The sequence below is a fragment of the Pistacia vera genome, unplaced genomic scaffold (assembly GCF_008641045.1).
Source record: "Pistacia vera cultivar Batoury unplaced genomic scaffold, PisVer_v2 Contig399, whole genome shotgun sequence".
In the NCBI taxonomy this organism is placed as follows: Eukaryota; Viridiplantae; Streptophyta; class Magnoliopsida; order Sapindales; family Anacardiaceae; genus Pistacia; species Pistacia vera.
The window spans coordinates 117951-190039 of NW_022196222.1; the positions used below are offsets into that span (position 1 = coordinate 117951).

The window sequence follows — 72089 nt, forward strand, 5'->3', positions numbered from 1 at the left end:
TCAAATTCGAATAGATGAAAGTGGTTACTGAACCTTTTTCTTATAATAACCAAAATAGAGCATTTGGGCAGCTAGATGAACTTTTGTAGGATTCTGCTCCGAAAAAAATTTAGTACTCACTAAAGTTTGATCATGTGAGCTTCAATTCTCTTTTGGACCAAAAATTGAGGAAGCTGATTCAAACACTCACGATAATTTTTGGCCTTCATTAGTAACTGCATGATTAAGGACATTGTACATTCAAAGTAACTGCATGATTAAGGACATTGTACATTCAGTCGGCTTCACATTTCTCTCCGCCATCTTATGAAGGAGTTCAATAACTTTTGGTATCTCATTATTTTTTATGAAAGCAAAAAGAAGCGTATTAAATGTGACTACATTTGGAGCACAACCTTTTTCCTCCATATATGACAACAACTCATTTGCCTTTTCTAGTTGTCCATTTTTACAGAGCCCATTTATTAAAATGCTATATCTTACAACGTTCGACACTAGGTTTCCATGAAGAGAAAATTTCTGAAATAGGCCCTAAGCAGCTTCGAATCTTCCTATTTTACATAATCTATCAATAAGGGAACTCAAACCTTCAATGCCAACTGCAAACCTATTATTTACTAGAGTATAAAACATTCCAACGCTTCCAAAACACATCCATTCTTGCAAAGTCCATCAATGAAAAGGTTATATGTCAAGGAATTTATTAGCTTGTAGTAAAGGTCCAGTTCGGTGAAGGAATACTTCGTAAGATTTAATTCATTGGCGAGGTTTGCACCCAGTATAGTGAGCACACCGGAATTGAGGAGGGATAAGTTTATGCATGGGCTAAAACCAGAAATAGCTCGAGATGTAATGGTAGGTGCCCAGCCCTCTCAGACCTATAGTGAGGCTTTGGAACAAGCCTTATGGGTTGAAATATTTGTGATTAAGCTGACCCCAACAATTCCATCAGTAGCAGCACCTAGTGATCCACCTCCCGCTCCATAGAGAGATAGAATTGATGTCCCCAGAAATAGAGAAGTGAGCAATAAGAAAAGATTTTAGCCTAAGAAGAATAGAAGAGATTGGCAGAATAAACGACCAAGGACTACTGATTTTTCCCTATGTCAGAAGTGTGGGAGAACTCATCCAGGGGAGTGTCTCAAAGAGTTGGGCTGGAATGTATGTTATAGATGCCGATAACCAAGGCACATGATGAAAGACTGCAAAGCCCCTCTTGCACCCGCAGCACAGACATCCAGAGGTACCAATGCCCGGGTGTTTACAGTAGCATATACTGAAGCCGAGGCTAGCCTATCTGTAGTTACTGGTCAGTTATTATTTCATTCAATTCCCTTTTATGCATTGATTGATTCTGGAGCCACACATTCATTTATTATACATGGGATCTTGGAGAGATTAGGTTTGAAACTTGTTATAGTGGGACAACCCATTAAGATAAAATTGCCAGATGGTGTTAGTCTGGTAATTAAGGAGATGCTTCTAGGGAAGTTTGTAGTGATCCATGGAAGGGCGTTGCCAGTGGATTTGATTGTTTTTTATATGCCCGGTTTTGATGTTATTTTGGGCATGGATTTCCTAGGGGATATGGAGTAGAGATTGACTGTCGAAAGAAGAAAGAAAGATTTAATCTTGATGATGGTGATAAGTTTAGTTTTGGCGAGGGCCACCAGTATAGTATGTTAATTAGCAGTGTAAAGGACAGAATGATGCTAAGAAAAGGGTGCTCTTGGTACATGGCCCATGTAGTGCAAAGTAGTAATGTCCTGCAACCAGAGATCCGTAATGTGCCAGTAGTCTGGGAATTTCCAGATGTATTTCCAGAAGATTTTTTGAGTTTACCTTCGGAAAGAGAAATGGAATTTAGCATTGAATTAGCACTTGGGACGGCACCAATTTCTAAAGCCCCTTATCGGATGGCCCCAGCCGAGCTTAAGGAATTGAAGAAGTAGCTTTATGAACTCTTAGATAAGGGCTTTATTCGACCCAGCCACTCTCCTTGGGGTGCTCCAATCCTATTTATGAAGAAGAAAGATGGATCCCTACGGATGTGTATAGATTACAGAGAGTTGAATAAAGTGGCAGTGAAGAATAAGTACCTGTTACCTCGCATAGATGATTTATTTGATCAACTGAAAGGAGCAGCAATGTTTTCAAAGATTGATTTGAGGTCGGGTTATTATCAAGTAAGAGTTGCAGAGCAAGATATTGCCAAGACTGCATTTCGGACCAGATATGGGCATTACAAGTTTGTAGTGATGCCTTTTGGGTTAACTAATGCCCTAACAGTCTTTATGGATTTGATGAACCGGGTGTTTCACGATTGCCTTGATTGATTTATAGTGGTGTTTATTGATGACATCTTGGTTTATTCTAGGACAAAAGAGGAGCATGAAGAACACTTGAAATTTGTGCTATAGCGATTAAGAGATAACAAATTGTTTGCCATATTTTCTAAGTGTGAGTTTTGGCTGGATCAAGTTATCTTTCTGGGTCATACTGTTTTAAAGGAAGGTATTGTTAATAAATGATCCATATACGCAGCGGAAACAAAAAAAATATGATACAAGGATTGTTTACATGAGCCAAGATCAAGGGTATAATTTTACAATTTATATTAAAGAAAAATCTGCACAAAAAGGTTAATCATGAGTTAAGAGAATCATACGCACATTTGGAGGCTCCACCACATTTGTCTTTGAACGTTTTTGCTACCGACCCAAGCGTAGGATTGAATCGACATAGTCCACACGAAGACAATCACAAAGAACCAAAGAGGGATTTGCTAGATCCTCTTTGGCTTTAAGATTAAAGAAGAATGAAATCAAAATGAATTGATTTTAGGCAAAATGGGTTTCTGCCGTGGGAGAAAAATGAGGCTGTTGTGTTTGTGCTTTCAAGAGAATGAAATAATGAAAAGTCATATATTTTTACAAAGAAACATTTTTCTTTTATAGTAAAAAATTAGTTACCCTATTCCAATACGGAATAGGCTTGGGCTCCAACCCAAAAACCCCATGTTACCAAACACTCCCAATTAGATATTTAATTTTTATTTCATCATTATCTCAATTAAAATCAATTAATATATATTTAATCTATATATTAACATTTAACAATAATGATGATTTAATTAAATATATGTGAACACATATTTAAACATAATTTCACTTATTTAATTTTTCTAATTAAATAAAGGCTATGACCTTCAGCAAATTTAATTGCACTGTGAAATTACCAAAATACCCGTTCGCCTTTAAAAGATGAAAACGCCTTTCCTTCTTCTTGGATCTTAAATTATCTTCTATGTGTGTGACCCAAAGGCTCCTCATCATACCGGCAGTGTATAGTATCGCGATTAAAACCAATTAATCGTCTCATTCTACACAGACCAAGATTGGCCTTAGCAAGGCATCATGGCCACTGGATAGATTCGGATTCAGCAAAGTAGCTACCTATCAACGATATGGTTACCGTACAATTCGATCCTTTCATCATACGTTATCTCGACGAGACGAAGGCATAGAAATAGTGTCAACCTTCGATTACTCTCGATATTATGTATTCAGTTTCTGGACTAATGACCTGTATTATAATCCGGATAGAGCAACAACTCAATCCCATTATGGCCACAGTTTTAGTGTCATTGCCATTTACTGAATTGCGCCGTGAGATAACTTCTCCTGTACCTGGGAGTGATGAATCCTTTGTCTATCCACCATAGTCTTGATACACTCCTCGATACAGCCAATCACCACCACATTGACAGCTCTGAAAAGAACTGTGTTAGGCTAGTGTCAAACTACACCAATCGGTGTACAAGGCGCTCTGGTGATCTCAAGTCTAAGGATCACATGCACCACCATTCATTAGAGGATTTGTTCCATAGACACTGGGGTTAGTATCCATATGGAATCCTCTGGTGGGTCTATCCAGTGAACTTGCTGCGGTATATCCGCCTACAGCAAGCACCCATGTGTTGCACCAGGTTGTCATCAAACAACCTTGACAAATGATATTAGTCACTGCCTTTCGACAAGGTCGTTCAACACTATGATAGCCTTACCGTATCATCTATGCCCTTACTTCAGAATAATATTAGGGCTACGGACGTTTCTAGAATGGCCACCAAATGTGTTCATAGGGTTCTCACTATCAGGATTTGAAACACTTGGTACCCTCGTCACGGTTCTACTATTCTAAGGACATATATCAATACATATTGCAACAATAATGATTTACGCGATATAGAATAAAATGCTTTTTATTATTGATTAATGAACATTATTACAAAGAGTCAATTCTACAATAATTGATTGGCTCTAGGGCATCTACTCTAACAGGTATATCAGTAGATCCTAGTAAGGTTAAGGCAATTCTTGCGTGGCAAAAGCTGAAGACAGTAAAGGAGGTTAGAAGTTTTTTGGGGCTAGCAGGCTATTATAGACGGTTTGTCGCAGGATTTGCTCAATTGGCTAAGCCACTTATAGCTCTTACCAAACAGAGAACTCTTTTCATGTGGTCGGATGCCTGTGAAGAAAGCTTTCAAGAGTTAAAAAGATGATTAACCATAGCTTATATCCCAGTGTTACCACAGGAGGGTGTAGACTATGATATTTATACAGATGCCTCACTTCAGGGACTTGGTATAGTATTAATGCAGTTGGGTAGGGTAATAGCCTATGCTTCTCAACAGTTGAAAGAGTATGAGACGAGATACCCTACGCATGATTTAGAGTTGGCCATTGTAGTTTTTGCACTAAAAATATGGAGGCAATACCTGTATGGAGCAAAGAGAAATATTTATGCCGATCATAAGAGTTCGAAGTACTTTTCACCCAAAGGGAGCTGAATATGAGACAAAGGAGATAGTCAGAGCTGGTAAAAAATTATGACTGTGAGATTAAGTATTAGCCTGGAAAAGCTAATGTAGTTGTTGATGCCTTGAGTAGAAAAGCCTCTTTGTCCCGACTCACAATGTAGAAAGAATTATTAGAAGAATTGTGCAGGGAACAGATTGAGGTGATACTAGGAAGGATTGCCAGGTTAGAAATTCAGCCTACTTTACTAGAAGAGATTAAAGAAAAGCAAGTTGTTGACGAGTGGTGTTGGAAAATAAGTCGACAAGTGTTGGAAGGCGAGATATCAGAATTTCACATTTTAGATGGTGTCCTCCGTTTTCGGAATCGCATAAGCATTCCTAAAGATGTTGAGTTGAAGAAAAGGATTCTTGCGGAGGCTCATGACACACCATATACTGCTCATCTAGAGGAACCAAGATGTATCAAGAGTTAAAGAAGAGTTATTGGTGGCCAGGTATGAAGAGAGATATCAGAGAGTATGTAGCTAAATGCCTAGTTTGTCAACATGGTTAAAGTAGAACACCAAAGGCCATCGGGATTGCTTCAGCCACTCAGCATTCCTGAATGGAAATGGGAAAATATATCAATGGACTTCATTACAGGCCTTCCAAGAGTCCAAAAAGGGTATAATGTGATATGGGTAATAGTGGACAGATTAACCAAATCAGCGTATTTTCTTCCAATAAAGGATAGTACTATAGCAGATCAGCTAGTCCAAATTTATATCAGAGAGCTAGTTAGACTCATACTTAGATGAAAGAGTGGGAAATGAAAAGAAGTAGAATAACATGGAGAAGTTAATAAAAATGAGGGCATTCTTGTAATTGACTAAGGGACATAGATGGAATTTTTAGAAAGTGTGAGGGTTAAATAGGAAACTGTATATATTTTATTATGTAGTAATAAGAGTTCAAGGATTGAAACCCTAGCCACTCCACCCATTATTCACACCACCTTCATCCCAAATTCTCTCAATTTTTCTTCGACTAATTCCAAGGAAATTCATAGGATTTTGGCTAGATTTTGATAGATTTTCAATCTTAAGCATCCAAATGTAAGATTCTTGCATTAAATTTTAAAGTTTGAATTCTTATGGTTTTATATGCTTAGTGTTAGAGTGGGTGCCCTAGAGCCAATCAATTATTGTAGAATTGACTCTTTGTAATAATGTTCATTGATTAATAAAAAGGAATTGTATTCTATATCACGTAAATCATTATTGTATATATTGATACATGTCCTTAGAATGGTAGAACCATGACGGGGTATCAAGTGTTTCAAATCTTGATAGCGAGAACCCTATGAGCTTATATAGTGGCCATTCTAGACAAGTCCGTAGCCCTAGTATTATTCTGAAGTAAGGGCACATATAATAATACGGTAACGTTATCATAGTGTTGAATGACCCTACCGAAAGGCAGTGACTGATCTCACTTGTCAAGGTTGTTTAGTGACAATCTGGTGCAACACATGGGTGCTTGCTGTAGGCAAGTTCACTGGACTGACCCATCAGAGGATTCCATATGGATGGTTGATGCGTGTTTACTACAACATGCAATATGTAGCAAGTATACTAATCGCACAAGTAATAGAGTGATGAGTGAGTATTGTTCCCACAAGGATTAGTTGCTAAGCACTAAGTTTTTCTACTGTTTTCAAGTTGGAGCAATCGAATGGTTTGGATTTATGGGAGAAATTTAAACTAAACTAAATCAAAATTTCTAACTATTCAACTAAATTATGAAGCCAGATTTAAAACATAGATAAAATCACTTCAAACAAACGGGTAGGGTTTTGACTTCATTCAGACTCTCTGGGTTAAACTTAAAGATTATATTAATTACAAAGTCACATGTAGTGATTGTAAATCGAACTCTCTAAAGTATAAAATATACCTTCTCAGGCTACATTTCCTTACTCTTTCCTATTAAACTTCCGCACCCAACAAAATGAAGACTAATAGTTCAAAGTTCATTAAGCACAAGAATCCTAGATTGATTTCATTGATTCTTATATCTATCTCTAGCATTTAATACTACAATGGTGATTATCCAAGAAGCTTAACATGAATTATTTCTAAATCTCATCATGTTCATCACATATGAACAATAAATATAGAATAATCACACAATCAAAGCAACATCATATGAAATTTATAATCATCAACTCTTTAACCCATTAGAGTCCGAACTACATCAAAACCCTAACCCAAAATAGGTTAGTTCATGAGTAAATCAACAATACCAATAAAAGAAATGAAAAATCCAAAGTTCAACATAATGAAAATAAGAGAAAAGGCAAGAAATCTCCCCAAATGACGAATCCACTGGTTTAATCTCGAATCTTCACCTTTTGCAATCAAACTTAGCCCAAAACTAATCTAAAAAAATGTAAAAGGCTGCTCTCTCTAAGGAAAAAAACGAACTCCCTACAAAAATGACTAAGTTCCTCTTTTATACTCAGCCAAAAACCTAAAAACAAATGCCTAAATGAAACTATGCTTTTTTAAAATTCCCAGACTTCGCCGCGGCGAAGAAGGATTCTTGCCGCGATGAAGACGTGAATTAATCCCTCGTGCACAACTCTCTTTGCTGCGGCGAACCTTCATGCGGAATTCTGAATTTACAGAATTGCCCTCTGCTTGCTTCTTTGTAATGACAGCTTTCTACTCATATACTCATAAAATATACATAATGAAAACACATGGAAGATAACATAAATAGTAGGGCCCAAAATTTTTCTTTTATTAAACATATACATTCTTTACAAAAGGTTAGTATCATGTACAAAAGCTATCAAAAACTATGTGAACAGTGTAGCCATTTCTCCTCGCGTGCCGACGTCCATCCGACTATGTTCTCACCTAGATCCTGCAAAACATAGGAAACAACGGGGTGAGCACTAAAACAATGCTCAATAAGTAAATCCTCTACTTATCTAATCCCGTAACTCTCCCTAATTCTTTCCTTATAATTCTCATTTACTCTCTCTTTTATACTTCTCTCTATTTTCTCTTTCTCATAACTCTTTTCTACTAACTCTCTTTTTTAATTCATGGCCTCATCTTACCGGAGGCACAGTAGGGACTCGCTCCCGCTCTCCGTGACTTTTACTCGTTCTAGCCGATCGGACTCGGTTATGCATGGATTCGGAACCCTTGGCCATGTGAGTGTATGAACTCTCTCTCGGGTACTCTCAGGTATAGCCCTCATCCGTATGTACTCTCACGTGCTACACCACTTTTCTCTCTCATACTCAAGCCGCTCTCTCTCTTTGCGGCGTACATACGGGAAACTCTACCCATACTCACGGGTTCCCTATCGCACAACCTACTCTATTCTCTTTTTCTCTCCTTTCTTTTAATGAAGCTCACACTCAAAGTTCTCTACTCTCTTTCTCTAATGCAATTAATACATATGGATGACTCATGCTCATTAATGCACTCATGAAATGCAATTATGCCATGTAGCACAAATTAAAGCTTTCTACTCTTACTCATGCTTCTCTTGAGCATTTCATAAAACAACACATGTGCATAAAAAACTATATTTTAACAATAACTTTTCTCTTCTCTTTAATCATCCAAAAATGGGAGAAAAACTCCCTCATACACTCTAAATTCCTGTCAAAGAAAAACACTCCTATAGGGTTTGCTCAAAACTTCCTTCAACTTCAATCATAACTCAACTCAACATCATAAAATCTCAACACTTCTCATATTCCATTCTATTCAGTACTTATCAATATCTAATAATCTCATCTCATCTCAACAAACATAATACATACACATTCATTCATTCATCCATATATAAATCTCTACTCAAAGAAGTTCTTAAATCCCAACTTGGGTTGGATTTACTTACCTTGTGAATAAGTGGCTTCTCTAACACTTCTCCTTTCCTTTTGTGGCCTAGCTTTTCTCTACAACTTAAAACAACAGCAATAACAATATAAGATTTCAACACAACTATACGCAAATTTACATCTAATACAAGAATCCTTACCTTAGGATGCTTTAGATGAAATCTTTACTAAAAACTACCCAAAAGCTCCCTAAAACTCCTTAGAAATCTTAGAAGATTGAATGAAGAATTGAGAGAACTTAGGGAAGGAGATTGGTGGTGGAAATGGGTGAAATGAAGGGTTTACTACACTTAATCCCTTTTTAGATCATATTATAACCACTCTTTCCCATTTTGCCCTTGCTCTGCCTTGAAAATTACATCTTTACCCTTTAATTCTTTGCAAATACACCCTCATCTCCAACACATTCTCTACTAAATGTCCTTACATTTTACTCCCCACTTTTCTTGCTAATCAGAGGTAGAAAGGTCAATTTACCCCTATAGAGAATTCTCTAGAAACCTCAAGAAAACTTTTCTGCCGTCCTGTCGCTGCGGGGAAGCAATTTCCGTCGCCTCGGCGAAAACTTATAGAGCCGACACCGCCATTACAAAGCCAACATCGCCCCGGCGAAGACTATAATTCCAAAATTCCTCAAGTCTCAACCAATTTCAAGGCAAACACTCAACCAACTCAACATACCATGACAACATACAAACTCAATTGAAGCTGAATCAATGAACATTTAAGTAATACAACAAATCTTAAATACGTACCTCAAGTGGGGCGTTACAATTAACCCCCCTTAAAAGAATTTCGTCCCCGAAATTCAAATGAATAACTCCGAGTACCGATTTTGCATGTCTTGTTCCACCTCCCATGTGGCCTCTTCTACCTTGTGATTCCTCCAAAGGACCTTTACTAGTGGAATACTCTTGTTCCGGAGCTCTTTAACCTTCCGATCTAAAATCTGTATTGGACGCTTCTCATACATAAGATTCTCTGCTAACTCAACATCTTCTATACTCAAGATATGGGAGGGATCACTTACATACTTCCGCAGCATTGAGACATGGAAAACGTCATGTATCTTGTCCATACTAGGTAGTAGTGCTAATCTGTGGGCAACCTTCCCAACTCGTTGCAATGCCTCAAATGGACCAATATATCTTGGTGCTAATTTTCCTTTACTCCTGAAGCGCATTACTCGTTTATAGGGGGAAACTCTCAAAAATACCTTGTCACCCACTTGGAACTCCACTTCTTTTCTCTTCAAGTCGGCATAACTTTTTTGTCGATCTTGGGCTTGCTTCATTCTTTTCCTGATTAATCTTACATCATCTATCATTTTTTGAGTCATCTCTGGCCCAAGAACTATGCTCACCTCATCTTTTTCACCGATTTCATCCTAATGTAATGGAGACCTACATCGTCTACCATACAAAGCCTTGTAAGGCGCCATCTTAATTGTAGACTGGTAACTATTGTTTAGGCAAACTCCACTAAAGGTAACATTTCATGCCATGACATCCTATAATCCATGCAATAGGCTCTCAACATATCCTCAAGCACCTGATTTGTTCTCTCTATTTGGCCATCCGTCTGAGAATGATAGGTAGTACTGAATGCCAAACGGGTACCCAAATTCCTCTATAAACTAGTCCAAAAAGCTGAAACAAATCTAGAATCTTTGTCTGACACTATAATCTTGGGCACACCATGTAACCTGGCTATCTCCTTAATATAAATCTGAGCCAATTGATCTACAGTGGTGCTCTTCTTTACTGGAAGGAAATGAGCTGACTTGGTTAACTTGTCCACAATCACCCATATAGCATTATACCCTCTCTGTACTCTGGGGAGACCTGTCATAAAATCCATTGAAATGCTCTCCCATTTCCATTCTGGAATATTAAATGGCTGAAGCAACCCTGATGGCCATTGGTGTTCTGCTTTCACCTGCTGACAAACTAGACATTTAACTACAAATTCTGTAATATCTCTCTTCATACCTGGCCACCAATAACCTCTCTTTATATCTTGGTACATTTTGGTCGCTCCAGGATGAGCAGTGTATGGTGTGTCATGAGCGTCCATAAGAATTCTCTTTCTCAATTCACCGTCCTGAGGAATACACAACTGATTCATAAAATAAAGGACACCATCTACCAAGTGGAATTTTGTTGCCTTGCCCTCATGCACTTGTTGAACTATTTTCTGATACCACTCATCGGCCACTTGCTTTTCTTTGACTTCTTCCAGTAAGGTAGACTGAACCTCTAACCTGGCAGTCCTTCCCGGAATCACGTCAATCTGTTCTTTGCATAATTCTTCTATCAACTCTTTCTATTTCATGAGCCGAGACAAATAAGCTTTTCTACTCAAGGCATCAGCTACTACATTGGCCTTCCCCGGTTGATACTTGATTTCACACTCATAGTCCTTAACCAGCTCTAACCACCTTCTCTGTCTCATGTTCAGCACCTTTTGAGTGAAGAAGTACTTTAAACTCTTATGATCAGTGTAGATGTTACTCTTTGCACCATAAGGTAATGCCTCAAAATCTTTAAGGCAAAGACCACGACCGCCAATTCTAAGTCATGCATAGGGTATCTCGTCTCATATTCTTTCAATTGCTGAGAGACATAAGCTATTACCCTGCCTAACTGCATCAACATTGTGCCAAGACCTTGCAATGAGGCATCCGTATAAATATCATAATCTACACGCTCTTGGGGTAGTACTAACACTGGAGCTGTTGTTAACCTCTTCTTCAACTCTTAGAAACATTCCTCACAAGCTTCTGACCATACTAAAAGAGTCTTCTGTTTGGTAAGAGCTGTCAATGGTTTAGCCAACTGGGTGAACCCTTCAACAAATCGTTTGTAGTAACTTGTCAGGCCTAAGAAACTTCTGACCTCTTTTACTGTCTTCGACCTCTGCCATTCAAGGTTTGCCTTTATCTTACTTGGATCTACTGAAATCCCTTCCTTAGACACAGTATGGCCCAGAAATATTACTTGGTCGAACCAAAACTCACACTTAGAAAATTTAGCATACAACTGCTTTTCTCTCAACCGTTGCAGCACTATTCTTAAATGTTCCTCATTCTCTTCTCTCGATTTAGAATAAACCAGAATATGATCAGTGAATACCACTATGAACTGATCCAGACAATCATGAAATACCTGGTTCATCAAATCCATAAAAACTAATGGGGCATTGGTCAAGCCAAACGGCATCACTACAAACTCATAGTGCACATACCTTGTACGGAAAACAGTCTTAGCTATATCTTGCTCGGCCACTCTTACCTGATGGTACCCTGACCTCAAATCAATCTTGGAGAATACTGCTACTCCTTTCAACTAGTCAAACAAATCATCTATTCGAGGTAGCGGGTACTTATTCTTCACTGTCACCTTATTCAGCTCTATGTAATCAATACACATCCGTAATGACCCGTCATTCTTCTTTACAAACAAAATTGGGGCTCCCTAGGGAGAATGACTCGGTCGGATAAAACCTTTATTTAAAAGCTCTTGGAGTTGTTTCTTTAATTCCTGAAACTCTGCTGGGGCCATTTGGTAAGGGGCTTTAGATATAGGTGTTGTTCCTGGTGCTAGTTCAGTACTAAACTCAACCTCTCTTTCCGATGGCAAACTTGGTAAGTCTTGCGGAAACACATCTAAAAATTCTCGAACTACTGGCACCTTCTGAATTTCTGACTGTGGAACATCACCACTCTGTACTACATGAGCAATGTACCCCAAACACCCCTTTCTCAACATCTTTCTAGCCTTCACACTACTAATTAACATGCTCAACTGATGGCTTTCTCCAAAGCTAAATTTATCTCCATTATCGAGATTAAATCTCGCTTCTTCTTCCGACAATCAATTTCTACTCCATATCTCCCTAGGAAATCCATGCCCAATATCACATCAAAGTCAGGCATATCAAAAACTATCAAGTCAATTGCTAACCCCTGACCCTGGATCACTACGGACTCTCCTAATAACATCTCTTGAGTCAGCACACTCACCCCATCAGGTAACTCTATCTTAATGGGTTGACTTACTTTATGGTTTCAAATTTAATCTCCCTATCATTCCATGAGATATAAAAGAATGAGTAGCTCCAGAATCTATTAAAGCATATAAAGAAACAGCATGGAATAACAACTGACCAGTTACGGCTGATGGACTAGCCTCGGCCTCACCCTATGCCACTGTAAATACTCGGGCATTTATACCTCTAGAAGTCTAAGCTGCTGGTGGAAGATGAGTTTTACAATCCCTTATTAGATGCCCTGGCTGTCGGCACCTGTAACACACATTTCTGTCTCTCAAACACTCTCCTGCGTGGTTCCTCCCGTATTTAGCACAAGGGGGAAACCCTTCTATCCTGGGCCGTTTATTCGGCCAATCTCTTCTATCCTTCCTTGGTTGGAACTTCTTCTTGGCCCTTACTTCTCTGTTCCTTGTGGCATCTACTCTTTCCCTCTGTGGGGTGATGGATGGCTCGCTAGATACCGGTAAAGCCAACCCTTCTGTAATGTATTTGTTTACATAGATCTTTGCCCTTAAAGCCCGTGTTAGAGCTCCACTGTAGGTATGAGGGGGCTCAGCTCCTGTCATTACATCTCGAGCATTATCTAATCTCAACCCTTGCACAAACTTGTCTCTCCTTAACTCCGATGTATGCATTATCCCCGGTGCAAAGCGAGCAAGGGAGTTGAATCTTACTGAATATTCCTTCACTGTATTAGTCCCTTGCTTCAGATTAATAAACTCTTGGACTTTCTCATGTATTCGATCTTCTGTATGGTACTCGGCCTCAAACAATCTTCTGAATTCCTCCCAGGTCATCGAGGCCATATCATGAGTCTCCTCTATTAATTCCCACCAAATTCGAGCATCTCCTTTAAATAAGAAACTGGCATATCTAATCCTCTCTCTATCATTCATGGGAAATAGTGCTACCGTCGGCTCTATGGACTTAAACCACTCTTTTGCCTCTAGCGGGTCCCTAGTACCCCTAAACACTAGCAGTTGGTGCTGGTTTGCAAGCCCCTGAATCGGATCAACCTGTGTCTGCACTGTCTGAGTTACCAGCCCTTCTCGCTCTTGTCTTATAGGCGGTACTCTACTAAGGGTCTCGGTTTTCTCCTGAACAACTCTCCCAAGACTCTCCGCTAATACCTGCTGTACAATGGTTCGAATCTTTGTCTCATCAAGGATAGAGGGAGTTGGTTCTGGTGGGTTAGAGGATTCTCCCTCGTTCATCACACTCTTACCCTTCTTCCTGTTACTACGCCTCATCTACAAAAAAACCACACTCAATCAATTCAACAAACACTTAACGTAAGGAAAGAATTAACTTACACAGTCGGCTCTTGGACCTTGTAGCGACGAGAATGATACACTGTCAAATCCCAAAATCTCGGCTCTGATACAAAAAATGTAATAACTGCTTTCTACTCATATACTCATAAAATATACATAATGAAAACACATGGAAGATAACATAAATAGTTGGGCCCACATTCTTTACAGAAGGTTAGTATCATGTACAAAAACTATCAAAAACTATATGGACAGTGTAGCCATTTCTCCTCGCGTGTCGACGTCCATCCGACTGTGTCCTCACCTAGATCCTGCAAAACATAGGAAACAACAGGGTGAGCACTAAAACAATGCTCAGTAAGTAAATCCTCTACTCATCTAATCCCGTAACTCTTTCTAATTCCGTAACTCTTTCTAATTCTTTCCTTACAATTCTTATTTACTCTCTCTTTTATACTTCTCTCTATTTTCTCTTTCTCATAACTCTTTTCCACTAACTCTCTTTTGTAAGTCACGGCCTCATCTTACTAGAGGTACGGCTGGGACTCGCTCCCGCTCTCCGTGACTTCTACTCGTTCTAGCCGATCGGACTCGGTTATGCATGGATTTGAAACCCTTGGCCATGTGAGTGTATAAACCCTCTCTCGGGTACTCTCGGGTATAGCCCTCATCTGCATGTACTCTCACGGGCTACACCACTTTTCTCTCTCATACTCAAGCCGCTCTCTCTCTTTACGGCATACATACGGGAAACTCTACCCATACTCATGGGTTCCCCATCGCACAACCTACTCTATTCTCTTTTTCTCTCCTTTCTTTTAATGAAGCTCACACTCAAAGTTCTCTACTCTCTTTCTCTAATGCAATTAATACATATGGATGACTCATGCTCATTAATGCACTCATGAAATGCAATTATGCCATGTAGCACAAATTAAAGCTTTCTAATCTTACTCATGCTTCTCTTAAGTATTTCATTAAACAACTCATGTGCATACAAAACTTTATTTTAACAATAACTTTTCTCTTCTCTTTAATCATCCAAAAATGGGAGAAAAACTCCCTGATACACTCTAAATTCTTGTCAAAGAAAAACACTCCTATAGGGTTTGCTCAAAACTTCCTTCAACTTCAATCATAACTCAACTCAACATCATAAAATCTCAACACTTCTCATATTTCATTCTATTCAATACTTATCAATATCTAATAATCTCATCTCATCTCAACAAACATAATACATACACATTCATTCATTCATTCATATATAAATCTCTACTCAAAGAAGTTCTTAAATCCCAACTTGGGTTGGCTTTACTTACCTTGTGAATAAGTGGCTTCTCTAACATTCTCCTTTCCTTTTGTGGCCTAGCTTTTCTCTACAACTTAAAATAACAACAATAACAATGTAATATTTCAACACAACTATAAGCAAATTTACATCTAAAGCAAGAATCCTTACCTTAGGATGCTTTAGATGAAATCTTTACTAAAAACTACCCAAAAGCTCTCTAAAACTCCTTAGAAATCTTAGAAGATTGAATAAAGAATTGAGAGAACTTAGGGAAGGAGATTGGCGGTGGAAATGGGTGAAATGAAGGGTTTACTACACTTAATCCCTTTTTAGCTCATATTATAACCACTCTTTCCCATTTTGCCCGTGCTCTGCCTTGAAAATTCCATCTTTACCCTTTAATTCTTTGCAAATACACCCTCATCTCCAACACATTCTCTACTAAATGTCCTTACATTTTACTCCCCACTTTTCCTGCTAATCAGGGGTAGAAATGTCATTTTACCCCTATAGAGAATTCTCTAGAAACCTCAAGAAAACTTTTCTGCTGTCCCGTTGCTGCGGGGAAGTAATTTCCGTCGCCCCGGCGAAAACTTACAGAGCCGACACCGCCATTACAAAGCCAACATCACCGCGGCGAAGACTGTAATTCCAAAATTCCTCAAGTCTCAACCAATTTCAAGGCAAACACTCAACCAACTCAACATACCATGACAACATACAAACTCAATTGAAGCTGAATCAATGAACATTTAAGTAATACAGCAAATCTTAACTACGTACCTCAAGTGGGGCGTTATATTCTTTGCTTGAATCTTTTATCTTCATCACTCTTCTCATGGAAACAAGCTTCATAGTGCATCCACTTTGCTTCAAAATTTTCCCAACTTCTGAGATATGCTCACTTCTGAATCCAAAAACTCCAATTCGCTCCTTATTTGCATTAAATGTCCATTTTAGCCTGAAACACAAAATATAAAGAATTAAGTAGCAATTCAGGTCAAAATGAACTAAAAAGTATCTGAAATCCGACTAAAAAGTCTAATCAAAACAGTATAATCCACGGATTATGAAATACCCCCAAACTAAAGACATGCTCGTCAAAATGAACTAAAAAGTATCTGAAATCCGACTAAAAAGTCTAATCAAAACAGTATAATCCACGGATTATCAAATACCTCGAAACTAAAGACATGCTCGTCCCCGAGCATAAGGACTCAATGAAAGAAAAACAATAAACAACCAAAAACACAAAACACAAAACACAACACAACAAAACTAAAAAATGAACAAACACAACTTAGACTCAACTCAACATACGAATTGCCTCGAAATTTCACAAGTCTCAAAGGTTGTTGAAAAATTATTATAAAAAAATGTTCAACACTTTAAGAAGTTAAAAGCTACATCGACAGTCTTTCTCAATCGGTCCACCGCGTAGGCGATCCCTACTTCAATCCACATTCCAACTTCTCAAATTATTTTATGCAGAAATGAAAAGTTTATCAAATGGTGGCAGACTCCATAAGCCTAAATATCGAACTACTCTCCACTAATGTGGACTAGACATCACTAAGGATCAAGAAAAAGGATAGGATAAACAAAGTAAGAGAACTTGGTTTTCCTCATGCAAACACTACAAGTCACATCAAACTCCACTTCTTCTCGACCACCAATCAAAGTATCAACCATTTTCCACCCCTCAAACTTATGCATTCCTTATTTTGATTTTGAATTGAACTAAAGAACAATTTTTTTTTTCAATCATCAATCGAATTGAGGTTAATTAACTCTCTTATTCTTATCGCCCTTCTCACAACCCTCAAACTATTCTTTTAATGATTCACACCACTCTTCACTTTCTTTGTGTTTGCATCAGGCCCAAGATTCTCTTAATGGTATGATTATGTGTTTAGGGTAGTTGGATTGAGAAATTTTTGGTTTGTAAGAAAATAAGACACAATGATAATCTCATAAGGCTCAAGTAGGTGACTAGGGGCAATATCACTCGTGGGTTGGCTAGAAAGGCTCAAACATTCCGAAAAATGCCTAAATCATTTCCTCAACAATGTCTATTCCTAAGATTTTGCCTCAAGCACTTCTTTACTAGGTTCTGGAATCCACCAACATTATCAAACTTTAACTAACCACATAAAATGAATCTAAGCATGCTGAAATAAATGAAAATGGTGGTTGAACCACTCAACAACCTCAATCAAAATCCAGTCAATAAACAAAAACTTGAAGCAATGCTTAACATTTTTCAACAATAACATCCCAACAATCCTAGTCTCATCATGGACTTATGCAATTCATCATTGGCAACCACAATAAAAACACAAACTTAATTGAAACAAAATCAAAATTTTTCAAATTTTCCTACCCCCAAACTAAAGATGACATTGTCCGTAATGTCACATTATGCATAAACTAGGAATGGAAAACAAAATAGAGAAAGGTGTGAGATAGTTCCCTGATTAATCCGTGAAGTTGAAATTCCGCTCAACATTGTGCACACCCGGTCCTCAGCTTTTTCATCACCCACATTCTGTAAAACAATTGAAAACTGTGGTGTCCACTATGTTAGAAAAATCCACTGACTAATATGAAAGTATTACAACCCTAATCTCGTCTTTACATCAACTAGAATTTAAAACAAAAATGAAACAACTAAAACAAATCACACAATCCCAAACAAAAATATCAACGGAGTTCAATGTTCAAAATAAAAGAACAATTAAACAAATAAAAATAACGAAACTAAAACAAGTGCTCAGGTGCTTATTCTTCAACTTCCTCGTCTTCCTCAGCGTAATCCTCTTTTGTTTCTGAGCCCATCCACTCATCTAAGTCCCAGTCAGCCCACTGATATTCTGAAGTATTAATCCCAACGTTGTCGTAGCAGCTAATTTCCAGCTCAAGTGTCTTCCTGGCCTGCTCTACCAGCCAATCCTGACGTTTTGCTATACGTCTAATCTGACCCATCATCTGCTGGATCATGTCCTTCATGGTGGCGGTGGAACTGGATGATGTGGCAGCGCCTTGGGTGGTTCGCTGTCGTTTTGTCCCGGCTCTGGGCTGCTTATCCGGTTACTGCGCGAGATGTTTGTGGAAGTATGCTGTGTTGAGGACTAAGGCGGCATGGATCAGTGGCTCATTAGCATGTACCTCGACCCCCACATTAGTGCACAACGCTGTGATGAGTTGTGGGAACGAAAAACTGCCTCACATTGGTTTGGCTGCAAGTTGGATACTTATCAAAATGATGTGCCCCACGTCCATTTTCTTTCCTGTGGTAATAGAATACAACAAAAGTGCCTTCTTATACGTCATTGTACTGTAGTGCGTCTCCAGCATCATCCTAGCTGAAACAAAATACTGCCACAACCAAGCCACTGGTGTTAAATTAGTCCCCTTAATGGTTTTCTTCCCCTTCTTTGAAACATCCCAAGAGGCATCTAGTTTCGTTATGGTCCTAAGAATCTCATCATCCCTTTTCTATGTCCTCCTAAACTCCTCATATTCATCCTTGTCAATCTAAGGTAAACCGTAGAAATCGTTTATGACCTTTTTCGTGAATATCACATTAGTACCCCTCACAAAAACAAACCCCTCATCACATTCAGGGAGGTTGGCATAAAACTCTCTCACCAGTGGCTCCACAGCCGCATGTGCGGGTTCACTCCTAAAGTTATCCCAACTTCTCCTTTGACTCCACTCATCAGCCTCAGTTGCAGTCAACCCATGTTCAGGGACAAATCCCTTGTCTTTCCTTTTGGCTGCTGCCTCATAGTTTTGCCGAGCCTTTTTATTCATAAACCGGTCATCTACTTTCTTTCCTTTTCCCTTGCCCTTGTTTGGTGCCTTGACTTTGAGCGGCATTTTCTCCCAAACTATGCTTCAACTCAAACAATGCAACTCAAAAATTAAATCCTAAGTATCCTATAACAACCAATTCAATCCTGCAAAGATTTCCAACAATTTTGCTTCGCCGCAGCAAAAATTTACAGAGAGAATGGCGCCGTGGGGAAGAACAAACTTCGCCGCAGTGAAGTCTGGAACAATTCGCCTTCCAAAATGTAAAAAAATTGCTTTGCCGCGGCGAAAACTGGAACTTTCAGTTTTCCATCTTGGTTGTCAATTTCACCTGAAACAACCGAAAACACACCAATTAAATATTCATACACAACACCAAATAAACTAAACAACTATAAAAAAATCAATAAAGAAAAATAAATGAAAACACTTGGGTTGCCTCCCAAGGAGCGCTTGTTTATAGTCGAAAGCTTGACTCTCTCAATTTTTCAAGTCGGAATGTCAAGCCAGATCGGGATGGACTTGCAACTCATCACCCCATCAATGTATGGCTTCAATCTCTGTCCATTGACTGTAAAAGTGCCCTTTTTCTTCATGTGTAACTTCCACCGCTCTGGATGAGTGAATTCTTGAAACTGTGAATGGTCCAGACCATCTAGACTTAAGTTTTTCGGGGAAAAGCCTAAGTCTAGAATTGAACAACAACACTCTTTGACCCACTTCAAAATTCTTCTTCCTGATATGCTTGTCATGCCACCTTTTTGTCTTCTCTTTGTAAATTTGAGCATTTTCATATGCTTCGAGACGGAACTCATCGAGTTCATTCAAAGTCAACATCCTTTCCTCCCCAGTAGCTCTTAAGTCCATATTTAGCTGCTTGACTGCCCAGTATGCTTTATGCTCGAGTTGTACTAGTAAGTGACATGCTTTCCTATAAACCATCCTAAATGGAGACATACCAATTGGAGTCTTAAATGCAGTTCGGTAGGCCCATAATGCATCATCTAATTTCTGTGACCAATCCTTCCTAGATGCATTAACTGTCTTTTCTAAAATTCCCTTAAGCTCTCTATTATACAGTTCCACTTGTCCGCTCGTCTGTGGATGGTAAGGTGTTGCAACTCTATGCTGCACTCCATACTTTCCCAAAAGTGCATCCAATTGCCTATTCCAAAAATGGGATCCTCCATCACTAATGATCGCCCGTGGTACCCCAAATCTTGAGAAAATATTCTTTCTCACAAAATTAATCACTACCCTGGCATCATTAGACGGTAATGCAACTGCTTCCACCCACTTTGATACGTAGTCCACCGCCACCAAGATATATGTGTTCCCAAAAGAATTTGGGAAGGGACCCATGAAGTCAATCCCCCACACGTCAAACAGCTCAACCACAAGGATGTTGTTCAATGGCATCTCATCCCTTTTTGAAATATTACAACTCCGTTGGCATTGGTTGCACTCATGAACCATCTGGAAGGAATCCTTAAAAAGGGTTGGCCTCTAAAACCCAGATTGAAGAACCTTGGCTGTTGTCCTAGCTCCTCCGAAATGGCCACCCACTTCCCTCTCGTGACAGTGCCATAGAATGCTTTCCATTTCCTCCTCTGGGACACATCTACGTATCATTTGATCAGTACAGTGTCTATACAAAAATGGCTCTTCCCAAAAGTAATACTTCAAATCTAAGAAGAATTTCCTATTTTCTTGGAAAGTCATTCCAATTAGGAGCACCCTTGATGACAAATAATTCGTAAAATCTGCATACCATGGTGCTTCATCCACTCTCATCAATTTCTCGTCCGGAAATGTTTCTCTGATTGGAATTTCCTTTTCATTTCTCTAGATTGGTCTCTCAATTCTTGACAAGTGATCTGCCACCACATTTTTCGACCCCTTCTTATCTCTAATTTCTAACTCAAACTCCTGAAGCAACAGGATCCATCTTATCAACCGAGGTTTCGCTTCTTACTTTTCCAATAAGTGCTTGAGTGCTGAATGGTCTGTATAGATGATCACCTTTGCACCTAACAAATATGAACGAAATTTGTCAAAAGCAAAAACTACAGCCAACAATTCTTTTTTAATGGTGGTGTAATTCAATTGTGCATCAGTGAGTGTTTTGCTAGCATACTGAATTATATGCAACACTTTGTTTTTCCTCTGTCCTAACACTACTTCTAGAGCAAAATCACTAGCATCGCACATCAATTCAAATGGTAGTCCCCAATCGGGAACTGCAATAATAGGTGTAGATACTAACAATTTTTTAAGAGTTAGAAAGGCATGCATGCATTCATCATTAAAATCAAAAGCAACATCTTTAATTAACAAATTGCAAAGGGGTTTAGAAATCTTAGAAAAATCCTTGATGAATCGTTTGTAAAACCCCGCATGCCCCAAGAAACTTCAAACTGCTTTAACATTTGATGGTGGTGGTAGCTTCTCAATCACTTCTGTCTTTACTCGATCAACTTATATTCCGTCTTTTGAAATTCTATGACCAATCACTATTCCCTCCTAGACCATGAAGTGGCACTTCTCCCAATTGAGCACTAAGTTCGTCTCCTTACATTGCTACAAAACAAGAGAAAGATTAGATAAACAACTGTCAAAAGATGAACCAAAAACTGAGAAGTCATCCATGAAGACTTCTATAAACTGTTCCACCATATCTCCAAAGATCGACATCATGCATCTCTAAAATGTGCTGGTGCATTGCATAACCCAAAGGGCATCTTTCGATAAGCAAATGTGCCATATGGACAAGTGAAGGTCGTCTTCTCTTGATCCTCAAGAGCGATGGCAATTTGATTATATCCTGAATACCTATCCAGGAAACAGTAATAGGCATGCCCTGCCAACCTCTCCAACATTTGATCAATGAAGGGAAGTGGAAAATGATCCTTCCTTGTCGCCTCATTCAATTTCCGGTAATCAATGCATACTCTCCAGCCCGTGACCGTCCTAGTTGGTATCAATTCATTACTTTCATTTTTTATCACGGTGATACCTCTCTTCTTCGAAACCACTTGTACCGGGCTAACCCATGGACTATTGGAAATAGGATAAATTATTCCCGCATCTAGGAGTTTCACCACCTTCTTTCTCACCACTTCCTTCATTGACGGATTTAATCTTCGCTGTGGTTGCACGCTAGGCTTGATATCATCCTTCATGAGGCTTCACTGTGGTTGCACCCTAGGCTTGATATCATCCTTCATGAGGATCTTATGCATGCAGAATGATGGTGAGATGCCTCTAATATCCGAAATAGTCCATCCAATTGCTAGTCTGTGTTCCCTCAACACCCTTATCAATCGCTCTTCTTCCAATTTGCTCAAACTTGAACTAATAATTACAGGGAAGGTCTCTGATTCCCCAAGATACACATATTTGAGGTGGGAAGGTAAAGGTTTCAACTCAAGTTTTGGAGGTTCTTCATTTTTTTTTCTTTTCCTTCTCTTTTTCAAAATCAAATTCCTCAAATTCTCGATCTTGACTCTCATCAATTGGTTGAAGTGCTTCCAACAATCTAGCACATTCACTACTCGCCGACTCATCTACCTCTACTGTTTTTGATTTGGCAATACAGGCCTCTAGAGGTAATTGTGGGGTGTTCTCTTCAATAGATTCTACTACTAGTTTATCCACCACATCAACACTAAAACATGAATCTGATTTGGATGGAAACTTCATAGCCTCAAAGACATTGAAAGTTACTGTTTCATCTTGAAATCTCAGTAGTAACTTCCCTTCTTGCACATCTATAAGTGCTCTTCCCGTGGCCAAAAATGGTCGACCCAAAATGAGAGGAATTTTCTTATCCTCTTCCATGTCTAAAACAACAAAATCTGCTGGAAAGATTATCTTATCCACTTTCACCAACACATCTTCCACTATCCCCCTCAGATGTTTTATGGACCTATCTACCAGTTGCAACGACATGGTCGTTGGCTTCACTTCACCAATCCCCAATCTCCTGAAAATAGAAAAGGGCATTAAATTAATACTAGCACCTAAATCACATAAAACATGATCAAAAGTAATATCTCCTATAATGCAAGGAATAGTAAAACTCCCTAGATCTTTGAGCTTCGGGGGTAGCTTCTTTTGGAGAATGGCACTACACTCCTCTGTGAGCATCACCGTTTCCTCATCTTCTAACTTCCTTTTGTTCGATAGAATTTCCTTAAGAAAATTCATGTAGCTTGGCATTTGTTGCAATGCATTTGCAAAAGGAATGTTAATATGCAGTTTTTTAAATATTTCAATAAATTTGGAAAACTGCTTATCTTGATTCTTTTTCTTCAGTCTCTGAGGAAAAGGCACGGGTGGAGTGTGATGTGCTAACTCTGGTGGTATCTCGGGAAATGGCAATTTCTCTTTCCTTTTCTTTTGCCCCTTTTCCCGTTTCTGTTCTTCTTCCCTAGAAATAGATGGTTTATCTTCAATAACTATCTCTTCATCTACTTCCTCATCAGATTCTTCCTTTTCCCTTGGTGGCTTTTCTTCTTTTTCCACCTCTTCCAGAATTGTCCCAGTCCTCAAAATTATAGCATTTGCTTGCTCACGTGGGTTAGTCACTATGTTACTTGGTAAAGACCTCTGTGGTCTCTCATTTAGCTTTTCAGCTAACTGCCCCATATGTACTTCCAAGTTCTGAATGGACGCCCCTTGATTTCTGAAATTAGTTCTCGTCTCATTCATAAAACCCGTGGTCTCTTGCATGAACTTCCCAAACATGTCATCCAATTTTGTCACTCTTTGGTCTCCTTGTTGGTTGTTCACCCTTGTTTGGTTATTTGGCAATGCCCTTTGATTCCATTGATTGTTTTGCTGATTCTGTTGGTTTTGATTGCCCCAAGACAAGTTCGGGTGATTCCTCCAACCGGGATTAAATGTGTTGAGTACGGATTGTTCTGTTGCCTTTGATTTCCGGCCAAGTAGTTAACCTGCTCCGATGATGATGATGCTGAGGCAAACTTATTCCCTACTTGACATTCACTGCTCACGTGATTACCTGCATAAAAATAATAAGTCAGTTGAGGGGCTTGAATGGAATTTACTTGCATACTCCCCAACTATTTCTGAAGTGCTGTTAGTTGGGCTGAAATGGCTGTATATGCATCAACTTCATGAAGACCCATAGATTTCTTTGGTTGCACCCTCTCATTAGGTCTTTGATAGTTGTTACTTGCCAGAACCTCAAGCAACTCGTGAGCTTCTTCCGGAGTCTTATTCTATAATGCTCCTCTCGAGGCTGCATCCACCATAGTTTGCACATTCACTATTAGTCCATTATAAAATGTTTGGACTTGCATCCAAACTGGAAACCCATGATGTGGACACCTTCTCAGTAACTCTTTGTATCTCTCCCAAGCCTCATACAAAGATTCTGACTCTTTTTGAATGAATGACGTAATGTCATTTCTCAACTTTGCCGACTTTGCTAGAGGAAAGAATTTGGTCAAGAACTTCTGTGCTAAATCATTCCATGTGGTGATTGTTCCTGTTGGTAGTGCCAGTAGCCATCCCTTAGCTTTATCCTTTAATGAAAATAGGAATAGTCTCAATCTGATTGCATCATTTGACACTCCGTTAGACTTGAAAGTATCACAAATCTCCAAGAAATTGGCAATGTGTAGATTTGGATCTTCCTTCAAATTCCCCCTAAACTGAACCGACTGCTAGATCATCTGGATGATTGCCGGCTTTATTTCAAAAGTGCTGGCTTGGACAGCTGGTCTCGTAATGCTCGACCCACTGCCTTCAACTGAGGGAATAGAGAATTCCCTCAATGTTCTGTTCTCTGCCATCTCTACAACTATTTCTTCTGGTTCAACTGTAGCTTCTCTTTCTCTTCTTTCTCTGTTCAGTCTTCGAGTGGTTCTTTCAATCTCAGGATCAACAAGAACCATTGGCTAATGTCTTGCTCTTCACATAAACTACACAGAACAATAGCAAGAGTACAATCACACCAAACAAAGGAAATTAACAAAAATAAAACAAATAACAATTAAGTAAAAATAACAATCCAATCTAACTAACACAAGAAAATTTTAATGTTAACACAAAACTCAATCCCCGACAACGACGCCAAAAACTTGATGCGTGTTTACTACAACATGCAATATGTAGCAAGTATACTAATCGCACAAGTAATAGAGTGATGAGTGAGTATCCTTCCCACGAGGATTGGTTGCTAAGCACTAAGTTTTTCTACTATTTTCAAGTTGGAGCAATCGAATGGTTTGGATTTATGGGAGAAATTTAAACTAAACTAAATCAAAATTTCTAACTATTCAACTAAATTATGAAGCAAGATTTAAAACACAGATAAAATCAATTCAAACAAACGGGTAGGGTTTTGACTTCATTCGGACTCTTTGGGTTAAACCTAAGGATTATATTAATTCCAAAGTCACATGCAGTGATTGTAAATCAAACTCTTTAAAGTATAAAATATACCTTCTCAGGCTATATTTCCTTACTCTTTCCTATTAAACTTTCGCACCCAACAAAATGAAGACTAATAGTTCAAAGTTCATTAAGCATAAGAATCCTAGATTGATTTCATTGATTCTTAAATCTATCTCTAGCATTTAAAACTACAATGGTGATTACCTAAGAAGCTTAACATGAATTATTTCTCAATCTCATCATGTTCATCACATAAAAACAATAAATATAGAATAATCACACAATCAAAGCAACATCATATGAAATTTATAATCATCAACTCTTTAACCCATTAGAATCCGAACTACATCAAAACCCTAACCCAAAATAGGTTAGTTCATGAGTAAATCAACAATACCAATAAAAGAAATGAAAAATCCAAAGTTCAACATAATGAAAATAAGAGAAAAGGCAAGAAATCTCCCCAAATGACGAATCCACTGGTTTAATCTCAAATCTTCACCTTTTGCAATCAAAGTTTGCCCAAACTAATCTAAGAAAATGTAAAAAACTGCTCTCTCTAAGAAAAAAAATGAACTCCTTACAAAAAATGACTAAATTCCTCTTTTATACTCAGCCAAAAACCTAAAAACAAATGCCTAAATGAAACTGTGTGTTTTTTAAATTCCCAGACTTTGCCGCGGCGAAAAAAGATTCTCGCCGCGGTGAAGAAGTGAATTAATCCCTCGTGGGTAACTCTCGTCGCCATGGCGAACCTTCATGTGGAATTCTGAATTTACAGAATTGCCCTTTGCTTGCTTCTTTGCTTGAATCTTCTATCTTCATCACTCTTCTCATGGAAACAAGTTCATAGTGCATCCACTCTGCTTCATAACTTTCCCAACTTCTGAGATCTACTTACTTCTAAATCCAAAAACTCCAATTCGCTTATTTGCATTAAATGTCCATTTTAGCTGAAACACAAAATATAAAGAATTAAGTAGCAATTCAGGTCAAAGTGAACTAAAAAGTATCTGAAATCCGACTAAAAAGTCTAATAAAAACAGTATGATCCACAGATTATCAATGGTAACCCTAGTGTTTATGGAACAAAACCTCTAACAAATGGTGGCACATGTGATCATTAGACTTGAGATCACCGGAGCGCCTTGTGCACCGATTTGTGCAGTTTGACACTAGCTCAACGTAGTTCTATTTAGAGCTGTCAATATGGTAGTGATTGGCTGCATCAAGGAGTGTATCAAGACTATGGTGGATCGACAGAGGATTCATCACTCCTCGGTACGGGATAAGTTATCTCACGGTGCAATTCAGTAAATGGCAATGACACTAAAACTGTGGCCATAGTGGGATTGAGTTATTACTTTATCCAAATCATTATTCTGGTCATTGGTCCAGTAACTGAATGCATACATATCGAGAGTAACTGAGGTTGACACTATTTCTATGCCTTGGTCTCGTTGAGATAATAGATGATGAAAGGATTGGATTGTACGGTAAACATATCATTGACAAGTAGCTGTTTTGCTGAATCTGAATCTATCGGGTGGCCATGATGCCTTGCTAGGGGTCAATCTTGGTTTGTATATAGTGAGACGATTAAATAGTGTTAATCATGATACTACACACTACCGGTATGATAAAGAGCCTATGGGTCATACACATAGAAGATAATTTAAGAACCAGTTTATAAGAAGGGTGTTTTCATCTTTTTAGGCAAAATGGTATTTTGGTAATCTCACAGTGCAGTTAAATTTGCTGAGGTCGTAGCCTTTATTTAATTTGATATTAAAATTAAATGAGTGAGATTATATTTAAATATGTGTCTTCATATATTTAAATGAATTATTGTTATTGTTAAATGTTATATATATTAACATTTATATTAATTGAATTGAATTGAAATAATAATAATAATAATTAAAATATCTAAATGGGGCTATTTGGACATAGGGGGTTGTTTGGGTTGGTGCCTAAGCCTATTCCATGAGGGAATAGGGCATTGTGTGCACTGTATAAGTGCAGAATTTTTGTGAAATGATATAACATTTCATTCAATCATTAAGATTAAAAAAATTCCAGCCCCCTTTTCTCTCTTCCCACGACAAATTGCTTTTTGTGTTGAAACAAAATATTGTTAATTTTGTTCTTGGTTCTTAAGGCTAAAGAGGATCTAGTAAATCCCTTTTAGTTCTGTGGGGTTATCTTTATGTGGACTACCGCTGGTTCGATCCTACCCTTGAATCGATAGCGAAACCTGTTCAGAGACAAGTTGGAGGAGCCTTCAAACGTGCGTATGATTTCTTAACTGTAAACTGATTTTTCTGCAGATTCTAATATAATGTATAAACTGTAAATTTGTGCCCTGATCTTGGTTCTAAGGAACGATCCATGTTGTAAATAATTTTTGTTTTCCGCTGCCATGACTTGATCGTTTCGTAACAGTGGTATCAAAGCCTAGGGTACCAGATTTTACAGTTTTATGTATGGCTGATTACATGTATTTGATTAATAACATGTTGCCTTGATGAATCTGTACAAAATCTGCCTTGAAAGCATGTTTTAAGAAATCAATTTAATTGATTAATTTAATTTGTTGATGATCTGCAAGTTTGGTATATTGGGTTATGGATTTTTGTTGAAATCAAAAGTTTAGATTGATTACAAAATCCGTTTGGCATATTTTTGGTGGCTGGTTGGACTGATCTGATGCTACAGATTAGTGCATGCTTGCCACGGCGATATAACCTATCACCACGGTGTGCGTTGTTTGGTGTACTCGCTGATTGGAAAATCAGCGCTAACCGCAGCGATATAACCCATCGCCACGGCGATCGTCCTTAGCGCGATCTTTGATTGAATATTAGTGCTCACTGCGGCGATCACACGTGGTGCATGTACACGATGCAAATCAACGCACGCTGTGGCGATCTAATCCATCACTGCAACAAGCGCACTTTCGAGTGCGTATGGGCAAAAGTGAAAAGTTTAAAAAATTTTAGACCAAATGTAGATCTATAAATTGTCAGGGGGTAATTAATAATTCACCCACCTAATTCAAAAATTGATTGTTTCTAAAATGTATGCCATGTACTTGTTTGTATATTGCATGGTGCCCGATGCATGAGTCTTAGACCTATGGTGAATGTTTTAAAAAAAAAATTGGGTATGTATGGTTGTAATTTATTAAATAGGGCCTACGTGTCCTGCCTTTCTCCCCTTCTCGATGTACATTCTTTTCTCATCTCATTCCCCTCGAATGTTAATCGAGGTTTCTAAATTTGTTGATGTAAAGAATTTTGTATAATTATTCTCATTGTAAATTTAGAATGATGTTTTTGTAATGTACTTGAAGACTGATCAAGGAAGAGACAATCATACTTGAAGACTCAAGATTGTATTGTAGGACCCCTAGGTGACCTACCGATTCCTCTAGGCTCGAGGAAATCAGTTTTAGCTGGGCCATGTATCGACACGTTTTAATATTTTGTTTAGAATGTATGCTAAGATTGAATGTTAAATAACGTGTCAAAACAATGTCATTCTAATAAAGATAATAATCTTGTGAGACATTAAACAGTAACCCCTCAATTAAAGTATATTAAGTCACATATGCCTTCCATCACCATGGTTTTAATCAAACCACCGTTCGTCGGAACCTTATTCGCCAAAGCGAAGGGTACACTTCTACCAGTGGGAGGTTAAAATTCATTGGAGTTTTCATTAATGGTGATGGGCCAACTTAAAATGACGGTTTTGCTTGTTCACCAAAGCGAAAGTTGATAAATGTGTCATAGGCATAGTAGAGAAGTACACATATTGTGTGTACGTGGTGACATGTAGTGTCCACTCTACTGATACTGACAATCACACTTGAGGACGATGGTTGGGGCTATTGGATTGTGTGATTGGCTTGTTAGCTTCTTCACATTTGAGGTTGACAGTAGGAGCTATCAACTAGTGTGGATTAAGTTTGTTGGTCTACCTAATCAACCCATTTTGGCTTGTTCGCCAAAGCGAAGATTTGAAATGGGCCAGATGGGATCTCAGTCCACTAGGAAAGTCAATGGGCTTTCCCGAGTTAATAGTGAGGGCTATTGACTTGAGGAAAATAGTGGGAGCATCGTTTAATAAAAGACCATATTAAATAATCATGAACTTTATAATGACTTTATCTTTTCTGTAGTTGTAGATTCACCAAAATGAACATTATGAACTTGCGACCAATAATCGAGAAAGAAAATACGTTGGATGGATCCAATTTCTCAGACTGGTATCGTAATCTTCAGATTATACCACTACAAGAAAAAGTACTTTTTGCAACCAATTTTTTTGCAGCTAGGCAAAAATAGTTGTAGATACCCCACATTTAGTAACTAAATTCCAATTATATATACTACTAGTAACCAAAATCAATTTTATTGTTTGATTCTACTTTTGCCGTCTACATTACCATTTCTTTGATTCTACTTTTGCCGCTTACATTACCTCATTGAAGGTAACTTTTTATTTTTTTATTTTTATGTCAAAGCTCATTCTTTTACAGATGGTATTTCAATTTTATTGTTTGATTTTCAATCCGTTTCTTCACAACATTTGCTTTAATTTGTTTAAGCATCTGTTGTTAGTGACGTTCCTAAATGGGTGGCTTTAACTTCGTAATGGATGATTTTATTTTTGTCTTCTCTTTCATCTGACATTACAATGGCTATTATAATTGTAATGAGCGCTTTAAATTCATTTATTGTTACTAATAAATGAATGGCGTTTGATTTTTTTTTTTTTTTTTGTCTTCTCTTTCATCTGATATTACCATTTTTTCCCTAAAACTTTTGCTTAACCGCTATTTCACTTATTTGTACAAACCCTCATAGTTGACCTCCTTCTGGCACTGGAACAACAGTTCTAGTTTCTACCACTCTCATTCAGTAGATAACGACTTGCTTACTGACTCTAGCGCTTACTCCGTATCTATTTCGACAGAAATTGTTAACTTCGGTGAGTTTTGGCGAGGCGTATCCCGAACACCCAGATGTAGTGGTGTTTAGAAAAATGTAAAAACTGAACCTAACTGGGAACTGAACTAGTTTTTCGTTTACTTGGGAAACCGTTCGACTGTGGTCCACAAAAATTCAAAAAACTGAATTTCCAATTTAAAAAAATAATAATTAAAAAGTAAACAATTTTTCCTTAAAATTTAAAAAGTAAACAAATTGAAAAGTCCCTAAATCCTTATAATTAAAGAAAAACAAAACCCCAAACCCGGTTTTAGGGTAACATAAAAAAAAAAAAAAAAAAGTAAGCAATTTTACACAGAAATTTTTGAAACTTAAAATTAAAAAAAATTAAAAAGATAGAAACCCACTTATACAAAATCCGCAAACTAATTTTACCCTAAAACGCAAAACACCCTCCACTTCGCCACTCCGTTCGCATCTTTTCTCCATTTTTCCACACCACATATAAAACATTACAAAATCCTATTGCTTTACTTCTGAACCCAGAAAAAGAAGGCAGATAGTTTTTAGAGATTAAAATTAGGTGATGAATCTTCTGAACCCACATATAATGTTGTTGATGAAATTCCGTTTCTATTAAAACCAACAAAGGCTGATTTATTCAAGAAGAAAGATCCAAAAAGTGCTTCTTTGCTTCTGAAACCAAAATGAAGACCAGGAATTTGGTGTTGCTGATGTTATGTGTTACGGTTATAGCTCCTATTTATACCGATAGATTCTCTGCCTCTTTCAAAGCTTCTTCTTGTATGTTCTCTTCTTCTTCGTCAATTAATTTATTTTCCTATCTCAATTTCATACCTTGTTTCTTCTTCCTCAATTAACATTTTTCTGGGTTTGTTTCGTTTTTGCAGCTAGAAACCAATTTCTTGTAGATCTTTCAGCTTTTGTAAGTTTTTTCAACTTTCCTTTTTCACCCCTTGTCTTTCAAACAAGATAAGATATTAAAGTTTCAATCTTTCTTCGTTTTTTCTCTTCAGACTGTCAGTGGTGATGCCAGCCATCTAAATCTTCTTCCCTAAGTGCTTGTATGTTCATGGATTTTTTGTTTAAATAGTTTCTTACTCATAAAGTTCAGATCTTTATATATTATCCCTTTAAAATCTCATTTTTTTCTTCCTTGTTGCATATAGGAATCTTCCACAACCCGTAAAGTACCAATTGGAATAGTTTATTCAGGTTGGCTTTTTCATTCTTTCTCATTGTTTGTGTGGTGAATTCAAGAAATTTTGTTGGGAAGTTGTCAGTACTTGTATCTTATGGGTTAAATTCGCTGAATGAGCAGAATCAAGATAGCATAAATTAGCTAGAGTTTTGTCTACAACAAATGATGTTGATCGGTCTCAAACGGATAATATCATCAAACAGGTCACTGATCTGAATCAGAGTGAAAATGAAATCAAGAAAAGTTATGGGGATGCTGAGGACAAGATTAAGGCATCTGAGCAGCAGAATTCTGATAATGACTCTCAAAATATGGTAATTTTCATTATTTTTTTTTTTTATTCCAACTTTATAATCAGAGCACTCATGTATATACATTAAAGTCTTGGATGGTTACTTGTAGGTTTGAATGTGAAAGGATTAGTTAGCTTGCAGGTAGTTTAGTAGTCATTTTGACGCTTTTTCTTTATTTTATTCTAATTTAAAATTTACCATAGTATTACTAAGGTAGTTCAGATAATACTTGAATGTTACGCATCATACATTGCTGGGAGTCTGACAACATTAATTATTTGTCTTAAACATTTTAATTTGTTCTTCTGATGGTGGAAAGGAATGGTTATGCTTGATTGATCTCTTTATTCTTGTATATAAATATTATATATGGCTCACTGCTATATCTTTTTGGTTGTATTGAAGATTTTGGCTGTATGGTGAACCTTTTTAGATTAGATTAATCAAAATTGCAATCTTGCTTTTCTCTTTTTTTGTTTGTAGTGGAGTTCTGTCATCTGTTCCCTGTTTCTTTTTCATTGGGAAGCCTGAGCGGTTGTCTGTATACTGGAAACATGATGAATGCTGTTATAAACTTTCCATTTCTTTTTCTTATTCCTTGCTGCTTCTCTAACACACACACTGATGTGCTCCCAAAGTCTAGTGTTTGCAGACCCTATGTACACATGATATTGAACCAAAATGGTTAGCGTGGACTTTTTCTCAATATTGAGTCAGCCTGTGCTTATTGCAGAGTAGTTATGCTCACTTGGTGACAAATGAAATTCATTGATAACATTTGGTTTTTCCATGAAGTTTCAACTTTAATGGATTGATTGCTTCATATTACGATGATAATGTCCGATCCAAATGTGTCATTGCACTTGCATGTATATTTTCATTAATGATAAAATATTCAATCTACTTGCCTTTCTTCTTTTCCTTGGCTGTCCCCCTGGCCCTTCACCGCCAAGTATGGTTATCTCTACCCTTAAACTAACTGTATGATCTTGTTAATGATGGGAAGTAATGTAGATTTGCTAAGAACTTTGGTTTGCACTAATATTGCTGGAAATCATAAGAATAAAGAATGAACACCCGGATGATAGCCAATGTATTGTCAATGATAGAGTGAAAGGTTGTCTTAAGGTCACCAGAGCATTTGGAGCTGGATTTCTGAAAAAGGTTTGTCGTATATCCTTTGTAATAACTATTTTGCTGCAAGGATTTCTGATAAAAAGTAATTCTGGTTGATGATTATTACTGTTTGGTGATTTGTACATCATGGTAGCATATATCTTCGTTATAGGTGCTCATTGCTTGCTATGTTCTAGTAAATTATATCTTCATGAATAATATTCATCACTACGGTATATGGATAAGACACATTGACTTTTATAGATAATGTAGTGTATAAATTAAAATGTTGTTATTTTTGGATATCTTTTAAAAGTGTTGTGATAGAGGAAATGCTGTATATAGCATTGGAAATGATTCAAGTTGCAGGTCACCTTTATCAGTGCATAAAAATATCATTTCTGTTGTATGCTGTGTCATGTGAGCCAACCGAATATCATTAATAAACTTATAATTTTAATGTTTCAATATATGTGTCCTTGCTCTAACAAACCACAAGAATATCATTACTAATTTTGCTAATGCTTCACTCATTTATGCATTCTTGCTCTTACAATACCACACTTCAGCATTACACTTATGTTTCATTTTTTCAATTGATGAAGTTCCCAGTGTATTGTTTTATCCAATGGTGTGCTTTAAAAACTTGCTTGATGATATCATGGCATATTGGTGCTGCCCAAGTTGAACGATTCATTATTGGAAATGTTTTGAAATGAGTATATTGGAACTGCTCCATACATATCCTGCAGGCCTTCTCTACATCACCATAGACTCTGCCTAAGAGATTAATTTTTGATCCTCTCATCCGATGGCTTATATCAGTATCTGACCAATCAGGAAGTGGTTTCAAATGTTGAGAGTTTCATGGAGAAGTTTCCAGTTGGTGATCCTGCACATCACCTAATAGAGGAGCTGCTCTTCCATGCAGCTGACAAAGCTGGTAAAATGTTATTTCTTCTCTGCTTATTTCTTTAAATGCTAATAATCATCAAGTTGTACAAAATGTGGACAAGTAATTTTGAGATTTAACCTCTGAAAGTAAGGGTGTTTCTTCCACAGTAAATAGTATCAAAGCTTTTACCATGTCAATATTAAGCCATTTGTCAACTATTTCTCAATGTAAACGTTCTGACATAATTTTTAGTCGTTTTCTTCTGCATTACAATAGGTAATTTCTTAAGTTATCTCCTTAATATTATTAACGTGATGGCTCTAACAAGATTGGTTTCTAGCAATTTATTCATGGTTATCTGACTTATTGATTATGCATTGACTTATTAATTATAATTTATATGTAATTATTTAGTTTCTTGCTTGACTTATTGATTATGCATTGAATTGATGATAGGAAAAAATGATAGAGCTGTAAGATGAAACATAGGCAGGGGAAAGTGAAAAAACAGAAGCAGAAATATGAGGAAGTTCTGGGTAAAGCTTCTGGATTTAATCAAAATTTTGCATTTTCACACATTGAGCATCATGATACTGTAGCAGAAGCAGAGTTAAGTTGCATAGTGCAACAACAAGAAAATAAGATTAAACAGTTGGAGGAGTAGCTCGTCTTAGTTGATCAACAAAAACAGAAAATAAAAAGCGTTGAACAACAACAATTTGTCCTGTTGGAGATGATGAAGCAGCTAACTATAGCCCTTGAACTACAACAATCTGATAAAGCTCTAACTCGACAGCCATCGCCATATCCAACTGTTGAATACTCGTCCTCATGAGCTACAGCTATTTCAAAGACCCCAACTAGTGACACTTGACATGATGTAGATATTGATGGTTAGTTTTTTTATTGTATGGGCAGTATATATTTTGGCATGGGGGTAGGACCATCTTTTTAGGATTGTTTGCATATATATGTTAGATGGTGTACATGGGATGGGCATTTTTTTGTTAGTTATGCACAGATAGATAGCTAGTGAAGAAAATGTGGGTGCATACGGCTCCGTTTGGTTCCCTTTTGAGAATACTACTATTAATATTCCCAATAAATTTAAACAATAAAATTGCAAAAACTTACAAAATTATTCAAAAATTTTTGAACTCCCTAAATTTGTTAATTTAATTAAATACCCCTAAATTTTTTTTTAGAAATTGCAAAAAAAAACCCCAGCAACCCATATTTATCAGATTTCGGCCGCCACCGTCGGAAAATAGTTGGAATCTAGTATAATGGCGCACTATTAGCTGAATCTGGCCGGTAGTGCGTCGATCTAGCCTTTTTTGGCTAGATCCACAATGGATTTGGTCGGAAAAGGCCAGATCTAAGTTCAAAGATCTAGCGGCCAGATCTTTGGTCGTAGCCAATCATCAACGATGGCCAACACATCGTCGTCGTTGACTATCAACGACGGTCATATCTTTGGTCGTCGTTGACGAGAAAATACGGCCATATCTGGTCGTCAATGGCTAGATCTAGTCGTTGATCTTGCCAGAAAAGGCCATATAGGCACACGATCGACAAGATCCAGTCGGTCATGTGCCGATACAACGACTCTAGCCACCCTCTGGCGGTGGTGGTCGACTGTCCATATTTAATGGGTGGGTTGGGGGTGTTTTTGTTAACTTTTAATATTTTATTATAGGGGTGTTTAGTAAATAAACAAACATAAGGGGTATTTTTATTTATTTTCAAATCCTATATTGTAATACTTATTCAATTTAACTTTTTTTAACTTTTTTTCCAAAAACTTTTCTAAAAAGTGTAAAAAAGTGAACTAAATGGAGCCTTTTTGGTTATGCACACATGATAGTGTATTTTGGATTTTTTTTTGCTCTTAATGCGTGAAAATCCATGTATGGACTATATATATGTATAAAAAAATGATATTTGATGTTAGTGTTCAGATTTTTATATTGTGATGAATTATTTTGTTGATGTTGAATGTATAAACTAGGTTAATACAAAATGTTTTTGCCACTAAAAAAACACATTCTGCAACTAATTTTTTAGTTGCAAACAGTAATTTATCATAATTGGATTCTACATTCAGTGTTTAAAATTATAAGAATTAACCACCAAATTTTGGTCACCAAAAGATACATTTGTTCACTAATAAAATAGTCATGAAAACATTTTGGATTCTACATTCAGCGTCTAAATTTATTAGAATTAATTACCAAATTTTGGTCACCAAAAGATACATTTGACCACTAATAAAATAGTTGCGAAAACCTTTTGGATTCCACATTCAGCGTCTAAAAGTATTAGAATTAACCACTAAATTTTGGTCACCAAAAGATATATTTGTCTATTAATAAAATAGTTGTGAAAACGTTTTACGAAATTACCCTTACACCTTCAGCTTCTAATTTTTGTGGCATTCATGACAAATTATTAGACACTAAAAGGTAGGGGTGTTCGGTTCCGGGTATCTTACACTTTTTGAAGGAACCGGAACCGACGATTCCTTGAAATTTGGAACCAGAATCAGAACTGACGGTTCCGGTTCCTAGGTATCCAAAACCAGAACCAGAACCTATAACAACGGTTTCAGTTCCAGTTCCGGGTCTGGGTACCCTGTAAAATTCATGACCCCCCAAAAGTTTTTTAAACGGCAAAAAAACCCTTAAAAACTTACAAATACCCCCCACCTGACACTTGTTAACAAAAATAAAATTACAAATTATAAATTCAAAATTAAAAACTCCATTACTTTGTAAATGTAGATTCTCAAAAGTCAAACCAACTTACTTTAAATGTCATGAAATATAAATATAAATGTATTCACTTTACTTTTTCTACAAAAGTTTTTATTAACCTCCCTAATCTTTAATTTTATTTTATATTAGTCTTGGTTCCTGGTTCTTGGTTCCTAACTATAGGAACCGGAACCGGAACCGCACAATAGCGGTTCCAAAAATTTGGAGTCGGAACCTACCCATTGACGACTGGTTCTGGGTAGGAACCGAAACCAAACCCAAGGTACCCGCCGGTTCCGGTTCCAACTGGTTCTTTTGAACACCCCTACTAAAAGGTACATTTTGCAACTAATTGATTAGTCGCGATACCATTTTACCAAATTACCCTTGAACAATTAGCGTCTAAGTGGGGGGAATATTTTAACCAGCAATTAGAGACTAATTTGCTAGTTGCTAAAAAAAAACTTTCCGTGACTAACCAAAAATTTAGACGCCCATACTTTCTGTGACAGCGATTTTGCAACTACGTGGCGACTACGAAATTTAGATGCGAAAGAGATTTAGCGTCTAAATTTTACTTTCTGCGTCTAATTTTGCTAGACGTCGAAAGACATTTTTCTTGTAGTGTACTCAAGTTGGAAAAGAATTTGTATATCCTTGAAAAGCCATACATGGCTGAGCCTGATCCTGATGCGACTCAGGAAGTAAAAGACACTTATCAAAAGTTCATTGATGATGCTAATGGCGTTCAATGCTTGATGTTAGCATCGATGACACCAGTGCTGCAAAAGTAGCATGAGAATATGGACGTTGCTGCCATTATTCTACACCTTAAGGAGCTTTTCAAAGGAAATGCTCGACATGAGAGGTACAAGGTGTCAAAAGCTTTGTTTGGAAGTCGTTTGACTTAGGGAGCCCAAGTTGGTCCTCATGTGCTCAAAATGATCGAGCACATAGAGAGGCTTGAGACTTTAGGATTTGAGTTGGATGCAGAATTACAAATGGATTTGATTCTACAATCCTTGCCTGACTCTTATGCACCATTCATAATGAACTTCAATATGAACATAATGTGAAAACCTTGTTAGAGCTTTTGAACATGCTGAGGATTGCAGAGTAGGACTTGAAGAAGTCCAAGCCTGTTTTACTGGTTGCTACCAGTAAAGGAAAGAGTAACGACAAGGGTAAGGCAAAGGCCAAACCCAAGCCCAAGCCCAAAGGACAGGGTGCTCTTGGGCCTAAGAGTGGCATAGGGAAGGGCGAGAAAGTAGTCTGCTTCTATTGTGGCAAGCCTGACCACTAAAGGAAACACTGCAAGGCTTTCCCTACAAGCAAGAAAAAGTTAGATGCTTTGACTTCAGGTATATTTATGATTGAGATTAACTTCTCTCCCTTAACATCTTGGGTCATTGACACAAGATGTGATATGTAATACTCTCTCTCTAGCTAGTATACTCGGAAAATAACAGTAAAACTCACAAAATATATATAAGAAAATTTACATATAGATGAGTATAAAATAATGGGCCCATAACTAAACTTTCTTTAAATACAAATCTTTATAAAATATAATAAAGTCACAAAACATCAACTCAATAGTGTTGCCCAACCCTTTCGCTGTGTGATGTTCCAAGCGACCGCATCTCACCTATTACCTGCAAAAATATTGAAAACAATGAGGTGAGCACTAATTGCTCATTAAGTAAACCTGTTGTGCCACTCTTCCTTTTCGTTGCTTAAATTCTGAATTTCTTTCCTTACATCACACCTCTTTATTCTTCTCTATTCTTTCTTTGTTCTTTCTCTATTATTTCTCTATACTTTCTCTGTTCTTTCTCTATTCTTTCTCTATTCTTTCTCTATTTCTAATTTCTCACTACCCATGATAATATTTCTTTGTACTTTCTCTGTTCTTTCCCTATTCTTTCTCTATTTCTAATTTCTCACTACCCATGATAATAGGCATGGTATCATGCATAGGTATGATGCAAATGCACAAATGCATAGAATGTGCATTTTCTTTTCTGTTTTTCTATTCTATTTTCTGTTTCTTTTATCTGTATTTCTTTATTTATTTCTTTTCTAGTCTTTCTTTCTTTCTTTTTCTATTGTTTTTTTTTTTTTTATTGTTTCTTTTCTCTTCTTTTCTTTCTTATTCTCTTCTTTTGTTTCTTATTCTCTTTTTTCTATTCTTTTGTTTCTTATTCTTTTCTTCTTTTCTTTTCTTTTCTTTTTTATTCTTTGCCGATTGGACTCGATTAAGGCATGGATTCGAAACCTTAACTGTGTGAGTGAGTACAGTCCTCATCTACATGCACTCTTACGGACTGTACAAATTCTTCTTCCTCTTAGGTTACTCACTAAAGGCGGCGTGCATGTAAGATATTCTTCTGGGTACAGTCCTCATCCATATGTACTCTTACGGACTGTACAAATTCTTCTTCTTCTTAGGTCGCTCACTAAAGGCGGTGTACATGTGGGAATATTCTTCTTCTTGTCACTCATGGGTTCCCCATCGCAACAACCTTCTTTTCTTTTATCTTTCTTATGGAAATTAGTATTCAATTTCTTTTCTTTAATAGTTCTCATTTCTTTCTATTTGTTCATTAACTTTAATGTTCATTATTGCTCTTTAATGCTCTTATGAGTATGTATGCATGTATATGGGCTCATGCTTATTATTCTTCCTAAATTCACATGTTTGAATGCAATAATGCAATATGGAATGTGAACATGTCATTCTCTACTATCTACCAACTCATCTCAAGATATCAAATAATCATAATCATGTATGCACTTTTCTTTGACATTTCATCAAACAATTTATATGCACACATTAACTCTAATTTGGCTACATTTCTACCTCTCTTCTAAGCCACCAAAATTTGGAATAAAACACACCAAGATTAACATCAAACCTGTCCAGGATTCACACTCCATAAATTCTACTCCAATTCTTCCATATTCATGCAAACTCTCATCAAATATCAAGTACACAAACACTACTTCTCATGGATAAATTCTAACCATCATTCAATATCCATTCCATCAACAATTCTTCATATATAAGCATATACATGCATAAAAGAAATTCTCTACAATTCATCCAAACTCCCTTTCTCTTTATTCTTTAATGTTCTCATATATGTGTATGTGCATAGAAATATGCTCATTCTTTGCTATTATTTCTAAATGCAAATGTGAGAATGTGAGAATGCATTATGGTATATAAAGATATCATTATGGAACTAGTATTCTCTACTAATAACATTTCTGTACTTGAAATCAATCATAGATTATTAGACTAAAAATAACTAATAAATTGGAGGTACTTTTGAGGTAGTCATTCTGCACAGGTCATATTAAGGAAGGCATATCTCGAGATATACACATCAGATTGCTATGATCTTGGTCTCATTTTAAAGCTTAGAGAAAAGGCTACAACTTTTATGTTTGGGTCTCAACCCAGTTCGATGGGTAAGATGCTCATAAATCACTCATAAGGTCATGGATTTGACAGGGCAACCATGGTAACATGTTTTCTCTTAGGATTTTCATCAAACAATTCACATACACGTGCTACTACCATGTTGGCTGCACTTCCACAACTCTTTAATTCAACCAAATTGTGAGCCAAAAACTCGCTAAATTGAGTATCAAACCTGGCTGAATTGATCACTTCTCTACACTCCAAAAATCTCAACACAAAATCTTCCACAACTTCACCAAATCATCACATAACCGTACACTACTTCTCATGGCTAGAATTTATACATCAGTAAACATAAAAAACAGCCCATAATTCTCTCATACCATCACATACAAACATGCAACTCTCTCTTTGGTAGAATTCCCTCCTTCTCAAACCCTAAGCATATACACCCGTAAGAATTCACAACTTTAAAATTTAATCTCACTTCTTGGTGCAAGAATCTTACCTTTGGATGATTAGGATTGAAAATCTATCAAAAGTTAGCCAAAATCCTATGAATTTCCTTTGAAATTTAATGAAGAAATTTGAGAGAATTTGGGTAGAGAATGGCTTGAATGGAGGGTAGAGTGGCTAGGGTTTCTCTTCTTCAACTCTTAATATCATAAATAATATATATAGATTCCCATTTTACCCTTGCACTTTCTAAAAATTTCATCTATGTCCCTTAGTCAATTACAAGAATGCCTTCATTTTTATTATCTTCTCCATGTTATTCTATTTCTTTTCACTCCCCACTTTTCAACTAATTATGAGTGAAAAGACCATTTTACCCTTAATAAAGGTTTAAGGAATTTTCTTCACACTTGTTCAAGATAACTTTAATAAAATTCAACTGAAGGTATTAAGGCATAAATAAAGCTACGTACCTTGATGTGGGCGTTACATGGTACTCACATTTGTACTGATGTGCAGGGACTAAGGTAGAGTAGAGTGCTCGCCAAGGGAGAGGTGAACCTACGAGTTAGAAATGGAGCAAATGTGGCTATAGGGACTTACTGTTTATCTTTGCCTACGGGCTGCTTGTTGGAACTACATTATTGTTATTACGTACCTTCTATTTCTAGAAATATTATTTCAGTATACGCTTTGGATAATATAGGGTATCATTTCGAGATATCTAATGGATTATTGTCCTTTAGTTTGAATGATATTCTATTTGGAATTGCAAGGTTATATAACAGGTTATATGTTCTTGATTTAAACAATAAGGATATTCTCAATGTTGAAACCAAGAAAGCTAAACATAGCGATCAAAACCAGACATACCTCTAGCACTGTAGATTGGGTCATGTTAATAAAACTCGCATTACAAAACTTCAAAGGGATGGAGTTTTGGACCCTTTTGACTTTCAGTCATTTGAGGTATGTGAGTCATGCCTGTTAGGCAAGATGACCAAGTCTCCTTTCACAGGACAAGGTGAAAGGGCTACTAAGTTATTAGGCATCATCCATCGTGATATATGTGGTCCACTAACAGTTGAGGCCAGAGGTGGATATTCATACTTCATCACATTTACTAATGATTTCAGTAGATATGGTTATGTCTACCTTACGAGACATAAATCTGAAGCTTTTGATAAATTCAAGAAATTCAGGAATGAAGTATAGAATATGTTGGGTAAAAGTATTAAAACTCTTCGGTCGGATCGAGGAGGTGAATACTTAAGCTCACGGTTTTCTGAATACCTAAAGGAATGTGAGATAGTATCACAACTCACCACTCCGTATACACCCCAGCACAATGGAGTGTCTGAAAGGAAGAATAAGACCTTACTTGACATAGTTAGGTCCATGATAAGTTTTAGTGATCTATCTGCATCATTCTAGGGTTATGCCCTAGAGACTGCGACTCATGTTATGAATCGTGTGCCGTTAAAGTCTGTAGATAAGACTCCATATGGATTATGGAGTGGGCGAAAGCCCAACTTGTCTTATCTAAGGATTTGGGGTTGTGAAGCTTATGTTAAGAAATTGACTTCAAACAAATTGGGCCCAAAATCCTATAAATGTATATTTGTGGGATATCCAAAGGAGACCAAAGGATACTATTTCTACCACCTAGAAGAGCATAAAATCTTTGTTGCTCATTTTGGTGTCTTCCTAGAAAAAGAATTTTTTCTAAGAAGTACTAGTGGGAGAAAAGTAGAACTCGATAAAGTTCTAGAACCACAAATAATACTAGATGAAAGACGAGATGATGTGCCACAGGAAGTGGTTGAACATCAAGAGGAGGTTACTCCACAACTTATGGATCAAAGTGAACCACCTCAGGTAGTACAGGAGCTATGTAAATCTGGGAGAGTATGCCATGAGCCCAAGAGATACGGTTATCTCATGACTCAACATGGTGATGTACTAGTCTACCAAGACGATGAACCTAGAACCTACGAAGACACTATATTGGATCTAGATTCCGTTAAATGGCTTGAAGCCATGAAATCTGAGATGGACTCCATCAACTAGAACCAAGTATGGTTTCTGGTGGAACCACCTGAAGGGGTAAAACCCATAGGGTGTAAATGGGTCTTCAAGAAGAAGACTGACGTGGATGGCAAGGTGCATACTTATAATGCACAACTGGTTGCCAAATGTTTTAAACAAATTCATGGTATTGACTATGAAGAAACCTTTTAGCCGGTTGCCATGATTAAATCCATTCTGATTAGCTTGCGATTGTCGCATATCATGACTATGAGATTTGACAAATGGATATCAAAACAGCTTTCCTAAACGGAAACCTTGAAGAGGATATGTATATGACACAACCCGACGGTTTCGTTCTTGAAGGGCAAGCTAATAGGGTATGCAAGTTACAGAGATCCATTTATGGACTCAACCAAGTTTCAAGGAGCTGGAACATTCATTTTGATGAAGCCGTAAAAGAATTCGGTTTTATCAAGAACAAAGATGAACCCTGTGTTTACAAGAAAGTGAGTGGGAGTGCAGTGGCATTCCTAGTGTTGTATGTCGATGACATACTTCTGATTGAGAATGATATACCGAACTTGCAGTCGGTAAATGTAACAACTCCTCTTTAGTACTATTCTTATAATACGTACTATGTAAAATATAGATATGTATAGTATATGAAAGATAGTGGGCTCAAATTTTTCTTTACTCATAAAAATATACTTCTTTACAAATACAAAATACCATGTATTAAAAACTTTCTAATTAATACAAAATATCATAGCTGGTGGACAGTGGTGCCAATACTCTTCGCTCCTCGACGTCCATCCGACCGCTACTCCCATTTCCTGCAAAACAGAAAAGAATAACGGGGTGAGCACAACAATGCTCAGTAAGTAAATCCTCTACTACCTGTCCCCGTAACTCACTCTTTGGTTCTTTCCTTACTCGACTGTTCTGCTATTTCTATTTCTCACTGTTTTTCTCTTTCTTTCTAATACTGTTCTTCTCCTTTAACTCTGTTCTGCTCTTATTTCTTTCTTTCTCTTTGTTCTCTTTCTCTTATTCTTACTCACCATGAAGGACAATTATGGTTCTCTCTTATTCTCATCATACTCACCATGAAGGAAAGTCATGGTTCTCTTTCTCATTCGCGATATACTCTTACTAACCATGGAAGAACTCATGGTACATGCATATATGAGATGTATATGCAACTAATGTAAAAGAACTGCATGTTTCTTTCTTCTATTCTTTAGTCTTACTAACTCAAACTTTCGCATTCTTTCTCATACTCTCTCTCTTTCTATCTCATTCTTTCTCAAGCTTTCTCAAGCTTTCTCATTCTTTAATTCTGTCAATTATCTCATTCTCATTTCTGTTTCTCTTTCTCATAACTCTTTTCTGATAACTCTCTTTAGTAATCACGGCCTCACCTTACCGGAGGCACGGCCGGGACTCGCTCCCGCTCTACATGACTTCTACTCATTCTAGCCGATCGAACTCGGTTATGCATGGATTCGGAACCCTTGGCCATGTGAGTATAAAATCCCTCTCTCTCGGGTACTCGAGTATAGCCCTCATCCGCATGCACTCTCACGGGCTACACCACTTCTCTATCTGATACTCATGCCGCTCTCTCAATGCGGCGTACATGCGGGAATACTCTACCCATTACTCACGGGTTCCCCATCACATAACCTAGTCTATGCTCTTATCTCTCTCTTACTCTTTCTCATGTTTGCTCATCTCTTTCTCAAGCTAGTACTCATAATACAGTTTAACTTTTAACTTGTCTCATCTCTGTTCTTTCTCATTCTTACTCATTGGAATGTCACGACCTCATCTGACCGGAGGCACGGCTGGGCGCTACCACTCTACGTGACTTCCGCTCATTTCGCTACCGATCGGATGTAGTTATGCATGGATTCGGAACCCTTGGCCATGTGAGTGTACAATCTCTCTCTCTCTGAATGTCATGGCCCCATCTGACCGGGGGCACGGCTGGAACCTCATGTTCCACTCTGCGTGACGGTCACGGCCTCATCTAACCGGAGGCACGGCTGGAACCTCGCGTTCCACTCTACGTGACTCTACTCGTCACTCACAGGTTCCCCATCGCACAACTTACTCTATTCTCCTCTTTAACTCTTGTGCACAAGATCTCTATTCTTTCTCTAGCTACTCATCATAATGTAGCTTAACTCTTAGAGTAATTCTCTACTCTTTCTCAACTTTTCTCTTTGCTATCAGAGTATTCTCATTCTCTTTACTCTTAAGAGTTGCTATTCTCAACATTCTCTACTCTTTCTTACTCAAGCTATTACTTATAGTATAGCTTATCTTCAAAATTCTTTACCCTTAAGCTAGTACTCACAAGGTAGCTCATACTCAACATTCTATATTCTTTCTCAAACTACTTCTTAATGCACAAATTATGCATATGGATGGTTCATACTTATTAATGCACTTTTGAAATGCCAAATGTAAGATTTCCTCAAAACAGTCATTCTGCACAGGTCACACTAAAAAGACCATAACTTGCGTTATACACCTCGGATTACTACGGTTTTGGTCTCGTTTTAAAGCTTAAAAACAGGGCTATAACTTCTATGTTTTGGTCTCAGCCCAGTTCAATCCGTAACATGCCCAAAAATCACTTAGAAAGTTACGGCAGTGACAGGGCAGATTTCACTTAGGCATTTCATCAAACAACTTATGTGCATATAAAAACTCTTCTCTAACTACAACTCTCCTTCTCTTTTTAACCATCCAGAATTGGAAGTAAATTCCCTTCTATGGGCATAAACCCTATCATAGAAAAACACTCCCAAAATACATACTCAATCTCCTCCAACTTCATCTCAAACTATTACTCATAAACACTTTCCATAAAGGAAATATCCAACAAACATAATATAAATACTCTTCTCAACTCAATTTCTCAACAAATAAACATACATCTCTACTCAATTTCTCAATAAGCATCATATATACATGCATAAATAAATCTCTACTTAAGAATTTCTTAAACTTTAGCTTGAGTTGGATTTACTTACCTCATACTTGAGTAGTCTCCACTAAAGCTCTCTACTCTTGTTGGATCATAACTTTCCCTTATTTCCTAAGCATAAACTTAGTAAGAACTTAACCCTTACATGAATAAAATTCATCTCTAAAGTAGGGATTCTTACCTCTTCTTGCTTAGGATCACTTCTTTGTCAAATTCCAACTCAAAACTCTCAAAAATCCCTTAGAAAATTGAGTGAGAAATTGAGAGAAAATGGGAGATGAAGAGGCGGTGGAAATGGGTAAAATGAATGGGTTTAGAGAACTCAACCCTTATTAACTCATATAATATCCACTCTTTCCCATTTTGCCCTTACTCTTTCTTGAAAATTCCACCTTTATCCTTTAATTCTTTACAAACTCACCCCCATTTAACATTATTCTCCATGAAATTTCCTTACATTTTACTCCCCACTTTTCCTACTAATTAGGGGTAAAATGGTCATTGTGTCCCAAAAGAAGAATTCTCTAGAAACCTCAAGGAACTTTTCTGCCGTAACGTCGCCGCGGCGAAGAACTTTCTGTCGCCCCGGCGAAACATTCCAGAACCAACACTGCCAACCCAAAACCAACGTCGCCGCGGCGAAACTTCTCCCTCGCCCCGGCGAAGACTGAAATTCCAAAATTTGCTAAGTCTTGATCAATTCCAAGGTACACACTCAACCAAACCCCAAAACATAAGCTCAACCAAAGAACATGAATCATATATAAACTCATTTAGGGCAATTCAGTAATTCTTTAGGCCATACCGTAAACAGTGGCTACGTATTTCAAGTGGGGTATTACAGTAAAGACTTGGTTATCCAAGTGCTTCTCAATGAAGGACTTAGGGGAAGCAACCTACATCATTGGAATAAAAATCTCTCATGATAGATCATGTAGGTTGCTTGGCCTAAGTCAGAGTGCATATATTGACAAAGTACTGAAAAGATTCAGTATGGAAGAATTCAAGAAAGGATTTCTTTCAATGTCACATGGTGTTTATCTCTTCATGTCCTAGAACACAAGATGAGAGAGATAGGATGAAGAGGATTCCATATGCATAAGCAATTGGATCCATCATGTATGCCATGCTATATACTCGGATTGATGTCTCATGTGCTTTGAGTACTTGTAGTAGATATCAATCGGATCCAGGTCAGCGTCACTAGATGGCTATCAAAAACATTCTTAAGTACCTGAAGAGGACTAAGGATATGTTCTTGGTTTATGGAGGGGAAGATGAGCTCACTGTAAGAGGATACAGTGATGCTAGTTTCCAAACAGACAAAGATGATTATCGGTCGCAATCAGGGTTTGTATTTTGTAAGAGCTCCAAGAAAAACATTGTAGCGGACTCTACAATGGAGGCTGAGTATGTTGCATTATTAGATACGGCCAATGAGGCAGTCTGGATTAAGAAGTTCTTCACTAAACTTGGTGTGGTTCCCATGATTATTGATCCAATAGATATTTATTGTGACAACAATGGAGCAATCGCTCAAGTTAGGGAACCACGGTCTCATTAGAAGTCCAGACACATACTCAGATGATTCCATCTCATTAGAGAAATAGTTGAGAGGAAAGATGTGCATATCAGTAAAGTGCATATTGACGACAATCTCGCAGATCCACTGACAAAGCCTCTATCACAACAGAAGCATGAAAGGCACTTGAGATCATTTGGTATTAAATACATGAATGATTGGCTGTAGTGCAAGTGAGAGATTATTAGAGTGGGTGCCCTAGAGCCAATCAATTACTGTAGAATTGACTCTTTGTAATAATGTTCATTGATTAATAAAAAATGCATTTTATTCTATATCACATAAATCATTATTGTATGTATTGATATATGCCCTTAGAATGGTAGAACCATGACGAGGGTATCAAGTGTTTCAAATCTTGATAGTGAGAACCCTATGAGCTTATATGGTGGCCATTCTAAAAACATCCATAGCCCTAGTATTATTTTGAAGTAAAGGCACAAATAATATGGTAAGGCTATCATAGTGTTGAACGACCCTGTCGAAAGGCAGTGACTGATCTCACTTGTCAAGGTTTTTTGGTGACAATCTGGTGCAACACATGGGTGCTTGTTGTAGGCAAGTTCACTGGATTGACACACCAGAGGATTCCATATGGATGGTAACCCCAGTGTCTATGGAAAAAAAACCTCTAACGAATGGTGGCGCATGTGATCATTAGACTTGTGCACCGATTTGTGTAGTTTGACACTAGCCCAATGCAGTTCTATTTAGAGCTATCAATACGGTAGTGATTGGCTACATCAAGGAGTGTATCAAGACTATGGTGGATCGACAGAGGATTCATCACTCCCAGGTACGAGAGAAGTTATCTCTTGGCACAATTCAATAAATGGCAATGACGCTAAAACTGTGGCCAAAGTGGGATTGAGTTGTTGCTCTATCAAGATTATTATTCCGGTCATTGGTCCAGTAACTAAATACATACACATCGAGAGTAACTGAGGTTGACACTATTTCTATGTCTCGGTCTCGTTGAGATAACAGATGATGAAAGGATTGGATTGTACGGTAACCATATCATTGATAGGTAGCTGTTTCGCTGAATCAGAATCTATCGGGTGGCCATGATGCCTTGCTAGGGGCCAATCTTGGTCTGTGTATAGTGAGATGATTAATTGGTGTTAATCGCGATACTACACACTACCGCTATGATAAAGAGCCTATGGGTCACACACATATATGATAATTTAAGAACCAGTTTATAAGGAAGGCGTTTTCGTCTTTTTAGGCAAAAGGGATTTTGGTAATCTCATAGTGCAATTAAATTTGCTGAGGTCATAGCCTTTATTTAATTTGATATTAAAATTAAATAAGTGAGATTATATTTAAATATGTGTTCTCATATATTTAAATGAATTATTGTTATTGTTAAATGCTAATATATATATATATAAATTAAATTGAAATAATAATTAAAATATCTAAATGGGGCTGTTTGGACATACGGGGTTGTTTGGGTTGGTGCTCAAGCCTATTCCATGAGGGAATAGGGCATTATGTGCACTATATAAGTGTAGAATTTTTGTGAAATGATATAACATTTCATTCAATCATTAAGATTAAAAAAATTCCAGCCTCCTTTTCTCTCTTCCCACGCCAGATTGCTTTTTGTGTTGTTCTTAAGGCTAAAGAGGATGTAGCAAATCCCTTTTTAGTTCCTTGGGATTATCTTCGTGTGGACTACCGCTGGTTCGATCCTACCCTTGGATCGATATCAAAACCCATTGGAAGAGCCTCCAAACGTGCGTATGATTTCTTAACTCTAAATTGATTTTTCTGTAAATTCTAATATAATATATAAATTGTAAATTTGTGCCCTGATCTTGGTTCTAAGGAATGATCCATGTTGTAAATAATTTTTGTTTTCCGCTGCCATGACTTAATCGTTTCCTAACACTTAGGGTTTAAGAGGTAAGGGGAATCTAACAAAGAGAGATTATAGTGTTGAAATTACTCAAATTCAAGGTAAGTAAATCCAACTTTAGCTTTGATTAGATAAATACTTGTGTAGGGAAATTTATTGTATGTTGTATGTGTGTTTGGATGATGAGAACTATGGATTGAAATTGAGGTTGTTTGATTTGTGAATCTTATGGCCATGAGAAGTGATGTATTTGTATGTGTTGAGTTGATGGGATTTTGGATGAAATATGAAAGAATAGATGTGGAATGGTGGAGGATGAAATTCGGCTAGGGTGGTTGTTGGCCTTAGGGAGTTTTTGCTCCAATTTTGGTGGCTTGAGAAATATGTGGAAGTGTAACCAATTTAGAGTTTGTATGTGCATGTAAGGTGTTTGATGAAACGTCAAAGAAAGTGCATATATATGAGTATGTTAGATTATTACTTTGTTATGGAAATGTTGTTGGTAGAGAATACTAGTTCCATAATGATATCTTTATATGCCATAATGTATTTTTACATTTGAGCATTTGCATTTAGAAAGAATAGCAAAGAATGAGCATATTTAAATGCACATATACATGTATGAGAACATTAAAGAATAAAGAGAAAGAAAGAAAAGAAATTCATTGTAGAATCATTATCTAAAGAACATAATTAAAGAATACCTCAAATCTGAAATTTTATTTAAAGAAATATAAAAAGAGAAGAGAAGAGAAGGTTGTTACGATGGGGAACCCATGAGTAACAGAGATGAAGAATAGCCCTGCATGCACGCCGCCTTTAGTGAGCGGCCTAAGAATAAGAAAGAAGAATTTGTACACTCCGTAAGGAGTGCATGTGGATGAGGACTGTACCCAAGAAAGAATTTGAGACTACACTCACACAGCCAAGGTTCCGAATCCATGCCTCAACCGGGTCCGATCGGCAAAGAAAGAATAGAAAAAAAAAAAAAGAAAGAATAGAAAAAAAGAAAAAAAAGAAAGAAAGAATAGAAAAGCAAGAAAAACAGAAAAGAAAACAGAAAAGAAACAGAAAAGAAAGAAGAGAAACGGAAAAAGAAAGAAATGCAGAAAAAAGAAAGAAAACAGAAAAGATACATAAAACAAATGAGAAATAGAAAACAGAAAAAAGAAAAGAAAACGTATTGCATAGAAAAAGTTTATGCATTTGTGCATATGCATCATGCCATTTCTACTATCCCGAGTTAGTTTTCCTATTTGTGCTTACATATTGGTAAGTGAGAAACTAGAATCCTAGAAAGAGCAGAGAAGAATCGAGAAGTTTGGTGTAAAGAAAGAAAATCCAAGATCTGAGTATCGAAGAAAGAATAGAAGTATTGTGGGTTTACTTGCTGAGCAATTAGTGCTCACTCCATTGATTTCATTGTTTTTGCAGGTAGTAGATGAGATGCGGTCAGATGGAATGTCAAGTAGCAGAGGAGAAAGGCATCACTATCTGACTGTATTTTTGAGTTATTTTTGTGACTTATTACTTGATGTAGAGATTTGTATATAAAGAAAAGTTAGTTATGGACCCTCTATTTCATACTTACATATATATTTTCTATAATATGTTTAGTGAGTTTTACTTATATTTTTTCAAAGAACAACTAGCTAGAAAGAATATTACATTTACAGGTCAAAGATCATGAATCGGCATGGAATAAAGACACGATGTACAATTGACACTGTCAGATGAGTTGTTATTTTGATTTGTTCTATTGAACTGTAAGTATATATCCTAACTATTTTAAAGTGAAACTGTAAGTATGTCTCCTATCTATTTTAACGGTTATTATTAGATTGAATGATTATTTTTGTTCGGTCAATTTATTTGATTGATTAATTGTATTTCTTCCAAACGGTCAGTCTGTTCCTTGATAATTTTAATATGAAGATTAATTAACTTTTGTTGTTGCCGTTTCTTGGTACCAGTTTTTATAGGAATGGATAATTGTTCGTTAACGATATTGATATGAAGGTCGATTACATTTTATTGCGTTTGTTATTTTGTTTGCAGAGTCATTTTTACTTTGCATCCATTTTGCCGATCGACTGGCATGAGATGTTAATTTGCTGATTCTGTTGATTTCGTTTTCAGGTTACAGGGAAAAAACTTGACGTGTTCATATAATGGTCAGCGTGTCAAGTTGTGTTTATTAAGTCTTCGGTGAGGTTATTGATTTGGTATGTCTATGGTTGCAGCCGATCTGTGTGAACTACATGAAATAACATGAATCGATCGGCTTACAGTTTCGGCCGAACAATGAGTATTTGTTGCCGGTATATTCATACTATGGGCAATTAGTTTTTCCCTATATTGTTGACGCTAAGTAACTTTAAACGTTGATAGTTTGTATTTTGTTTAAATATTTTTTTACTGTTTTTTCTATCATGCTATCTATTTGTCCTAGTCGATATGTGAGTATTTGTTTTGGGACTGAACATTTTATGTTAACAAGGCTTGTATGAGCATTGTTTTTGCTGGCTTTGTTTTTAGGTGACTCAATCGGCCCTCAACTATTATCGATTTGTGTTGCTCAATGTACCGTTGTCACAAAGTAGTGTTATCCGATAGTAGTTGAGGTTTGATTTTGTTATTTATGAATGGAATCTTATTGTATCAGAGTTGGTCATTGTGGATGTCAACGATTCGTCCTAGTCAACGGGAAAGTCTGCAACATAAGATTTGGTTATTCTGGTTCAATGTTGCTGGATTGTGATAGTTGCTTTTGTGCAAGTGATTTTACCTCCATGAACATTTGCGGTTTGAAATTTAATGACGTAAAGATTTGTTGGTTGTATTCAATATAAGGTGATTTTGAGATATTCATCTGTGTGTTCCAATCATCTATGTATTTATTAATACTCGGGCAATATATCAAATGTGTGTTTTCTGGATCATGATAATTTATGGGAATGAATTATAATAAATAAATCGAGCTTTTTAAATAAAATATAAATGCAATTAATTACGTCATGGTTATGGTTCGGCAATGCAATGTAGACCTCGATGATACCTTTATCTGTTGAAATTTCAAGCATTCTTAAATGATGGATGAATTATATATCGGTGTTTGCCTTATTACCATTCTATAGCCAAATTGATGGTTTGACAGTGAAGTTATCAACCACAGCAGGCTTTGAGCAATCATAATTATGGATGATGGTTAGGCAACGAATTCCATACAATTTGTTAGACAATTTTTTAAAGGTGTCGAACTATAATATTAATACAAAAATTGAAGTGACTCGAAGTCTCTTTCAGTTGAAAATTTCAGTATCAGTATATAAACGATAAAGTTTATGATTTGCATTGTAATAAACCATTTGCTGTAAGATATATATTTATCCAAAATTGATAGGCACAGTGTACTATTATGTGATACTTTCAATGTGATATTAGTATTAATGGCCAAGATATCAGAATTTTGGTGTAATTATGGGTTAATGAACTTTCTTTTTTATTGATGTGTTCGGTATTACGATGATGTTTGGTATTATGATATTTAATTTGGTTCTTAATATTGTGTTTTTATTAAAGTGTTGATGAAATAAATGGTATTGTTTATGTCATATAATAGTATAAGTTTGTGTCATATATGATTTAAATAAGAATTACAGTTGTCCACAGAAAAAAATTAAAAAAATAAAAAACTTCCAGTCGTTATTTAATTTTGTTATTATTGTTTTGTTGTTTATTAAGTGTTATTGAAGTTGAGGCAATTTTGTGGATATATATATATTTTTCCAAAAGAAATTGATACATTGTATTTGCTAAGTATTATTGTTAACGCGAAATTAATGTAAATTGTGAAGAGTGTTTATCTAAATGTGAAGGGTTTTATACATAACTCTTGAAATTAATGTGTTTGTATATCATTAGTTCGTATATGAAGCTATCCAAATTTCGTCCATCGTTAAATCATGGGTAAGTATCCAAATCCATGGTTTAGCACTGCTCCTAGAAAAGTTATGAGAAATTATAAATGTAATTAATTATGTCGTGATTATGGTTTGGCGATGGAATTTGGGTCTCGATGAAAGTCTAAGCATTCTTAAATGATGGATAAATTATGGATCGGTATTTGCACTATTACCATTCTATAGTCAAATCGATGGTTTGACAGTGAAATTATCGATCACAGGAGACCTTGAACAATTATAATTATGGACAATGGTTAGGCAACGAATTCCATACAATTCGTTAGACAAATTTTTAGCGATGCCGAACTATAATATTAATCAAACATGGAGTGGCTTAATTTCTCTTTGAGTTTATATCAGCAAAGCTGCCGAACTATAATATTAGTGAAAAAAATGAAATGGCTCGATGTTTGTCCTAGATGAAAATTTCAATATCAATCTATAAACGATAATGTTTATCATTTGCATTGTAATAAACCATTTGTTGTGCTGTAATTTATTCAATATGTCAAAGCTGTGGTTTTTAAATCATAGTATTTTATGCAGATAAATTCTATCACACAAGCTACCAAACTAATCATGCAGCCTGATGGGTTAATACACTTACTTTTTCATTGATATGTTCAGTATTTTGATCATGTTTGGTGTTCTGATTTTTAATATTGTTCATAATAGTGTTAGTTTGTTGATATTGTGTTTTGTAGCTTTAAAATTGTTCCTCTTTGATGCGTTGGATTTGTACTATTAATAATTTTATAGGTACATTCTGTTGACGCTGCAAATACTTATAGATATATATTTATTCAAAATTGATTGATGCATTGTATTGTTATGTGATACTTTCAATGTGATATTACTGTCAATGGTCAGGATATTAGATTTTTTATTTAATTATGGGTTATTGTACTTTCTTTTTTGATGATGTGTTTGGTATTATGTGATGTTTGGTATTCTACTATTTAACGTCGTTCTCAATGTAGTATTCTCATTAAAGTGTTGATGAAATGAATGGTATTGTTTATGTCACATAATAGTATAAGTTGTGTCAAGCAATTTAAATAAGAATTACAACTGTCCACATAAAAAAAATAATAAAAAAAATCCCAGTCATTATTTAATTTTGTTATTATTGTTATGTTGTATATTAAGTGTTATTGAAGTTGATGCAATTTTGTGGAATATACTTATTCGGTAGAGATTGATAACATGTATTTGCTATGATTATTGTTAATGCGAAATTAATGTGAATTGTGAAGAGTGTTTATCTGAATGTGAAGGGTTTTATATGTAACTCTTGAAATTAATGGTTTGTTATATAAGTGGTGTGTTATGTTGTTTATACGGTAGAGGAATAAGTAAATGTACTTGAAAGTACATCATGAATCATTGTTTCAAAAAAAAAAAAAAAAAAAAAAACACAAAACAGATTACTGGCATAGTTCAGATATAGTTCCTGTTGTCGTATACGGTTAAGAGGAATAAGTAAAGGTACTTGAAAGTACATGAAATCATTGTGTCGACACAAAAAAAAAAAAAAAAAAAAAACAAACAGATTTTGGCATAGTTCAGATATAGTTCCTATTACAGGTAATGTGATACCTTCAATTATTTTCATTCTTCTATTGTAATACTGCATACGTTGGGTTGTGAATTTGTCTATAAAAGCTACTAATTTGCGTATAATAATATTATAGAATTGTAATAAAGAAATTGACGAACAATATTGTAGTGACGATTGTAAATCAGTAAGTTCTTTTCTGGAGTTCAAAATTACAATGCCGAATAAAAAAATCCCGCATACTATTAAATTGTGATAAGAAATATTTATAGTATGAATTAGATTATAACATTTGCTTTAATCGTAAAATCTCCATTGGGTATCATTATTTCTTTTATTGGATTGTATTAAAGATGAATTTCTTTTTGCAAGCAATTCATAACAATGTCTAATAATTTTCTTAAGGATATTGATGAATCAAAAAATGATTGGATAGTTACTATTAGAGTATCTAGATTGTGGCAGTGTAGGAATTTCAGAATGGGTGGCAAACTTATGAGCGTTGATATGATTTTGATTGATCAATAGGTATAAAATATACCCTGAAAATAATGTAAAGATTTTATTTGTGATTTATACAGGTTTTTTGAAATTTGTGGTTTTCATTGGTTTTTTAGAATCAAGTTATGCATGGCTCGATACCAAAGAATAGGATTGCAAAGTTTAAAAATCAGCTTCATGAAGGGTCGATATATTTGATTAGACATATAAAAGTTATACTATTTGCTCCCTCTTACAGACCCATCGAGGGAAAATATCGTATACAATTTCTCATGATCACGACTGTACAAGAATTAAAAGAACCAACGATTGTTATTCTGAGATATAAATTTGATTTTGCTGGTCTTGATGATCTTCATAATAGGACAAATGATACAAGGTTGTTATTAGGTATAGTTAATTTGAATATTTGTATTTTAAATGTGTGAGAAATATTATTGTACATCAAATATGATAAATGATATGCAGATATCATTGGAGTTTTGAATGCAATAGGAGAAATTGAAGAGATCAAGTCAACAAAGACTAAAAAAAGAGATATCAGATTGCAGGTGGCAGAGTAAGTTCTTTTGTTAATATTTTTATGTTCTTCTTCCACTGTAAATAATTTACACTGATATTAATTTTAGGGAAGTAGTTGACATTACGTTATGGGGAAAGTTTTCTAAAGAAATAGGTGAAGATTTGCAATCAGCGAGTACCAGCCCAATTGTCATAATAGTTACTTCAATGAATGTTAAAGATTTCCAAGGTAATAAAAATCTATTACATGGAATTAATATATTTTTTATTACTAATATATGTTTTTTTCCATACAGGACGATTATATCTAAATACAACCTCGGCATCTAGGATTTATATAAATTTAGATATTGGGGAGGTGTATTCTCTACATAAAGAGTATGTGTTTAAGAAATAGTTCTTTAAAGTAATTTCATGGATAGAAGGATATTTAACATTTTATCTACTCTATGTTATTTCAGAATGAAAATTCTGCCAGTAATTCAATTACAGAAAAAGATTTTGAATCAAGTTCCGAATGAGAAGGAAATGTTTGAGAATAGAACATCACTGAAACATGTTACCAATCTCCTGTGGCATGATGTTGATAAGGTACAGTATTCACTCAAAACATTAAACTGATTATTATAACATAGTTTGTGAACAAAAATTATAATTGTATAGGTGATGGAGTATACAATTAAGGCCAAGATAATCGAAGTTGATGATAGATATGGTTGGCGTTACAATTCCTACACCTTTGCAAGAAGAAAATTTCTGATATTAATACCTATTTATATTGTGACAAATGCAACAAGGAATTGAAATTTCCTCAGATGAGGTATAGTATTGTTTATTTTTTAGTGTTTGTAATTATGTATTGTGAATGCAATAAGGAGTATATTCTGTTTCAGACATTTATTTGTAACAATGTTTAGTCAATGTTATAATAGGTACAAGGTAGAAATGAGAGTGTCAGATGGAACTGCCGATGTAACTTTTATATTGTTTTATACAGTGATGCAGAGATTGATTGGGTTATCATGTTCGCAACTGTTGAACAAACAAGGTAATCATCAGCAGAATCTCCCAAAAGTTTTAAGTGAGCTATCTGGATATATGTTTGTTTTTAAGATCAAGTTGAGAATTATGGATCTGAAGGAAGATATGAATCTTATACTGTGACGAAACTTTTTTCAATTGATGAGAATCTTGAGGATGAATATAAATTGCGAGAATTACAAAAGGTCGGTATAATTTTTATTCTTAAATAGTTAATTTTCATAATTTTGAAGTGATATCAATATTTTGTAAAAAAACAACAGGCAAACAATGGAGAATATGGATCACAATCCTCGATGTTAGACGTGAATGAATATGAAATATTGACACCAAAAATCAAGGATGTGTCTGGAAAAATGGTGACAGGAGTGAATGCTGATGATGCTGAAGACAGAATAGAGAATTCTTGTACAGACATGTTAGACACATCGAAAGAGAGGGAACGAGGAAATGAACAGAAAGAAAATGATGATAAGAATGTTAAAAGTAGTACTAGGAGTTACAAAAGCAACCCAAGAAAAAAGTTGAAGTCTTGATAAAGTGATCATGTCATGTTTGATGGGTTAAGTGTATCGTGTAATTGCGACTTCACTTGTGTAAATACTTTATCTTGATTGATGGATAACAACATAAATAAATAAAACATTAAACCGCAATTAGTATAAAACAATGAAGAAATTATTTTGTGTAAAAAAAGGGGGGNTGATTATGTCACATTTGATGGATTGAGTGTATAGTGTAATTGCGACTTCACTTGTGTAAATACTTTATCTTGATTGATGGATACCAACATAAATAAATATAACATTAAACCGCTATTAGTATAAAAGAGTGATCAAACTATTTCACTTAAAAAAAAAAGAGAGAGAGAGAGAGCATTCCAGGGAAATCGGATATATTGGTTACAACTTCAATTTCAAGGCTTTGTTTAGATAAAACAAGTCAAACTAATGAGTGACATCAAAATCAAGATATGATTGTTGTAATCCCATATGTGTATTGTATGGGATTAGAACAATCATATTTTGATTTTTATGATGGTTTTTAAGCACAAGATTCGTAATAATTACATAGGCATTCAAAAATTTGGAATTGAATATTCAACAATTCAAAATTTTTATTTTTAAATGGTTAAATTGAGTGAACCTTTGACTCTACGAATGATCAAGTTGTATGTTTGGAATATGAAATATGATCGAATTACATAACGCATAACAACAATAGAAATACAAAAAAGTGATTAATAATCGGGTATAATTCTAAGTTCGACATATTGTTTACTACAATTAGTATAAAACGTTGTGGTTTAGTTTGATATTTTGAGCCATAGTAGATTGTGTATTACTTCATCGATGTTACTGTGAAAGAATTAAATGCATGTTGTCCCCTGAAATCCATGTGATTTTATGTCAATATTTATCCATGGGATGAGATTTGTTTGAATTATAGTTTATTGACAGTAATAAAATCTAATTTTTTTTTAAATAATAATGAAACTATGAAATTTCTAATCAATTATAATTTTCAAATTATTAAATTTTTTGTTACTTTTTTAAAAGTTAAAAACAAGTATAACATATGTTTGTGGTTGGTCCCACAGTAGGACCATTATCCATTTAATTTTAGTAGATTTTTCAGTAATGTTATATCAGGAAAATATAGATGTGAGTATGTCTGACATAATTGCGAAAGTAACTTTTATGTTGTTTGATATAGCAATCCAGAAATTAATTGGATTATCATGTTCTCAATTAGTAAACAAACAAATTTTTTGAATGAACTGTGTGAACAGATATTTATTTTGAGAACTGGACCGGAGGTTACTGATTTTAAAGAAATATATGAATCCTATGTTGTGAGTAAAGTTTTAGTAGACAATGTCAAACTTGAAAATTATTATAAGTTACAAAAATTACAAAAGATCTGTATAAATTTTAAGTTTAAATAGTTGATCTTGATAATATACAGGTGATATTAGATATCATGCATAATTCACTGCAAAATATTGACATTGAATGTCAAAAACATGTCTGCAAATATAATATCGATTGTACAAGCAGATGATGCTGAAAATATAATTAGAACGTTTTTATACAATCATATTAGGGGTATCAGAAAAGAGAAACATAACTAAAAAGCAATCCAAAAGAAACAACAAAGCATTGCAATATTCATGCAAAAAAGCTAGCCAAATGTTTTTTGGGTTCACATAAAAACTATAAAAGCAGTTCAAAACAAACAACATTGAAATTTTCATAAAAGTATTCATTTCATACTGAATAGATTAAATACATAAGCAAATTGGGTCTTCATTTGTGGATATTCTTTCTCTTGCTTGATGGGGGTCTACCTCTGCGACGAGGTTGTTGCTCATAAGCTGGTTGAGAAAATACATTGACTGTGTCCTGAACTTCTACTGAATCTGCTAGTAAGATCATGTTCTTCTGTTTATTCATCAATTCCAAACATAATCCAGTGTACTTCTCTATCTCCAAGCAAACAAAATAAACACAATTGTTCTGATTTTCTCAAGTGTTCAAATTCGTTTCACCAATTTCATATATTAAATATAGTTTGTGCAAAGACATATTATTTTACTATAAAAATATTGTGAGTTTATAAAAGCTATAAAACAACGTATCTAATTAATAATGTGTAGAAGTCATACTGCTTCAAGTTTTCTAGATGCATTTTGTAGTTTCAAAGCTAATTGATGATTTTCTTCTGTTAAGGTTTCAACTTGAATTTGAGTGAAAAGAAAATCATTAAGATACAGCACTTAAATAGATATAGCGTTTTAAATCATCTAAAAAAGCAAATGATATTCTACTAGAATCTCTATACCTTTTTCTAGGATTCAAAGTACATATCTCTGTATCTGGTTTGCTGATTTTTTATTACGTGTATCAAATGGTCAACCTTTGCTTTCAAATTTTCAATTGTATTATTTGGTTCAAGCTCTTTTTTCTATTGAGGTGATTGCAGTTCGATCTCTTGGTCGCTATCGATGAAAACCCCCAATTCTATCACACACTAAATGTCATCATTGTGAGTTTATGAAACTGTTGCTTGAAGTCTTGTAGAACGCCTACCAGGGCGTCTACCAACTTTCTTTGTTTAGTCACTGCAACTGTTCCTTGAAGTCTTGTCGTCATTTTGTGATTTGTCTTTCCCATTTTACTAAGATTACATAATAAAGCAATCAAATACGAAAATGAAATATATTAATGAGAAAAACAACTGGTAAAAAAAAAAAAAAAACACAAAGAAAAGTATCGTTATCTCAAACATGTAAATTATGAAACAAGAAATTTCTCTCTAAAAATTGTTGTAACAAGTTATTTTTTGTTTCTTCCCTTTTTGTGACCCTTCAAGTATTGATTTCTTATGAATGGTAAACATAGGTTTTCATTTTTTATAACGCTTGATTCAAATTTTTGTACAATTGTTATAATTGCATAGAAATAACTTCAATTGGTAGGAATGCCCATCAAATACAACTGTATACTATAACATTAAACAAAATTTAATGATAGATTATAGAAACAAACATATGAAACTACTACCAAAAACAAAGAACAGTATTGAAAAGAGGGGTGACATATACAATAAATGATTCGGCAATGTGGAAAATCTCGACACGAAAGCTTCAAACCTTTTGAGAGAAAATCGACACTGACAGAAGAGAAAGCCAAAGCGATTACACTGAAAGCATGTTCGATAGACAATGGGTGTGAACACGACTTAAAGAAATAGAAAATGTGTTAGATAAAGAAACAATGGATAAATAAATATAATAATGAAAAATAAATGACTGTTAATCCACCAACTATAGAAAACCGGTTGGATCGATGTTTTTGAAATAGCAGGTGCATGTTTTAAGAAAATAATATTTAATTTTTTACGAATACTCCGAACAACATTATTGTTAGATATTTCAAAAATTAGGTGAAATATATTTAATTCAAATAAGTCAACCGGCGAAATATAACTAGAACGAAAAACTAAAATGTCATTACTAATTTAATAAAGTATTTACCTAATTAATATAAAACTATGAAGTAAATTAAAATAACAAATTACTTTAATATACAGTTTCATATTAATTGAGTTTGATAATGTTTATAAACATTATATCATTCATTGAACAATAACATTCTTACCATTGGTTTACTAAACAATTAATAATAACTTATAAAGAAGAGCTTAAATAAGAAGTGAAAATGAATGTATGGAAAACAATTGGACATGTACTATTATAATCTTTTATTACTATTTCTTTTGTTGGTTTTCCAGATGTAATAATTTATTAAATCGATAAAACATTTCAAGTCAATGCATGTTACCTCGATTGGGTTTTTGATGTTTTAGGGTTCTTCAATCGTCGTATTCATTTAATAGGACAAATCTGTTTGTTTTCCATGTGTTTGTTTTCTCTTCTTATTTAAGTTATTCCCGATACTGTATGTATATAGAAGTATCAATCTCAACTTCTATTCATATAAATTTTATACGTTTGTACATTCTCTTTATCTATTTTAGCTTTAATGGGTTCGATAATGGCTAGAGAAAAGGGAGACCTACAACAGATTTTGAGTGACATTGACCAGAATGTTACCAATATAAATACTGCAAAAACAAAAATAAGAGAAGGCACGCATTTGCTGGTGTAGGTCATGAATTCTATAGTCACTGTTGTTTTGGATCTGAAAGCAAATGACACTTTGCTTTCTGTAGATGAGGAACGACTTGGAATGGGAAGACGTCAAGAGAGAAGGTAATACAAATGTTATGTAATATAAAACTAAACAAAATATATTATAAACTCTAAACATTTCAATGACTTATTTATTTGGAATTCAATTTTATATTATGCTATTATTTTCATATATATACAGTTATAATGCAATTTGTATTTCTAGCATGTTTAAATATTTGTTGAAATTCATATGTTTTTTTAAACCTGTTGGTACGGCAATGGGTTACAAACAAAAGGAGTTCAAACAGATACTAACAAATGTTCGCAACAACATTGAAAATCTAAATGGTACAAGAGAAAAATGCAACGATATGATTGATGCTTTATTTGAAATCGTGGATGATGTTTAAGCTTATCGTTGCTGGTCTTAATACACGAGAGTATTCAATTGATCTCAAAAAAGAAAAATCAGAATGTTCTGATCAGATGACTACAAATCCTGAATCTACACCATTTTCCGAACCTTGATAAATATATAAGGCAATGTACAGATGTATTTTGATATTAAAATATATTAAACGGATCTCTGTTCTTGTATAATTTTTTTTTTTTTTTTTGTTTACTCTTTGAAATTATTTTCCATTGGTTAAACAATAGGATTGCAATATTGTAATACCAGTACTTCAATATTTGTTGATACAATCCAAGTTAATATTCTTAAGAGTGTACCAGTGATTAACCAAGTACAGGCTCCACACATAATTTAGTAATAATATATCAGGGAATATTTTTACAAATACAAACATAAACCACTATGAAACGTAACCCTTGTAAGCACCATTATTCAACACAATCCTTGATCACATCAAAAGCTTACCAAATGGATTCACATCACTATGCTTTTCAATATTCTTCTTAAAGTGAATCCCACATTGCTGCAACATCTCCAATGAATCACTTGCAAACCACGAGTAGGTAAATTTCCATTGTCGTTCGAAAACGTTAGCCCCAATCATATGAATTTCAATATAACTTTCAATGTCTAGTACTTATAATCACTTATATTTATGTTCTTGAAATTCCCAGAAAAACACAAAACAACACTAGCAAACTCGATACCCATGGCTACGTAATCCTACTTATCAACAATTTCACGAATTTAAGCAAATCCCTCTTTGAGATTATCATTCGACATCTCTCAAATGCGAATCGAATTGCCCTTTGGGAAAATTGATTCTTCCAAAACAAAAAATCCAGATCTGAAAAAAAAAATTTGGTGGAAGTACTATAAGAATCAGATTCGTAGACAAACTATAAGTAACAACAAACTTCAAGGAACGTCTGCATTTCAATCCTCTTTTACCAGATTTGTCTCTTCCTCTTGCAGAACAAAATTCTCTAAGAAACTAAAATCTTCATCAGGAAATTTGGACTTGAATGCATCACAACATACTTCTCGAGTGTTCAAGAACATGCGTGAGACAATATCAAAAGCCCTATCTCTTTCTTTTTCAACTACAACAAGGCTAGATTTCAGTTGTTGTTACAATCCAACAATTCTTTCTCCTTTCTTTCAAGAACATCGTTTTCTAACTTTGAATTTGAACATGATTGTTCAATCAATGATAATTTCTTCCTATGAAACTCCAATTCATTCATAGTTTCTATCATCTGCTTCTCTACATCCATTATTTCTTTTGTGATTTTGTCCCTCTGAACAACAAATCTTTTTTTGTTTCTTTCCAAATCTTCAATGATCTTATCAGAGGCCAACTATCGCCTTCTGATTTCCAGATAAGCCATAATTCTCTGTGTCGCAAACATGACAACAAAAACAACAATAATATAATTTTTTTTAATAAATTAAAAGTAAATCAAATTCATCAATTTTAAATCACAGAATTCACCTCTTCTGATATAAGTTCTTCAAGATCTTTTTTAAACATTGTTTTTAACCTATTAGGAGGGGCTATAAATTGAACTTCCTCATCACACACCTTTTTACGCTTGTTTCGTCTGATCAGTGGCAGCTCTTCTAAATCTTCATATTTATCTTCATTTTTTAATGTAGATGGTCCCACAAAAATACCGCCCATCAATTTGGGTGCAGAAGTTGATGTTGAAGTTGTTAAATTTGGGGATTCAATGTCGGTATTCACTATAACCAGCGAAAAAAAAAAAAAAGTTACATGAGAATCAGTTAATAAAAAAATGAAAAGTGATGATATAAAAAATTGTAATACCTCTTTTGAATTGAAGAATGGAGTATTTCTCCAACATATCGAGAACCAAATGTTTGATGATTTTGAATAAACTTCTCCAATGTTTGGATGACAGGTTCCTTAACATTTATTTTACTGAGATTCTGGTGGGTATTGTAGCTTTTGTCCATTGTGTGGGTAGTCCACCCCAACCTTTTTTGCAACCCAACAGAAAATATCTATCACTCCATCCACGCACTTTATTTGATAATCCAGTTAATAGTACTCGGCCTTTTCTACACTCGATGAAATAAAATGGACTATTTTACATCTTTTTCAATGCATAGAAGTAGTTGAAAATATAAAACATGGGTAGAATATCGTGCATTAAACACAGACTTTCAAAACTCAAAATTAATCTCTAGGCATTGGGATGGAGCTGAGTGGTTGCACGTTATAATAAATCATGACTTCTTCCACAAACGAAGAGAAAGGATGCAGAAGATCACACTAGAGAAAAATTTCAAAAAAGGTGAAAAACCAAGGAGGGGTCTCCAAATTTATAAAAGATTTAAAACCATCGCATGGTAATAGATCAAAATCGTTGGCGATATTGTAATTTTTTCAAAATTGCAAAAGATCGGTACAGGTAACTGTGCTAGGAATTTCTATGTGGGACATTGTTAGATAGAAAAAATGAGATACAGATAAAACCCAGTAGGAAAGACTAAAATTACCCACAAATTGTTGGTTGATGCAAGTAAAAATAAAGTTGAACAATAATATGAGTCGATAAAAACAATCAATTTTGAAGTGCAGCTGTGATTACAAACTCGATGATAAAATGCCCTTAATCTCTAATTTGCTTTTAAAGATGATGAACATGTTAAACGATGACTTTTTAACCAAAAGGAAGATGTCCAACTCCAAATATAATTATACCTGATAAAAATATAATTAATTATGAATTTCATGGTTTCATTATTGTTTAAAAAAATATAAAGATAAATCGTACTATTAATTTTCTAATGATTTATTTTGTAAAATTTAATTTGCTCATTAATGTATTGCTCTTAATAAACTGCAAGTGAGATGAATATGATCCTATAAATAAATGATGAGGTATAATACGAGGCATTTAGAAATACAAATATAAATAGTTATGTGAAAGTAACAGACTCATAGATTGTAAATGTTATAGAATATCGTGTTTAACTGGTTATTGAAATTAATAACATTGCTATATATATATATATATATATATAGAGAGAGAGAGAGAGAGAGAGAGAGAGAGAGATTTTCATCTGAACATTAGACTGGTATTATTTTATGTATGGTGTGTTTGATCTACTTTAAGGTTTACATTTTCTTTGTTCTTTATATCGTACTGCTTTTGTTTCTTAAATAATTTATGCATAATATATTTAAATCATTCTTACCATTGTATTCCTCTTACATCTTTATTTTATTGTTTGTTAATGTAGATATATACAGTTGGATGAAACGATTGCTCCTTATAGTTACAATGTGATTCCTATTAAAGGTAATGAATATATTCTTTCTCTGAACTATTTTTTTTTTTTTTTAACAATTGTTAAATTGAATATTAATTGTGATCTTAGATTCAAATAACTCAAGTTTTTTATACAAGTGAATTTGATGATCCTAATTTGTGAAAATATTTATATAAATTCTTGGAAAAAGAAGAATACCATAATATAAGTATAATTGTAATAAATGCAGGTATGTTTTTCGTTTTAATGTCAAAGTCAATCATATTCTCAGTTGTCAAACCAACAAATGGATGATATACTTGTTAGAGTAGATGTCCTAGAGCCAATCAATTATTGTAGAATTGACTCTTTGTAATAATGTTCATTAATCAATAAAAGGCATTTTATTCTATATCGCGTAAATCATTATTATTGCAATATGTATTGATATATGTCCTTAGAATGGTAGAACCGTGACGAGGGTATCAAGTGTTTCAAATCTTGATAGTGAGAACCCTATGAGCACATATGGTGGCCATTCTAGAAACGTCCGTAGCCCCAATATTATTCTGAAGTAAGGGCACAGATAATATGGTAAGACTATCATAGTGTTGCACGACCCTGTCAAAAGGCAATGATTGATCTCACTTGTCAAGGTTGTTTGGTGACAACCTGGTGCAACACCTGGGTGCTTATTGTAGGTGAATATACCGCAGCAAGTTCACTGGACAGACCCACTAGAAGATTGTAATATCCCACTTGAGGTACGTATTTAAGATTTGTTGTATTAGTTAAAAGTTTATTGTTTTAACTTAAATTGAGTTTGTATGTGGAGTTGGTTGAATTGTTGCCTTGAAAATGGGTTGAGTTTTGGTGAAGTTGGAAATCCAATCTTCGCCGGGGCGAAGAAGAAGCTTCGCCACGGCGAGGAGGAGAAGTTGCACTACGGGTAGGTTCTGCCTTATTTCGCCGAGGCGACGAAAAATGCTTCGCCGCGGCGAAGAGCCTAAAACAAAGATTCTTGAGTTTTCTAGAGAATTCTTCTTTTGGGACACAATGACCATTCTACCCCTAATTAGTAGGAAAAGTGGGGAGTAAAATGAAAGGAAATTTAGTAGAGATTGTGTTTGGATGGGGGTGTATTTGTAAAGAATCAAAGGATATAGATGGAATTTCCAAGGAAGGGCAAGGGCAAAATGGGAAAGGATGCTTATAATATGAACTAAAAAGAGTTAAGTGTAGAGAAACCCTTTACATCTTCATTCCACCGCCTCTTCTATTTGCCCATATTCTCTCAATTTCTCCACCCAATCTTCCAAGATTTCTAAGGGATTTAAGAGGGGTTTTGAGTAGAGATTTCATCTAAAGCTTTCTAAGGTAAGAATTCATGCTTTAGATGTGAGTTTTCTTGTATTTATAGTGAGGTCTTATTGTGTTGTTGCTGCCCTTGTGGTTGTTTTGAGTTGTAGAGAAGAGACAAGTCCACAAAGGGAAGGAAAAGTGCTAAAGAAGCCATCTTTGCACAAGGTAAGTAAATCCAACCAACTTGAGTTTTAAACAAGCTTTTTGTGTAGAGATGTATGCATGATCAGTATGTAGTATGATTAATGAGAAAATTGAATTGAGATGAGTAGCTATTTTTGTAGTTGTTGGATAGATTCCATGTATGAGAAGTGTTTTAATGTGTATTGAGAATGGAATTTGAGATGAAGTTTGAGAGATGTTGTGTGAAGCTTTTTGGGAGTGCTTTTCTTGACAGGGATTATGAGTATTTGAGGGAGTTTTTCCCCATTTTGGATGGCTAGAGAATGAAGTATAGTAGTAATTTTAGTAGAGTGTTTTTATGCACATGAGTTGTTTGATGAAATGCCTAAGTGAAATCTGCCCTGTCACTGCCGTAACTTTCTAAGTAATTTTTGAGTATCTTACGGTTCGAACTGGGCTGAGACCAAAACAGAGAAGTTGTAGCCCTGTTTCTAAGCTTTGAAACGAGACCAGAACCGTAGTAATCCGAGGTGTATAGCATAAGTTATGGCCGTTTTAGTGTGACTGGTGCAGAATGACTGTTTTGAGGAAATCTTGTAGTTGGCATTTCATTAGTGCATTAGGGAGCATGAGATAGCTCTACACCTTTGTTTATACACTTGAGAAGTAGCTTGAGATTTAGTAGAGAATGTGAGTATAAGTTCTTTAAGAGTTAAGAGAATAGAGTAGGTTGTGCGATGGGGAACCCGTGAGTAATGGGTAGAGTATTCCCGCATGTACGCCGCATTGAGAGCGCGGCATGAGTATCAGATAGAGAAGTGGTGTAGCCCGTGAGAGTGCATGCGGATGAGGGCTATACCCGAGTACCCGAGAGAGAGAGATTATATACTCACATGGCCAAGGGTTCCGAATCCATGCATAACCGAGTCCGATCGGCTAGAGTGAATAGAGGTCACGTAGAGCGGGAGTGAGTCCCGGCCGTGCCCCCGGTGAGATGGGGTCGTGATTTATGAAAGAGTTATGAGAAAAGAGTTTCTAAGAGAAAGAGAAAGAGGAAAAGAAAGACGTACCCAAAGAGTTATTGAACGGGGAGTTGTAAGGAAAGAATTAGAGAAAGAGAGTTACGGGGCTAGTATGAGTAGAGGATTTACTTACTGAGCATTGTTTTAGTGCTCACCCCGTTGTTTTTCCCATGTTTTGCAGGACCTAGGTGAGGACACTGTCGGATGGATGTCGGCGTGCGAGGAGGAGTGGCTACACTGTCCCTGATGTTTTGATGACTTTTTGTATACGTTATATATATTTTGTGTAAAAACGCGTATGTTTGTAAAGAGTATGTATATATGTTTAATAAAAGAAAAAAACTTGGGCCCAATTTCTTTATGTTATTTTATATGTATTTCATTATAATCTTTTGAGTAGTAGTGGCTATTACAAAGATTCCATATGGATGGTAACCCCAATGTCTATGGAACAAATCCTCTAACGAATGGTGGTGCATGTGATCCTTAGACTTGAGATCACCGCAGTGCCTTGTGGACCGATTGGTGTAGTTTGACACTAGCCTAATGCAGTTCTTTTAAGAGTTGTCAATACGGTGGTGATTGGCTGCATCGAGGAGTATATCAAGACTATGTTGGATAGATAGAGGATTCATCACTCCCGGGTACGGGAGAAGTTATCTCACGGCGTCAATCAGTATATGGCAATGACACTAAAACTGTGGCCACAGTGGGATTGAGTTGTTGTTCTATCCAGATTATAATACAGGTCATTGGTCCAGTAATTGAATACATCATATCGAGAGTAACCGAAGGTTGACACTATTTCTATGCCTTTGTCTTGTCGAGATAACGTATGATGAAAGGATTGAATTGTACGGTAACCATATCGTTGACAGGTAGCTACTTTACTGAATCTGAATCTATCGGGTGGCCATGATGCCTTACTAGGGGCCAATCTTGGTCTGTGTATTAGTGATATGTTTAATTGGTGTTAATCACGACACTATACAGTAACGGTATGATGAGGAGCCTATGGGTCACACACATAGAAATTAATTTAATTCTTAGGAAGCAAGAAGGGCATTTTCGTCTTTTTAGGCTAATAGGTATTTTGGTAATTTCACAGTGCAATTAAATCTGCTATGGTCGTAGCCTTTTATTTAATTTGTTAGAAAAATTAATTAAGTGAAATTACGTTTAAATATGTGTTAGCATGTATTTAAACAAATTATCATTATCGTTAAATGTTAATATATATATATTAATTGATTTTAATTGAGATAATGATGAATTAAAATAAATATCTAATTGGGAGTGTTTGGAAACAAGGGGTGTTTGGGTTGGAGCCCAAGCCTATTCCATATGTGAATAGGGTAATTAAATTTTACTTTAAAAGAAAAAGGTTAATTGACAAAGTGGGTGATTTATTCATTCATTCACTTTGATTGAAAAAGAGAAAACACACAACCCCTTTTGCTCTCACCCACACTACATTCGTTTTGATTGAAAATCAAACACCCTTGATTTCTTCTTGATTCTTAAGGCTAAAGAGGATCTAGCAAATCCCTCTTTAGTTCCTTGCGATTGTCTTCGTGTGGACTACGTCGGTTCAATCCTACACTTGGGTCGGTAGCAAAACACGTTCAGAGACAAAATTGGAGGAGCCTCCAAACGTGCGTATGGTTTCTTAAACTCTATATTAGTTTTCTGTAGATTCTTATTTTTAATATAAACTGTAAAATTATACCCTGATCTTAGCTCTATGGAACAATCCTTGTTATTATTATTTTTTGTTTTCTGCTGCGTAAATGGATCACTTCCTAATAGTGGCATTAGAGCCTAGGTTATCAGATTTTATAGTTTTATGTGGATGATTTATTATATCTATTTGATTGATAATATGTTGCCTTAAAGAATCTGCGTAAAATCTGTCTTAAAAGTATGTTTTAAGAAATCAATTAATCGATTAATTTTAATTTGTTGATGATCTACAAGTTTGGTATATTGGGTGATGGATTTTTGTTGAAATCAGTGTGTATGATTGATTGCAAAATCCGTTTGGTGGGTTTTTGGCTACTGTTTGAATTGATCTGGAGGTACAGATCAGTGCACGCTGTAACACCTCCTCTTTACTACTATTCTTATAATACATAGTATGTAAATTATATATATACATAGCGTATGAAAGATAGTGGGCTCAAATTTTTCTTTACTCATAAAAACATAATTCTTTACAAATACAAAACATCATAGCTGGTGGACAGTGGTGCCAATACTCTTCGCTCCTTGACGTCCATCCGACCGCTGCTCCTATTTCCTGCAAAACAGGGAAGAACAATGGGGTGAGCACAACAAGGCTCAATAAGTAAATCCTCTACTACCTGTCCCCGTAACTCACTTTTTGGTTCTTCCTTACTCTATCGTTCTTCTACTTCTAATTCTCACTGTTTTTCTCTTTCTTTCTAATACTTTTATTCTCCTTTAACTCTGTTCTGCTCTTTTTATTCTTTCTTTCTCTCTGTTCTTATTCTCTTTTCTCCTTCTCTTATTCTTACTCACCATGAAGAAAAATCATGGCTCTCTCTTATTCTCGTCATATTCACCATGAAGGAAAATCATGGTTCTATCTCTTATTCTCGTCATACTCACCATGAAGGAAAAATCATGGTTCTCTCTCTTATTCTCGTCATACTCACCATGAAGGAAAAATCATGGTGCATGCCTGTATGAGCTGTACATGCAATTAATACAAAAGAACTGCATGTTTCTTTCTTCTACTCTCTATTCTTACTAGCTCAAACTCTCTCATTCTTTCTCATACTCTCTTTTTCTATCTCATTCTTTCTCAAGCTTTCTCAAGCTTTCTCATTCTTTAATTCTCTCTATTATCTCATTCTCACTTCTCATAATTCATTTCGACTAACTCGCTCTTTGAATGTCATGGCCCCATCTTACCGGAGGCACGATCGGGACTTCTCCCACTCTACGTGACTTCTACTCATTCTCTTTCTGTCTCTCTTTCTCATAACTCTTTTCTGTTAACTTTTTGTTGTAGGTCACAGCCTCATCTTACCGGAGGCACGGCTGGGTACTCATCCCACTCTTCGTAACCCTACTCATTGTCTCTCTTTATTCTTTCTCATGTTTGCTCATTCTTCCTCACTCGCATATCACGACCTTATCTTCCCGGAGGCACGGCTGGGTGGAGGTCACAAAGCACCAACCCACTATTCGTGACTTCTACTCATTCTTTGTGGATCGGACTCTATCATGCATGGACTCGAAACCCTTGGCCATGTGAGTGTATTCTCTCTCTCTCTCTGAATGTCACGGCCCCATCTTACCGGAGGCGCGGCTGGGGATCACAAAGCACCTATTCTCGTGACTTTACTCCTCACTCATAGGTTCCCCATTGCACAACCTACTCTATTCTCTTCTTTTGCTCTTAGAGTAGTGTATTCACAAAGATCTCTACTCTCGCTCAAACTACTACTCATCTCTTTCTCAAGCTTGTATTCATAGTATAGTTTAACTCTTATGTAAAACCCCTCCCTAGCTGGGTATTTCCTAAGTATCCCTTGGCCATTGAGAACCTAGAAAACGCACGCCTAGGAAAGAAGTTTATTTTAAAATCCTATTTAAAGAATAAACTTGTAGTTTAAAACATATATATAGAGATATATATTTAATTTTTTTTTTCTTAACTATAATAAGTTCATTGTATAATCAAAAAATATAATTTCCTTTCTTGGAGTAAAGTATGAAATCCATAGTAATACTTACTAGAACATACACACTTTTATAAAATTTACTAGCAATTTGATTTCCTTTATTAATACAACATATTTACTCCATTATAGAACATGGACATAATTACTACATTATGAGATATGAACATAATTACTACACTAAATATGACAAAACCATTCAATAGTCATCATTAAAGCATCCCCTCATGCTCATAGCGTCCCTTGGAATCCTCCCCAGCTTCATGCCTTAATCCGTACCTGCAAAACATTTTAAAACTTTTCGTGGGGTGAGCGCATTCGCTCAGTAAGGAATATAGCCATTTATAAACTATTAAGGTTCATTATACAAGTAAATTACTTAGGACTTTACCTACCTACAAAACATGACTCATTGTTTACATAACAAGTTCATAAAACATATCATACATTTTGGACTTTTCTCATAAACATAAGTCAAACATCCATACATAATATAACATAGAACATAATGACTTATGAAATATTCATGTACATGGCATGCTTTTGTTTTGTCTATATACTTGACGATTTCATTGTCTTGTTATCCGATCGGATTCATTTGAACCATTACCTTTTCTTGGTCGTCACCTCAAAGGACTCATGGTTTCCATAAGAATTCCATCCTCTGATCTTGGTTTATACCTCAAGAGACTCATGGAA

At 35.6% G+C, this 72089-nt stretch overlaps 1 long non-coding RNA gene and 1 other non-coding gene across 4 annotated transcripts; both read left to right on the plus strand.

Annotated features, from left to right (window-relative positions):
• Window positions 1–24500: 24500 nt before the first annotated feature.
• LOC116141439 lies at window positions 24501–24607 on the plus strand. The gene has a single exon (XR_004129800.1). It is a non-coding gene; the product is annotated as a small nucleolar RNA R71 (small nucleolar RNA).
• A 6702-nt stretch (window positions 24608–31309) lies between these two features.
• On the plus strand, window positions 31310–35021 carry LOC116141436. 3 transcript variants are annotated; one of them, XR_004129796.1, is made up of 7 exons: window positions 31310–31351; window positions 31459–31493; window positions 31585–31632; window positions 31738–31783; window positions 31890–33226; window positions 33931–34121; window positions 34530–35021. It is a non-coding gene; the product is annotated as an uncharacterized LOC116141436 (long non-coding RNA). The 3 variants fall into 3 exon arrangements; XR_004129798.1 differs by having other exon boundaries at window positions 34019–34121; XR_004129797.1 differs by having other exon boundaries at window positions 31890–32083.
• Window positions 35022–72089: the final 37068 nt, after the last annotated feature.